Genomic DNA, 60,948 nt, shown 5'->3' with positions numbered 1-60,948 from the left:
GCATTAAGTTCAAAGAGTTTTGGGATAAAATAAGGTTGAGCATTACAAAAATAGTTTGTAAAACATATTACGTTTCATAATGCAAGAGGTTATGGATCAGTGAGGTCCTTCATTTATGTATTCCAAATTTTTAGGCCAAACTCTTTATACTTTTGTGCATTATTCTCTATACTTTTGCGCGTTAATGTATATACTATTCTTTTTACTTTTGCGCAGTATTCTCTATTAATATTATTTTAACACCTCATTATTTTGTAATCTTTTTTTCTATTTTTCTTTATTATTTGAATTCAATGTTTAGCCGATCATTCCCTATTCCGTAAACCCCCATGATACATCAACACACCCTCATATAATTTGCATACCTGATTTTCTTGACACCGATTTACACGTGTTCGAATTAAACATAATCGATTTTCAGTGTCATAAATAATATTTTTAATCTGGCCTACACATCAATCATAAAATAAGAAAGCTAATATCACGAAGTGAGAAAAGTTGTTATTGTTGCTAAAACTCTAATTGTACCACATCAGTGGTTGTTCTGTTGAAAAGGGATGGGACTCCATTTTTTTCCATTTTAGTATTGATCCATTACAATTTGAAAAAACAGTAAATACATTTGAAACTTGCCTCCGCGTGTCATTTGCAGTATGACACGTTTATCGGTTTTAAATAACAAATAAATGCTTATTGAATATATAAAAAAGAAGATGTGGTATGATTGCCAATGAGACAACTATCCACAAAAGACCACAATGGCACAAACATTAACAACTATAGGTCACCGTACGGCCTTCAACAATGAGCAAAGCCCATACCGCATAGTCAGCTATAAAAGGCCCCGACAAGACAATGTAAAACAATTCAAACGAGAAAACTAACGGCCTTATTTATGTAAAAAAAATGAACGAAAAACAAATATGTAACACATAAACAAACGACAACCACTGAAGTTTGTGCTTATTGAAGTTTGTTACTTAGATCGGCTATTTCTTGTGTTTATATACAAGAAGATTTGGTATGATTGCTAATGAGAAATCTCTCCACAAGAGAACAAAATGACACGTAAATTAACATCTATATGTCGCCTTTCGGCAATGATCATAGCTGTCTGTTGTCGAAAGCAATACATTGATTTAATTTAAGTTGATATTAGGTGGTTGTCCCGAAAACAAACACCGCTTCACTCAGTGTCTTACAATCCTTAATCGATAAGAAACATATCAAAATGAAATGTTAAACATACAAATCGGTCTCAGGTTGAAATCTGAGACTACTATAACACGTGTTATAGAAGTCTCAGTTGCAATGTAGGATCATTTCAATCAGTTGCATAATGATTAACATTGGTATAAACTTTATAATAATAATATAAACAATCAATATCACACAATCGCTAGGTAATGCCAACAGTCCTGTATTATACAAATTCCTTTTTCGTGCACATGTCACAAGGGTGTTATAAACATGTATGTATTACTCCTACACTACAGACAACCGTAGACAGAACATCACATAAAAATAACGTGCACAAGATGTGTTAATCGTGGCATTGCGATCATTTCCGTTTATCCTGTATATATACGCCAGACGCGCGTTTCGTCTACAAGAGGGACGAAAGATACCAAAGGGACAGTCAAACTCATAAATCTAAAACAAACTGACAACGCCATGGCTAAAAATGAAAAAGACAAACAGAAAAACAATAGTACACATGACACAACATAGAAAACTAAAGAATAAACAACACGAACCCCACCAAAAACTAGGGGTGATCTCAGGTGCTCCGGAAGGGTAAGCAGATCCTGCTCCACATGCGGCACCCGTCGTGTTGCTTATGTGATTACAAATCCGGTAAATAGTCTAATTCGGTAGGTCAAAAGACGCATCAGTGACGCTCGAATCCCAAAAAGTTAAAAAGGCCAAATAAAGTACGAAGTTGAAGAGCATTGAGAACCAAAATTCCTAAAAGTTTTGCAAAATACAGCTAATCTAATGTGCTTTTATACGACGTGTTCTCCATCCTTACTTGTCTTCTCATAGCCTAATTGTAGGGCCCTTGTCGTTTCGCTGAGAGTGGTACAATCAAAGAAGTGTAGCTTTCTGTTACCTGTGTATCATGTATTGAATCTCTTCGATGCTGTATCTCGGCAGAAAACCCTTAGCTAGTTCTACAGTACAATTACACAACAATAGTTAAAGACGTGTAAAATTACAAAATACACTATGAGAGTATGCACGTTGTTATTGAATTACAATAGGGGTATAGAACAGAGAATAAAACACGGACTTTGGTGCATTGGGTGACTTTGGTCTGAACTAAACTGTAGAAATCGAGAAACATCACGAAGGAAAATATTTAGGTGCATTTAAATTTTATAATCTCTATTTTGATCCTTTCAAAATGCGCCTCAATTAATCGGTTCCATTGTTCTTGGCTAATATACAAAGTTAAACTAGTGGAGATTAACACACAACGATTAAAAGATTACATTTAAGGTTACAAACTTAAAACATTGGTGTTTTAATGAAGTGACGTTCTCCATTTTGACGTACAGAATTTTTAAAATGGAGTTTTATTTATCATAGACGTTATTTACAATACTCGACAAACCTCGAGATTTTTAAGATGATAAGTCGACGTGCATCACCCGGTATCAGCCTAGGAGCCGATAATCATGGACGACTTTTTGAAGTAAGTGATACTGTGAATCCTAATTAACTCAGCTAATAAATATGGCCGTCCTTTTTCTCGTTCACTATCGTTGAATAGCGTTTTTAGTTTTGTAGCAAAATACAAGTAAGCATATACATACATGTTTACAAAAGAAGATATGGTATGAGTCCAAGAGACTACTCTCGATCAAAGTCGCAATTTGTAAAAATTAACCATAATTGATTATAGATCATAACACGGTTTTCAACATGGAGCCTTGGTCCACACCGAAAATGACTAGTGTAAAACCATTTAAAAAGCGAGAAATTAAAACACGAATGAACCACGTCAACAACCGACAACAATCGAGCGTCCGATTCCTGTTTGCACCTATTCTATTCTGAGTCAGGAATCTGATGTTCAGTAGTTGTTGTTTGTTAATGTGGTTCATACGCGTTTCTTGTTTCTCGTTTTTTTTTATATATATATATAGATAACATTGTTGGTTTTCACGTTTATATGGTTTTGCACATGTCATTTTTGGGCCCTTCTTAGTTTGCCTATTCAGTTTGAGCAAAAAAATCCGTGTTGAAGACCGTACTTTGACCTATAATGGTTAACTCTTACAAATTGTGACTTGGATGGAGAGTTGTATCATTAGCACTCATTCCATACCTTCTTATATCTATTGATTAGTATGGCGTTCATTATCACTGAACTAGTATATATTTGTTTAGGGGCCAGCTGAAGGACTCCTCCGGGTGCGGGAATTTCTCGCTACATTGAAGACCTGTTGGTGACCTTCTGCTGGTTTTTTTTATTTGGTCGGGTTGTTGTCTCTTTGACACATTCCCCATTTCCATTCTCAATTTTATTATGAATTTCTTTCAAACTACATAAAAACATTATGTCATAAGATGATTTTTTTTAAGAAATCAGTTCGAGAACGAAACTTAAAGAAAACTAAACCTGGAGTACTGGCTGCACAATACAGACTCAATGTTCCTGCAACAAAAACATCCCAGTCAAGTAAAATACTTCGACCAAAGAAACACGACATGGTTCAGCTCGTCCGAGACGAGGTCGAGGAAAGTAACTTGTTCGATGTACCTAAAAAAGAAGAGAAAGAAGTTAAAGAAATTAGGCTGTGCAATTTAGACGACTCTGATTTTTCAGATGAGGAAGGTGAGTAAAGGATGACCGTTACTGTTGTTTTTGACGTTTTGTCAGATATTCGGAATCCTCTAGTTTTATCCACATAGTGTCAAGAAATACTTTGCCCGCTAACACGTACTTTCTTTTCATTGTTTTATAACATGTAGTTAAAATAGCTATTTTTGAAAATCTTATTAAATCTTTTTGTTTTCAATAGTTTTTGAAAGAAAAAAGATGCCAATGCTAAATGTATGAAAAAATCTAGAGAGAATCATTTCCCTCCCTTTCAATTGATTATATTTTAAAAACTAGGACAATGATCTGATACTTTTTTTAGGCTTTTTTTAGAACCGTTCTATAGTATCAATTCAAGTTATTACACTATTCGTTTATAAAGCTTGTTATTTCCAATCAGTGGCACCATGGGCACGAACATCCTAAATTGGGTTTTAAATATTTCATCTTTCGAGTCAAGAAAGAAAAGGAAAATGTATGACTTTTTCAATGTTTCCCCGAGTCCCTTGGGTCCATACGTCCAATTAAGTTTCAACCTTTTGAGGTTAAAACCGTAAGTTAGCCACTCATCAGTATAAGATAATATTTTTTTTAATTTTGTCTTTTTAAATTTTTTTCTTGAAACTTCATGTTCATAGAAAATTAGTTTTTATAGTAACTTAACCAAGGATTTATATAGAAGTACATGTAAACTTACTTTTACAAAAAAAAAACACACTTGTTTTCATTTTATATTTAGATGAACTTGAGTTATATTTCATGAGTCAACGTCCAAAAGAGAAGATGTCTCAGAAACTTTACAAAGAGGCTTGTAGGACGTTACAGATCACGCCGATGCAGATGTTTTATAAAGCATTGGACACAGATGAAATCAGAGTTATCGGAGTGACGATGAAACCAAAAGATACAAAGGCTTGTGCAATAGCTCTATGTGTAAGTAATACCGACCGTGTGGGTTTGTATGGCCAGTCAAGGTCGTTATAAACTTCCATATATTAATATACATGATATGTGTAACTTTCAGAAAGCAAAACCACTTGGAAATGCATCTCTGGTAACTAGAACACAATCCCTACCAAAACTATTAATAATAATACGATAGATAAAGGAAGATGATGTATGAGTACCATAAGACAACTCTCTATCCAATATATCAAAGTAAAACATTATAGGTCTTGGTACGGTCTTCAACACCCTTGGTTCACACTGAACAGCAAGCTAGAAGTATTAATTTATATATATGCAGTTGAGATAAAATTAACAGTATCAGTTTAACTGTATCACATGCTTATTTTGACAAATAACGTCCCTTAAGTGATGCTCTAGATCCGTATAACAATTATTGTGGTGTATGGTAGTACCAGGGTTTAACTTTAGCGCCACTTTCATATAACATTTATTGTGGTGTATTTAATTAACCATACTGCCAATAAATCGATTAATCAATTAATCATTTCAGCGTGACAGTGAAGTAGAAAAGATGACATTTGACGGGAATGACTTAGGAAGTAGTGGTGCTATGTATATTGCTGATGTCGTGGACAGGAACACATACCTGATAGAATTAGTAAGTGACAAGAACACATACGTGATAGAATTAGTAAGTGACAAGAACACATACCTGATAGAATTAATAAGTGACCAGGAACACATACCTGATAGAATTAGTAAGTGACAAGAACACATACGTGATAGAATTAGTAAGTGACAAGAACACATACCTGATAGAATTAGTTAGTGACAAGAACAAATACTTGATAGAATTAGTAAGTGACCAGGAACACATACCTGATAGAATTAGTAAGTGACAAGAACACATACGTGATAGAATTAGTAAGTGACAAGAACACATACGTGATAGAATTAGTAAGTGACAAGAACACATACCTGATAGCATTAGTAAGTGGCCAGGAACACATACATTGTACCTCATAGCATTCTATCTTTTTTCCAGAGTATTACAGAAAACAATATTGGAAAACAAGGCGCAGAAGCTATATGTGAAGCGTTGAAGAATAATAATTACCTGAGAAAGTTAGATTTGTCAGGTGAGTTGAAAATCAGTACACAGGGAGGGGGTCCGGGGTTGGAACCCCCGGCTTTTTGTCGACCATAGCTTTTGAATGGGGACATATGATTGAAAAATCTCTTTTGAAAATGGCTGGAATTATTACATCTGCAGAGTCACCTATAGTTACCTGATTTTTTTTTTATCAAAACTACTTATAAACAATACTAAACATGAAATATCAGAAGGTTTTTGGGGTAGTTCTAAGTAAAAACAGAAAACACTTTTTGTTTTAGATAGACACAATTTCAAAGCAACACAAATTGTTTAAAGTTTATTGGACTGGCCGCATCATACTAATATGTGTAATACGCTCTCCACTAAATGATCATAAATATTACAGACAACATGGTTAACAAATTCTAACAAAAAAGTAAAGATACACGAAGTAAATGTTTAGTAGATGGAAACCCAACATTACATGTCGATACAGGGTCATGTATATATAGCTACTGAACGCTGAGCGTACTATCTTAGTGATTTGTATAAGTAATATATGAGAGAGTTAAACTGCTTTTCATTATTTTGTACTACTTATTTTAAAATATAACAAATTCATATTCAAATTAAAAATACAGTACTTAAATAAAAAAGGGTATAAATGCATTCCTTCATAAAATAGTATTGTCCTAAAAATACTCAGACATGCAAAAACCGTTCATCTATTCGTGGGAGTGGATTAAACCCCAGTCTATAAATATTGCGAACTCATGTCACGGGCCCACGATGTTGCGAGTGTGTTCTAGTTTAGTATACTTAAAAAATGGAAAGGGACTAAAGGGAGATAGTTGGTAGTCTTTATTTAATTTCTTTCTCCGGAATCACAATTTATAACTTTTGTCTTAAGTCTGAAACGATTTCTAGCATTTTCACAAGACAATGAAACTGGTACAATTATATAATCAATGTATCCAATGATTAACGAGCAATATGAGAAGAAGCCGACACTTTTTTTTGGAAATAATTACAGGCTTGAAATATTAAGTTTTATACATAACAGCAGAACAATTTTCAAATATCTTTTTAAATATCTCGAGAAAAATTGTATTGACCAAATACAATGCTAAACATATAAAAGTAAAATAAAATAATCAATTAAACCTCTTTGTGGATATGCATCTCAACTATAAATTTTCTGTTCATGTTCATTGTAGTAAAAACCTCATTTTTACTTGTTTACAAATATAGTTACATTGCAAACATTTCTAATATTTTGTATGTTTTATATTTTGTTTGTATTATATTGATTAAGATTATAACACGATATTGGCTGATGTACCCCTATTTTTGACACCTTTAACAAATTTTTGTCTGTTTATTTTTGTTCACACATCGTTGTCAATATAATGGAATTTATACAACTGTCATACAAGTGAGAGGTTTAGGTACAACCCGTAAATACTAGTTGCTTACACTAGTTGTCCACACTCTTTTACAGGTAACAACTTGACGGAGGGCGATGCTGTCCATTTCAAAGAAATGTTAGATGTAAGTATGGTTGGTTAAAAATCAAAATTAAATGCACACATAAATTTCAAAAATATTGTGTTTGTGGTGTTTTGGGGTTGGGTTGGGTTTGGAAAGGGGGTGATAGGAGCAGAGGTGCGCTTGTGGTTGAACCGCCCTTTTGACGATCAATGACTTTAAATGGTTCATATCGTTGGAACCTAATGCATGCTTTCAAAAATGGCTGGATCCGCTTTTTTGTTTTTTGTTCACAGTTTTGAACACTGCCTTTCATAGTTAAGTTCTGTTTTTATTTTGAATGAGGATGAATAAGTAATCAAGTTCATATTTTGTTTATTTAATTTTAAGGTGTACGTGAAATACTACACGTAATATAAATTGGATTTTGATTTATTTACATAGAAAAGTGTTGACGCACACGTTTTAAAACAGTTTTCCTTTCTGTAAAGATCTATTTTTTTTAGAAATGCATTTAAAAAATGAACACATTACTGAAAAAGCAATCTTATTAAAACACAAATCAAACATATATCGTAGTAGACAATATCTTATTCAAAACAAATCTCCTACTGGATATTTGTTTAAAGGCCCTGTTTGGTCGTGCTTATTAATTTATCTTATAATTAATGTCTTTTTTATTTATGGTGTGAACGTTCCTGGTGTAAGCAAATCCAAAAAAGAGTTTCGGAAACACCAAATGTATTAACTGTTTTTTTTTCATATGCTCTCATAATATCAAATCGTAGTGTACTGCTTTACCTGAAAAATTTTGTGTTATTTTTTATCATTTCAGGAGAACCATGCCCTGAGAGAACTTCATCTGAAACACAATAAATTTCATGAAAGAGGAGGCGAAATATTTGCAGAAGGATTAGGTAAAATAGCTAACCGCTTTGGTCATTGTTGAAGGCGTAATCCTAATAGTTATAAAGAATTCCTATTTCAGTATCAAATATCATTTGGAAAATATTGTTACGTGATTGTGTATGAGCCGTTTCTTAGTTTTGTGTACGACTAAAATATATATCGCACTTTCGTTTTTCTCCTTTAATACTGTGTCCAATTTACGACGATCGTACCATATCTACATGTAAATGGATGACCATTTTTTCAACATTCGAAGCGAACTCGTTGCTTTCCGAACATTCCCGAAGTTTTACGATTGGCAAATTTACGTACTTCGGTCCTTGCTTGGATTTATTTTTTACTTGCATTTTAGTTATGTTTCATATAATTTAATTTCTAATGTTATCTGTTTTATTTACAGCTGTAAATGACTTCCTTAAAGTTCTTGATTTAAGTTGGAATCACTTACGACTCCGCGGAGCCACAGCTATCGGTAGAGCTTTACAGGTTTGTTAACAAACTAAGATATATAGTCTATTTCATTTTACCTTTCTTCCAAAACTATGCTGTTTAACAGTCGATGAAAAATGCCTCACGGGCCAGTTTATTGTCTCTTTAAGTCATTCCCCGTTTCCATTCTCTATCATATTCTAGTCGAAATACATCAGAAAAAAATCGCAATCTCAATACAGAGGAATATTAAACATCATTCTTCATTTTTGTTTTTTACGCTAAGATCCAAAATGTAAGCAAAAATTTTTACACTTGATTAAATGTTGTGTGGTTATCCGTAATCAGCTTATCGGCAACCCTCGGGTGAATCCGCTAATCTAATGCAGGTGCGGAATCGGCCGAGTTGTGACGAATTCATCATCAACTTAACATGAGATCCTTGATGAAAATGATGAGTTGAGGTTGCTTACACCCACACTATATTGAGTCTAGTTTATAATTGTCTTCTCTCGACAGTAAACTTCGTACTTTCACATCAATTACGAACAATACAAACTGGTTCGATATTATATTTCTAAATTTTTGGCGAAGATTGCACTTTCAATGCTATTTTTAAACATTGTGTAATGCATGTCTGTTAGATTCTTTTATCACATATAGAAAAATCGCCATCTGGAAAAACTTGACATTTCTTGGAACGGCTTCCACCTAACAGGGGCAGCAACTATCAGTTACGCCCTCACAATGAATACAGCACTTATTGAACTGGATATGAGTTGTAACAGACTTACAGACGCATGCGCAAAATGTCTTATAAAAGGAATAGAGAAAAATTCAACTCTGAAAATTTTGAGGGTAAGTTACTTTTTTATCTGCCTTCTTTCTTCTTATTGTTGAAAAAATAAAACTTATAATAGATTAAAAACAATTTTATTTTCTTTCTTGGAACTTGAAACTTTAATTGTCAGATCAAATGAAAAATAATGAAAAAATCTTTTATCAAAGTAGAAATATATATAAAAAAGATTAAAAAATATTTTATTTGTTTGAATATTTTAGCTTGGAAAAAATCAAATGTATCCCATCAGTGCAACGGAATTACTGGAATGTATAGATCAATCTATATCAGGAATACAACTTTTAGATCTTGGGGTGAGTTCAATCGGCAATCATAGGGGGAGTCCGCTACGGAATCGACCGAGTTGTGACGAATGGGCGTAAGTTAGACAACTAGAAAATAACAGGAACTGATTAGAACACTTTCCATTGGACGCTTAGAAATATTGTCGACCATTCATGTTTGTTATTTCTGTTTTTGTATTTTCTATCGTTGTAAACTATGCCGTTAGTTTTTTCTTCTGAATTCTTTGACATTTTAATGTCGAATCATTGTATTGATGACTTTTGCTGTATGGTGACCTATGTTTGGCTTAGATATTGGTTATTTCTACTCTGATGAATAGTTGTTGTATTGGCAATCATACCACATAAGTAACCATATTTTTATGATATTAAGTCCTATGAGTAAGAACAATTTTAAAGTGCTAGTCTACCTAAGAATCAGGCAGTGGTGAAAACATGACAAACAAAAACCCACTCAGGTTGACATTAATTTATGTTCAAAATGTATAATGATGCAAAAATATACCACTCGTTTTCTTGTCCTGTTCTGGTAATTGAAGATAAAATTTGGTTACAATGCACTAGAAATTAACAATTAAGGGAGCTAACTCTGTAATTTGCTATCATTCTAACCAAAGTTTATCTAAAGATTTCTCAAGTTACCAGACACGCAGACACTAAAGACCTACCATTTCTAAATCAGGATGAGTGTTACGTCAAAATAGGATGGCTAGGTAGGTGGGTTTTTTTCAGCCATGTTTTTGATTTTTTTTCAAAATTGCCTGATTCTTACAAAGACTGGCACTTAAATAAGCAATAAAAAAAATGTATTTGTATGCATTGATTGAAATACAAATATCTCATTCTGTGTTAACAGATCATACTTTTTTTATTTTTAAAATCTTCCTCCGTTCTCGGATAGCGACAGTGATTCCAGACATTCAGTCTGAGACTTCGCCAGGGGGTTCTATGTTACACTGTATTGTACAGTGATAGCCAACCTGTACCAAAAAATAGCCGTGTCTACTTAAATCTACATCTTGCACTGTATTTATTTACATACATCTACAATATATCTGGCTTAACATTCCAGTTTATAAAATGAGATACAGTGTTATATCTCAGCTTAGAATACATTTGTCACAATGGGCTATCCATGCGAGTAAAGTCTGACAAAGTGCCGTTGTTTAATTAGTATTCAAGTTAAAATTTGATTCACCATTATTATACAAATATTTTGTTAAAAGCTGATCAGATTGTAATTTCGTTAATCTGACGTTTGACCTTTTTACGATGAACTTCTTAACACCTTCTTGAGACCTTAAGCCGATCAATTGGATTAAGATAATCATAAACAAACTATACATACTGACCTTATATTTGTTGAGATTAAACCGTATATTAAACTTTACTTAAATTCAAAAATTATTGATTGATTGAGATTTGAAATTGAGAATGGAAATAAGGAATGTGTCAAACAGACAACAACCCGATCATAGAGCAGACAACAGCCGAAGGCAACAAATGGGTCTTCAATGCAGCGAGAATCTCCCGCACCTGAATGGGGCTCTTCAGCTGGCCTCTAAACAAATATGTATACTAGCCCAGTGATAATGGACGTCATACTAAACACCGAAGAAACCTAAAATTATAAACCATACAAGAGTAACAAAAGCAAGAGGATCCTGACTTGGGAACAGCACAAAAATGCGGCGGGGTTAAAGTCCATATATATTAATGTATAGGACGAAATTAAGAATTTAAATTTAAGAATGATAAAAAGTCAGTTATCCGGCAATCGGGATGATCTTACGCATCAAGTCAGAATGGGATACATGTAACAATTTTACATCTCACCTATTCTAGATTAGATAAATCAAATTCACGCTTCATAATATACACTTTAGATCGACACACTATCCTATAATATATACTATATACATCGTGTGAGCCCCGGACACAATGTTTTAATATGTCAAAATTAACAGCATGTTTGAAACCAGTCGCCCTGGTGTAGGGGTTTGAATCGTGGGTATATATTCTTCAGGTTTTGAGTTCAAATCTCAGCATAGACATTTGATTTTTTTCTACATAAATTTTGATAGTTACCCTTCCCCGTATAAGTAGTTCATCGTTTTATTGTGGATTAGACATTGTCAAAAAAAAATTACAAAACAAAGGAAAGCATGCTAAACAAAGAGAACTAAAAAAAAGGGATGATGTGGTGCTCATATCACCCCTAGGTAGAACAAAGGAGCTGAGATGTAAACCTATAGATCAGCTTCGGAGCTGACAAGATGTATATTATACTCTTCATAAATTCTCTGTTGAATAACAATAGAATTTATGTTTGTATCTTTTTATTACTTTTTTTCTTTAAATTGCAGGACCAATGTGTTATGGATACATTTGAAAAATTATATAATGATATGAAAAAAAGACGAGATTCGTTTAAAGCCATTTATGGATATGTTTGGGATACGAACCGCGAAGGAATTTCACAAACTGATGTAAACGAAGATGAAAAGGATCTCATTGACGAAGACCCATTACTTGTCTTATTTGAATATGCCAGACTTCAAAACTTTCGTCTGTTAGACATGTTTACTATATTAGACACAGATAAAAGTGGATCTCTCGATAAAAAAGAATTCAAAGATGGATTAGAGGTGAGTATCATACATGATGTAAAAATATACTATTAAAATCTCTTAGACTAAGTATGATTTATTTAAAGAAAGATAAGAGGCGAGTATCTTACAAACTGTATAAATATACCATGCATAGGAAATTTTATCATCAGATTTAATCAAATGTTGGTTAGAGATGAGTATCTTACAAGCTGTATAGATATTCAATTAAAATCTCTTAGTAAGATTTATTCAATGAAGGATAAGAGGCGAGTAACTTACAAGCTGTATAAACATTCCATTGAAAGTTCTCCATCGCCCAGATTTTATGAATAACTTATAAACTGTACCAATATACGATTGAAAGTCTATTGTCAGATTTCAGATTACTATAAATAGTATCAAAATGTTAGATTTCAACTATTTTCCGCAACGAGATTCCATTATTCCCTTGGCTATGAGATTGACAAAGAAAGGAGGTTAAAATAAGGGCAATACACAATCAGACAATACCATGAAACATGAACGAAAAGGCGATTGAACATACAAACAAAATAAGTTACACACTAGGAAAGATAAAAAAAATAAATGAAATAGACTCAGATTTCTCTGAATGGGTCAGCAGTTCTGTATAACTAAATTAATTATTATTTCCTCTACTAAAGTGTTAATGTCCCTTTGTATCTGTCGCCTTTTTTGTTTAAAAATCCAATGATGACGTCACGGTCAAATAACAAAATTATGTATATGAGGTGGTAGACAAAAGACTTTCAGCCAATCATATCACGTGTTACAATGATTACTGCTGTATCCCTAATATTGACATTTTTACCAGTTATGTCTGTTTGTTTTACTTACAGATTGATATCGATATAATGGAATTTTATGTGATTGTCATACAAGTGTGAAGTTTAACTAGTTATAAAATCAGGTTTAATTCACAATTTTTACATAAGGAAATGCATGTTCAAGATCAGATATATGAAAGTTGTTTTTTACTCGTTTGATGTGTTTGAAATTTTAGATTTTTTCGGTAAACTGTCGTAAAATTATAAATTCCGTTGATAACATTTGGTACGATGATTTTTTTTGTTTCTTATTTAAAAATAACATAGATGTTAACTAGAAAGCACCAATAAAATAGTTTAAAATCTGAAAACGAACGATTTGTTTTTACTTTTATGATTTTCTGTATGTCCATGGATGTATACTACGTCAACTGAGGTCAACTGAGGTCAACTGAGGTCTATATTGTAACTTCCATTTATGACTGAAATTTATATAATCTTTTTTTTTTTATAATTATTTTAAATAGCAAGTGAAAATACCAATGTCAGAACCATCTCTGAACCTTTTGATAAAGAAGATGGACAAAGACGGAGACGGCGAAATAGATTTTGGGTTTGTATAAAATAAGGAAAAACAACAACAACAAAAATGCGTACGAAAAAAAATCTGAACTTACCTTTATCAGGAACGCTCAAGGCCAAATATTTAAAAGTCAAGGATATATCTATAACAGAAACAATTTGAAAGTGTATGATAAAAAGGACATGAAACTAATGGCCGAATCCATCTATGACAAACTTTGACTGAGTGAGTTAAATTCTTAAAATTCCTAATATTTTCTATACTAAAAATTTCCAAAGTGATTAAGATTATAACACAATGTTGACTGTTGTACCCAAATTTTTTTTTGACCTATTATGTCTGTTTGTATTGTCACACATCGTCAATATAATGGAATATAATGCGGCTGTCATACAAGAGGTTTAGCTAGCTATAAAATCAAGTTAAATCAACCATTTTTTTTTTCATAAGAAAATGTCTGTACCAAGTCAGGAATAGGACAGTTGTTATCAGTTCGTTATGTTTGAGCTTTTGGTTTTGCCATTTACAAAGGAACTTTCTGTTTAGCATTTTCCTCGAATTTCGGTATTTGTGATATTTTACTTTTTAGAAAGGTTTGCTATAAATCTTGTCAGTACTGACGTATTCAGAAAATTCAAAATTTACGTAATCGATTAAAACCATACCATAGAAATCTATGTACACATCTTCAATGTTTGCATAGTTGTACAACGGATAAAACACATACATCATTCACAAATGCAATCTCTTAAGGTACAGTACACATTCGTATTACATAATTGACGTCCGGTCTGGTTTTTTTTAGTTAGATGGTTTCTTCAACTAATTCTTACAGTTTATTCTTATATAGTGCTGTAACACGACAGTTCCAGGTTAAGGGAGGGTTGAGCGCTCACGAACATATTTAACGCAGCCACATTCAGTATGTAATCCAGTAGTTGTTATTGGTTCATGTCTGTCATATTTGAGTTTCGTTTATTGTTTTCCTACAAATTTGGCCGTTAATTTTCTTTATTAAATTGTTCCGTATATTTAATGTTTTAGCCTTATATAACCGGCTATACGGTATGTGTTATTCTCATCGTTGAATGTCGTACAGTTGCTTGTAATTGCTTACATCTAATTTATTTGAACTAGTTTTATGTTGTATTGAGGTCTAAGGGTTTGTTTACATCCATATAATGTATGGATTTTGTTATCAAAAGTTCGTTCTTACACCATTCGTGTAAATGTTCTTTAAACATATTTTACACATGACAAACAAGTCAACAAATCGATTATAAAAATATGTTATATACATTTCTGAATGTATTTTTTTAGGGAACTAATTTCAGCTCAAAAGTTGCACAAGGAAAAATTACGTGAATTTATGAGAGCTGAAGTTGATTTGGAGAACACCGAAATAGGACGAATAGACCGGAAGATAAGAATGGTCATGAGCAGACGACATTTAATGAAAAAGAAGAAAACAGAAATGAAAGATCTTCTCAAAGTTTTAACAAAAGCAGCTAGACCCGTAGAAGAAGACATACCCGTCGAAGAAAAAGTTGCTAAGGATCTTAAATCTACTTTACAAAAAGGCTTTCCTAAAATGGCAAATCTTATGAATTTTCTTCCAGATATAAAGCAAAGATTGTCACTAGTCGCTCAAACAGATGCAGAAGGAAACAACAGTCAATCAGTAGACACACCAGAAGAAACCAACCAATCAGTAGACACACCAGAAGAAACCAAGCAATTAGTAGACACATAAAAACAACAAACATTCAAAAAATTTAAAAGTTATAAATTAAACCTTTCTGTCGTAAAAACGACAAATGAAAATATATACGTTTTAAATAATTAACGATACAGCGTTCAGGAATGATCATAAACAGGGTTAAGGTTTGCAAAACCCCTCAACATATGACATAGGCTTCTACACGTTTCTGCATTTTGAGTTGATTAAGCGAAATTAGACTTCTACATGAAAATATCTCAACAAAAATTCCGTTTCAGCTGTTCTTGATTTATATTTGTTTTATGATGGTTTACTGAAAGTGAGATACAGAGCAAGCCTGAACATGGATATTAAATACTTAATTCGAAAACAGGATTATCATTGACAATTAACAAAACATGTAAAATTAAATAAATTGCGGGTTCAATTATGTATGTTTGTTCTTTTTCCTGATTGCTGTCAACAGATAATATAAATCTCAGTATGATGTAAGGATATGCTTACCCTCCCGGAGCACATCTGCTCATTCTCGTTTTATGTTGGGGTTCGTGTTGCTCAGGTTCGAGATACAGATTTCTATAGTGTGTTTTATTTGTTTTATGTGGTTTTTTCTTGTTAGAGACATCTGTTTTCGAGTTGTTTAAGTAGTCAAACTACTAGCTAGCTGTTTCACTTGACTGTTAAAACTCCTAATGTGAGTTCAATTCCTGCACGTAGCAGGTGCACTTGACTCTAATCTTTATTGACTAAGATTACTCCGATATCCTAAGAAAGGCTTCTTAAACCAAAAAAAACTCACTACCAAGAAAATACATTGCGCCATAGATGGTGAGTTGTCTCCGTAGCACTCATATCAATTAATCCATTCTCATTTGGTTGTTTTTTGACATGTTTACCTATTGTGTCTGTTTGGTTTGTTCACATATCGTTGTCATTAAAATGCAATTTGATGTGACTGTCATACAAGTGAGATGTTAAGCTAGCTTTAAAACCAGGTTTTGTCAACTATTTTCTACATAAGAATGTCGTATGGTGACTTATAGTTGTTGTCTGTTCTAAATCAGGAATATGACAGTTGTTATCAATTCGTTTGATGTGTTTGGTTTTTGATTTTACCATTTGATTCGGATGTTTTTGAATATTCCTCGAAATTGGGTATTTTTGGTATTTTACTTTTTGCTTTTTCGGCAATATCGTTGGTAGTTTGTTTTTGACTAACATTTGGTTTCTGGTGAAATTTGTTTCATTAGCAATCATACCACATCTTCTAATTTGAAGATAACTATTAAGATCGACATGAAGCAGGACAAACACAGGCCAGACGTTGTAAGGAATATATACATCCCTCTCAACAAAAAAAACCTTAAAAGTCTGATCTGAGAGTACATGTATATGAAAGATTTAGAATGATATGTGTGATTATCGACTCCTATTATGGCTACAGAATAAAATAATAACGAGACGAGTCTGAAAAAAGTTCAACTTTTATTTTTTGTAAAGCAATAACCAAAAGCCAAAATATTGATTAAATACCAAAACATATACAAACAAATAAAAGATAAAAAATAAAAAATCAGTGCTTCAACTGATTCTTAAAAAAAGCACATATGTAAAAACATCAGAGTGATATCTATAACAAAAGGAACTAACAAAATGGCTTCAGGCGACATGCAAATTTAAATAGTCGCGATGGTTAGCTAATATAAACTCCAGACATGTTCTACCTTCTGCCAAAGACGCTAACATCATGAACATAGTAATTATAATATCGATATTGCTCCGTTTGGGATTCACGTTTGGGAACATGGTGAAGTGTGAGCCGAATTTATGTGTATTCAATCTTGATTTTTAAAATAGAGCACAGTCATTTGAAAGCAAATGCTAGGTTAATTTCCTGCCTTTTATCAAACTGTTTAAGAACTACTGTAATTCTACGTTATAATGAAATTATTTTGAAAAGGAAAATATCGGGGGATGTTTGTTTTCGATAGTTAGAATCTTTCACTTTATTTAAGCCTTTAAGGACGATCAGGGTTTGGTACAAGAGAAACACCAAAGATAACCTCGCGAACAAATTTGGCATTTCATGTCCCTTAATTTTAGCTCGACGATCTGAAACCATTTTTGTGCTTATCATATCTCTTTTTCGTTTTGTTATTTCTATTATAGTATGTACAACTTTTAAATCATGGAGTTGATTTTCTTGTTTGAATTCATTTTACATTTTGTCATGACGGGACCTCTTAAAGATTACTATTTGGTACGAGTTTTGCCATACAGTGACCTATGGTTGCCTACAAGTTGGTCTTTGATCTATAGGTGGGAGGGACAGTCATACAATATCACATTTCCTTAGATATATACTGAGTTTTACCGCCGGGACACATTTAAAATCTAATTGACCATTTACAATTAAGAAACAGTTCAATGTATAATAGAAACCATGTGAGGCAAGGTCAGGTATTTAACAGGTCCACTGTAAGGCAAGGTCAGGTAATTAACAGGTCAATGTGTAAGGCAAGGTCGAGTATTAACAGGCCAATGTGTAAGGCAATATCAGGTTATTAACAGGTCAGTGTAAGACAAGGTCATGTTATTAACAGGGCTGTGTTCAATATCGTAGCAGCTACGTAGTGCTACGTAGATTTTGACTATTGAACGTGAAGCTATAGACTAGTTGTTTCATAAGTATTGATAGCAGCTACGTAGCTGATACGATATTGAACTCAACCCTGGTCAGTGTAATACAAGGTCAGGTTATTAACAGGTCCAGTGTAAGGCAAGGTCAGGTAATTACATGTAACAGGTCAATGTGTAAGGCAAGTCGGGTTATTAACAGGTCAATGTGTAAGGCAAGATCAGGTTATTAACAGGTCAGTGTAAAACAGGGTCATGTTGTTAACAGGTCAGTGTAAGACAAGGTCAGGTTTTTAACAGGTCAGTGTAAAACAGGGTCATGTTGTTAACAGGTCAGTGTAAGACAAGGTCAGGTTTTTAACAGGTCGGGTTATTAACAGGTGAGGTAATTAAAATGTCAGGTTATGAACAGGTCAGGTAATTAACAGGTCAGGTAATTAACAGGTCAGGTTATTAACAGGACAGGTGATTAACATGTCCGCGGGTTTAATGATTTTTATGTCAAAGGAATATTTTAGATTTGAACAGAATATTAATTGCCAAAGGATCGACATGTTTTCAGTCGATGAGTTTAATGATATATCATGAGAGCGATATATGTATGTCTGGGGACTGAAATATCGACAAAAAGTAAATAAAACTTTATTTTGAGGAAATGAGAAAATATTTCATGGGATTTTTTTATGCATTCAAAGCAATGTAAAGCAATATATACATATAAAATAAGAGTAATGAAGCGAGTCTTATCAGAATTATCATACTTCATTGATATCCATTATGTTTGTTGTAATTCGATTTTAAAATCTCACTCCTCTCAATGCACTCATTTTCCCAATTCTGTGCAGAGCTTTAATTAACAAAAGCAATGTTGGTTTTGGTTGCTGCTTCTTACTCCAGATCTGCAGAATCTCCTTAGTCTGTTCCAGTAGTTTGTTTTTATGTTTATACTGTATTTGTTGAAAAGTAGATGAATCTAGATCAAGCTCGATGGCAAGTTGCATAGTACTATTTCCAATATGGTTTGACAAATCCAAAAGTACGTTGTTTGATGGAGGTTTGTTCAAAGTAACTTCTGGTATACCTAAACAATGAATAAAATAAGTGCTAGTACTTTTGATATTTTTGAAGCAGACCAAAATTAATAATAAAAGCATAGTTTGGTCAACTGAAAAACTTATGTACATGCTAATCTTTGTAATCTATGTTAAAGAAACATTTCTTATGCTAAAACCTGCAAGAAAGTAGTAACAATCGTTGTTATACCTCGTCTGCTGTGGCTAAATTTCTGTTGTTTTATCAAAGTGAAACATGACAGATGTTAGGCATAATACTTTGTAATTGTAATCATCTCGTTCTTCATTATTGGCTTCAATACGGAACTCTTTGTAAATCAATTGGGACGATCGTTATTGGATATTCGGAAGGGGAAAGGACATGATGATTTTTTTTCTTGATTTGATTGAAAGGTATCAACAAGTGATATAGTTAGTTTAGTATTATGATTATGCTCAGGGCTAAGGTTAGGCTGCATGTATTGGTTATGGTTATGAAAAATGTTACCTAAATGTCTGGGTTATGCTCGCATTGAGACAAGGAAAATAGTTCGTAGCGACGCGATCCCTTGAATTTAGATTTGAGTTTTCAGGTATTCTATGTCAACTAGACACTATGTTTAATATCCCGGAGATATGAGACTTGTACAGAAAGTTCGTATGCTGCTTTATAATATATTTACTGAAACAAGTGACAAACCCCAATGAGGTGGTAGGTATTTATTTCTGCTTTACAATCATGGACGACAAATAAAATCACCATAGATACATGTACGAGTATTAACATTTGAAAGGAAGACGCGTATTTCGTCTACATAAGGCTCGTCACTGACGCTCTGTAAAAAAAAACTTTAAAAGGCCGAACAATGTACCAAATGAAAGTGCATTGAGTACCTATAATTTTGAAAGGTTTTATCAATTACTGATAGGAGACGTGAATGTATCAATTGTCTATTAGATTTGTCTTGGGATTGCACGTAAATGTTTGAATACAGATTCGTTATTTGGATGGAGAGTTGTCTCATTGGCACTCATACCACATCTTCCTATATCTAATTAGCAATAAAGACCATATTTATGTATAAGAAGTATAGATTAAAATAGATAACATGTAATACCTGACACAACTGGATTCACATCTCTAAAAACCTAAAATGGAAAGACATCATTAAAACAAATCATCAAAGATGCACGACGTGAGATTGTTTACGCAAGACATGAGTTGTCGTGAATAGACGAATTGCCAGTGACAAATTAATAGAATCCACACATAAGATTTTTTTTTAAGAATTAAGTAAATAAAGGCAACATTAGTATACTTCTGTTCGCAATTCATAATTCAATTAAGAAAACCTAATCCGGGTTACGGCTCGTGTATGTAACAATGTGTTAGAAATTTTACGAGAGAAATTTATGTATTACTAAAAAAATATTACACCAGGGTTTTCGATATCACAAACTAGTCAAAACATTTACTAAATTTTATCATCGGTACAAGGACGTCATTCATAACTATAGCTCAAAATGCAGACTTCTTATACGTTTAGGTATTTCACATCCAATTTTTTTTATATAAATATTCTTTCTAAAGCACAAAAATGTCTGTATTCACCACAGAAACTACTAAAACTCTTAAATAGACTTATTAAGAAGGGATATAGCTACGATACTGTTGTCAGGTCATCAAAGATTGCATATTTTGGCATTAATATTGATTCACTTATAGGGTCTTTGCATTTGAACTAAACACATTTATTAAAAAATCAGTTGTTGGCATGACACGGGTTAGGTTCTTCTCATATATTTTATGATGGTATGATACTTAACCCCTAACGGGAAGGATTGTGCCTGATATTCATATGATGAAATCATAATATTTCAATCAGTTTAATTGAAGTCGGGAGCTGGCATGTCAATTAACTGCTAGTAGTCTGTTGTTATTTATGTAAAATTGTCATCTGGTTTATTTTCTTTGGTTACATCTTCTGACATCAGACTCGGACTTCTCTTGAATTGAATTTTAGATGTGCGTATTGTTTTGCCTTTACTTTTCTACATTGGCTAGAGGTAGAGGGGGAGGGTTGAGATCTCATAAACATGTTTAACCCCGCCACATTTTTGCGCCTGTCCCAAGTCAGGAGCCTCTGTTAGTCTTGTATTATTTTAATTTTAGTTTCTTGTGTACAATTTGGAAATTAGTATGGCGTTCATTATCACTGAACTAGTATATATTTGTTGAGGGGCCAGCAAAAGGACGCCTCCGGGTGCGGGAATTTCTCGTTACATTGAAGACCTGTTGGTAACCTTCTTCTGTTGTTTTTTTCAATGGTCGGGTTGTTTTCTCTTTGATACATTCCCCATTTCCATTCTAAATTTTATTTTATACCAACTAAAACTGAAACACATCAAATATAAGAGAACAACGAAAAAACAGAAACATAATATTAAAATGTAACAGACACAGAAAACACTTGTGACAAAATACGCTAGGAAAATCAAATTAAGAATGGAAATGGGGAATGTGTCATAGAGACATGCACCCGACCAGATATCAGATAATAGCCCATCGCCATCAACGGGTCGTCAACACAGGGAGAAACTCCCTAACTCGGAGACGGACTTTAGCTAGGCCATAAGCACAAATGTGTACTTTTTTGTGACAATTGACGTCACTCTAAACTCTGAAATATATAAATGAACTAAAATTAAAAAAAAAGAAAAAAAAAAGGCTAGAGGTTTGTGTCTAAGGACAGGCACAAAAATGCGGCAATTATAACTTGCAAACATTCAAGGTGTTTTAATGAATGATTTACCATTTTAATGTGTACTTTAATGAAAGAACGATGATCTGTACATGGCAAGCTGAAGTTAATTTACACGTCTTCTTTCTGTTATAGTCTGATTGGGGTATACCTAACATACCTGGTAATTCTTTATTGTATTTTGGTATTGTTCAAATAAGGTGTAAGGTTTTCAAATTAATCTGTTAAATTTTACCAAACGACTGAAATGAAAGAAATTAAATAAGTGCTGTTGATTTCCACATATTTTCAATAGTTCAATAAAATTAAAAAACAGTCTTACCTTACAAAGAAGATGATGACTAAGCTTTAGTTTTTCCAAGACACTAACAAGCATATGAAATGTAAAGTTCTCATTTTTTTCCGCGCAAGACTGCACTGCTACGAATTTAAAATCATCTGAAATTTGATGCTGAAATTGGGTTTCAAAATTTTCCCATTCATGAACTTCTAGTCCGAGTTCGATTGCCAGTTCTCGACACTTCCCCGGAGATAGCTCTTTAACCAGTCTTCTCAGGTGTTTGTCCGATGGACACTGTTCTTGTGTCATTGTCCCAAGTCCTAAATATAAATTGTAATACTTGTAAGTACGTTCAAACATTTCAAAACACATACATAAGCACACACAATATATATAACTGTCATCGCTTAATAAATAGCGAACATTTGTAAGCTGAATTTGAGAAATTAGATAATTCGTGTGTTTGATAATACCCTTGTTTGTGCTGTGAAGAATATGGTTTCGATGATATATCTGTAATAGACTGTGTTCCATATTATTTAGATTGTGAATATTCGATTCAAAGCACTTACTTGTTTGTTTACTTCTTAATACCCAATGTATAAAAAAAAAAATCCCTAATCAAATGGCAAAATTAATAGATATATGTAAACACCATAAGATCGAACAAATGGATTGTTTCTGCTGATGAATTGGAAACAAATTTATTTATAACAGAAGGACAAAAGATACCGGGTGACATTAAATAGATTGTGAATATTCGATTCAAAGCACTACTTACTGTTTGTTTACTTCTTAATACCCAATGTATAAAAAATAAAAATCCCTAATCAAATGGCAAAATTAATAGATATATGTAAACACCATAAGATCGAACAAATCGATTGTTTCTGCTGATGAATTGGAAACAAAATTATTTATAACAGAAGGACAAAAGATACCGGGTGACATTAAAATCAATATATTTAAAACAAAACAACGTCATCGCTAAAAGAGAAAAAAGATAAACAGACAAATGCAAATAAAAGTACACAAGACAAAACACAGAAAACTAAAAACTAAGCAAACAAATCCCACACATATGTTTGGGTGATCTTAGTTGCTCCGGAAGGGTGAATTAATCACAACAATTGCTGCTCAATAGGAAGCAAATAAAACAAGTGTTCCAAGTTGTGAAGTTAAAATCATCCCTTCGTAAGTTTTACGGACGTCATCGCCAGTTTTATTTGGTGACCGTTATTGAACATAATGTTTCAAAGATAGTAGCGGATATGTTCTTATATTGTAACTTATTGCGTCCCTTTTTCTCTTAAAGGACCTTCTGACTTAGTTTTACTACCGAGTTTGTAATAGCACGAGTTACATGGCCAGTGTCACATGTGGAGAACGATCTTTTTACCCTTCCGGAGCACTTGAAATCAAGCCTTTTTGTTTCCGGTTGGTTTCGTGTTCCTCTTTTTGTAGTTTTCTATGTTGTGGTTTGTGTACTTTAGTTTGTCTTTTGGTCTTTTTTTTCTAGCCCTATATAGCGTTTTCCATTTATTTTTTGATATATTAGTTTGTATATCCAACTGGTATATTTTGCCTCGTTTTTGTCATGTTTGTCATAGATTCTACTTTGAAGTTACGTACCTTTGTCAATATCGATACAAATATGTGTAAATTCTGTGTTCAAAATAGGACCTAAGTAAGTAAATTACTCATAATTATAAAATTGAAATGAGTTCGACATTAGTCCCCTTTTTTAGCTAAATCATATATTAAGGGTACGTGTGAAATACTGTCATGTTGATACACTTACCTTTGCAATTGTTGTGGCAGTGATCTGAAGGTTCCTGGAATAGAGAGATATAAACTCTTGATAAAGAATGTTTTCGTTCAAAATTACAACGAAGTTAGTTTTGTAAAATCCACCGTAAGAAGGTGTCATATAATGTTGTTTAATAGCTAGTTTTATTCCCTCATTACTGTTTGGTATTTTTTTTACTCAACCATTATGTACTTTGTATTTCGTTTGTGGTTTTTAGATTACCCCCTTATCTTCCTTACTATTTTTTTGTTCACTTCATATTTCAAAAATTCCAAGCCTTATTGAAGTACAGTGTGATTATACATTTGTTTGTAATTGTTTGTAATTATTTCTATCACATAATAGACTACATAATAAGAAGGATAATATGACTTATATTCTGATCATATATTTAATCTTTTCCAGTTTAGATGTTTATCTACCTTTTCAGAAAACCAAGCTTGAAGGAATCCAACTTCGTTATTCTTGCTGTGCTGACTACAAAACCACGGCGAGTTTAGACGTATTTCATTGTGATGAAAAAAACATATATCTGACTTGCAAAATACACCAAATTCGATTTTGAATGGCATTGGCTGATGTTCTGAACTAGTTTGAGAATCAGATAAAGTTGAGTAAAATTCGCAAACTCCATGCATTGAAGTGGTAAGACATTCTTGAATAGAAGAAGCTAGAGTTGGGATAATATTCTCCTTGTTCACTGTATGTACAAGTGAAACCACGACTCTGTTTCCTTTCACCTGGACAGCAATTTCGTGACTGTTGCCAGTTTCAACTACATAAAGATCACGGAAAAGCATTGGTTTTTCGCTATTACTCTCTGTACATGCATATTTCTTTACGTGCCACATAGTAACAATGGAGCCAAGGAATCGGTATAACAATGCCGGCGGTATGATTTCTTCTATAAATTTATAGGCCATGACAATTGAATTATTATAATTCCGAAACTTTTCCAAATACTTTGTGTCGTTTGTTTTGGTTATCATACATGGCACAAGAAAACGCGAAACATCTCTTAATGGGCTACTGGAAAGTTCAAAGCTAGTTCTCGGAGCGATGATTACATCTAAATGTACTAACAGATCGATCATGTATTCCTTGTATTTCAGAATATGAATGAACTCCTCTTGTGTCCACAAGTAATATATATCCTTCTTATCAATGTATCCAGTTGTTTGCAGGTTCTTCAAGATTCTAGGAAAATCCTCTCTTTTCGGCCAAAACTGTTTTGCTGTCACTAATGACGTCAAAACTTCCACTAAGTACACTGGTGATATAATGATATGGTCACGGAGATTTTCTACATTGAAATACAGAAGCTTTCCAATTGAATGTTGAACTTCCAGAAATGTTTCAATTTGCTTTTCAGATAACTCCATTGACTCATTTTTAGAATTTAAAGACATTAGTTGCTTCCGTGTTATGACATTAATACCTTCTTCAGCTTTCCTTGTCAACTGCAGATCTAGTGGAATCCATTTGGTTGGCATTTCGTCCCCCCATAGTGGATGCTGAGTCGCTTTTTCTAAAATACGGTGTTGTAGTTCGATTATTTCTGGGTCTTCAGGATTTAAGGAATTTATGAACAGTAGCGGCTTAAATTCTAAATGCATCCAGCCGGCATGCGATTTAAATAGCGTTTGTATTTCGTCTTCAATCTTGTGTCTGTATGATTCGAATCTCCACTGCAACAAAAGAAGAAGAATACATGTGTGGGGGTACAGTATAAACTGGAATGAGCAGTACTGACATTCTATCCTTTTTGAAACAAAAACGATTTCAAAATGTATTTATCTATGTCTCCGTCCTGAGCGTTCTTGCATTCATTTCAACTGTATTCTTAGCATGGGATGTTGTCATTTTAGTGGTTTATTTAACATTGCCGTGAAGCGCAGGGTTTGGATAGCAACTATACCAGGTTCAACCAACCATTTTTGTCTTAAATTGTCATGTACCATGTCAGTATTTATGACAGTTGTCATCCAATAGTTCGTTTCTATGTAAGTTGCAATTTCGTTTGTTTAGTGCACTTCAATATTTCTGTTGTTTCGTGGTTTTCCTTTTATAGCTAATGTGTTTTATCTGTTGTATTACCAACAGCGGTATACTGTTGTTGCCTTTAATTATATTTTAACCAGGAATTGGTTTTTTTCTCAATCGATTTGTGACTTTTGAAAAGCTGAGAGACAGATAAATGTTACCGGGAAATTTGACAAATCTTTCTACACACTGTTATACTGTGACTTAACTCACAGTATCAGTGATGTTCAAAGCAGGGTACATATTCAAATCGTATAAACATGTTCCTGTTCTGAATATGTATTGTATAAGCTACTAGACGTTAAATAATCACCCATCCATTCGTCTATAAAGATGAAAATTTCAATTTTAATTAAACTCATCAACAGTGCCATGTGAAAAAACGAAAAAAAAGATTAAAAGGCAACCCACAGTTAACAGAGTAAAACATGGAAATCTGTAGACGGTGCTACAAGAATCCATTCAAAAGTCCGATGATCCCAGGTGCTCTGAAAGGATAATAAATTTGTCTTTAGTTAAACAGATATTCCATAGCTGTCATCCAACTCATGAATGCGCCCTTAATGACTCCAACTTCACCACTTTGAACTAGTGTTTTTACAGCGTCTTTGTAAGCAGAAAGGAAATAATGATAGTCAATGCATGATCTTGAGTTTCGTATTAGCTAGTAGATTTATACTCTAAATGCAGGCTCTGTTGGAATGTGGCTACGTAGGAATGAAGAATTTATATTTTCTATATGTTATCGAAAACACATATTGAAATGCTGAAATGAAATCGAAACTGTTACAATTAGGAAACTGCAATTGTCTTTTATTTTAAATTAGTTTTTTTGTCCTAGATGTAAGCCTAGAATGAGACAGATATAACTGTATCTGTTGTATACTGTGATTTAATTTGATGGGATAGCTCCGTTCAACAGAGTCTTCAAACTATAAAAAGACATTATCGTTATGTATTGCAGAACTTGTAGTAAGAGGATAACCTAGCGTCTTTGCAATCGTCTTGATATTCTTTTGTGTAAAGTATGTTTCATATGAATAAAACATAAAAGTTAAGGTCGGCTAGTATAGTCACATAGTTTGTTCCCATATTTGAATATACATGGTATTGACCATTCTTTTTTTTAAAACAAAACAGAACCAATTCTCTTTTTGGTTGTCTTTAATTTCGAAACACTGAATATGTAAAGAGTATAAGTCAAAAACTATAATTATTTGTATAAAGAAACTTTACTAAAAGCAAAGACAACTCTCCATCAAAACATTTATATGGCCAAAGTACGGTGTATTACACGGACCCTTGGCTCACACCGAACAACAAGCTATACAGGACAGGGCCCATAAATGACTTCTGTTAAGCCATTCAAACGGGATAACCAACGGTCCAATCTATATAAAACGAAAAATTATAAACATTTATAAACCACCTCAACAAACGGCAACTACTGAACATCAGATTTCTGACTTCCGACAGGTTCAAACAACTGCAGGGTGTGGAATGGTTTAATGGAACGAAAACCTCCACTCTTATCTGACTCAATAGTGTAACATTACAACATGTACATACGCACTATAAAGTATGGATTGAAATCTCATTCGAAAGACTTTGTATATTTATTTTGATTTAAATATATATATGCACCATCGATATTGATGAATTTTTGTCCAACAGCAAGAACTAACTGTTTACAAAACTTAGGTTTTTGACATACCATAGACTACCCTAAGTATATGTGGCTAAACATTTCGGAATTTGTGTCCTGAATGTTCTTTCATATCGTTATTTGTTTTGTCTTTTATTAGTCTATTGTTGACGAAACGTGCGTTGGTCGTCTATTAATAGGGTTGTTATCGCAAGAGCATAATTGCAGCTGCCACATGTATAGCATGATCTGCATATCTTTCCGGACGTCCATTAACTTGGTGGTCAGTTTTCCATGTTGTGTTTTTATACCTTTTTTTCGTCAATTTGTTTTTTTGTATAATGCCATACACTGTAGCTTTGTCAGTTTATTTTCGACTTGAGTTTAAACATGTTGAATGTACCATTGGTATCTTTCTGTTTTCTGCAATAAGAGACTGAGTTTCATTTACCTTCCATACCCATGATACCATGTCCCTATGAGTAGCAACAAATATGATTTTAGGAAAACCTTCTTTTGATCGTTTACAGAACGTCAAGATCGAATTCACCCAATGTAAAAGGTAAACTGAAACAAAAACACAAAAAATGTAAGGTTATCACTAGTTTGAACCATTTTTTTTCTTAATTCTTATGTTCTCGGTTTAACTATTTAAATCAAATCGAAAAGTCCTTTATCAAATTTCAAAATCAAAAGCTCAAACACACCAAACAAATGTAAAAAAAAAATCATATTTCTGACTTGGTACAGGCAAATCTTTATGTAGAAAACGGTGGGTTTATTAGTTGTTATAGCTAGATAGAAATCTTTTGTTCTATTGAAAAAACTACATATGTTAAGCTTTAACTATTTCCTCACTATTACCTGCCACTGTTGGTTTCCCAAAGTGTCCCGGTAGAGACCCAAGGTCGGGTTGGGGTTTGTGTATTCCAATACTTCCATTGAACATCAGGATAAAGATACCTCTGCTAGTAATGAACAATTGGTGAGTCATATGATAATCTTTCTGTCCCCCAAAGTCCCAAATATCTATTGGTACTATCTTCTGTTTGTATTTCCCTTCTTTCACTGCTTTGATCATTAACTCATGTATTTTGTCTTTGGACATGTCGCTAGAAATATCCTTCATCCATTCGCTTTCAAAGTTTCCTGACTTTACCTTAATTGTTTCTGTGGAGCTTCGATTTCTCTCTTTAATTATAGGCAATTCTTGGATAAGTCTTTTCATACTCGAATCGACTCTAAATGCAGTTTTTTTCTCATCATTGGAAGAAATTTTAGTGCAAAAAACTTCCGATTTATTATCGGTATCATATTTGTCTTGACTGACATTTAATGAGAAAGCGGAATTTATATTCTTTTCAGATTGCTGAGCATCCATGCATTTGCGTCTGAATAAAACAAGGTCTTCAGGTTTATCTGTAATTCCTCTCTCTGATAGCTTATGAGATAATGCATTGGACATGTCAGCCTCGGCACTCACTAATGAACATTTGGAAGGTTCTTCATATACATTTATTCCTTGATGTTTGCATTTTTGTTTTGGTTCAAGAGTCCTATGTTTTGTTTCGACATTTGTACTGTCAACACGGGTTTGGGCTGATACCTCAGCACTTGAAAGTGACATCAACATAGTCGTCAGTATCTCAGTGGCAGCGTGACCTTTTAAATAATACATTAATAAGTTAGATAAAAGTAGCAGTAATACACCGGTGTACAAATATCATTAATCAAATGAGAGAAAACAGATCCGGTTACAAACATAAACCGAGGAAAACACATCAACTATAAGAGGACAATAGGCGAACAACTAAAACACTGAAGTGCAACAAAAACAAACAGCAACACATATATAAACAAACTATTTGATAACAACCGCCATATTCTGGACTTCGTACAGGATAATTTAGGTCATTGATGAGTCTAATACCAGCGTCAAACATCAGCGTTTAACACTGACGTACACTGGGCGTGTTAAAAACCCATGTACGTTGCCAATACGTTAGTATTTTTGGATGCATCCAACTTGTCAATCATATCTGTATCGTGTACACAACGAGCTTTAAGCGTGTTTTGGGCGTACGAGAAGCGTGCATTTGCGTTTATCGGGCGTTCAAGTAACGTATGTTGGTGTATGTCTGGAGTTTGACTAACGTAGTTAAAATGCACGTTAAGAAGGAAAACGTCCTTTAAACGTATTTAAGACGCGTCTCAGTCGTATCTGAGACGGTTATTTGTGCTCTCGGCGTATCTGGGACGTGTAATTATTGAGTGTTTGTTACAAGCACGTTCTGCATACGTCAAAGTAAACGTACAACGATCTTGAGGCATATACAACGTGTTCTAAACGTGTCTCAAACTTTTTTTGTAGCGTTTTCAACGCGCTTGTAGCGTAAATGAATACGTGTGTGTAGCCAACATGCATACTCTTGACAAACGCTAGTGCTAGATTAAAATTTGTATGCTTATGAAAAATTTGCTAGAGTTATAACGTTCACCAAACGTTTACCTTTGCATTTCGACGTACTTCAAACTTATACAACGTGCGTGCACCTAACGTATGCGGAATTTTCTCTGTACGTCTGGTGCACGTTGGTCTATACGCCAATGTGTGAAGCCGACATTATGTAGACAAAACGCACGTCTGCCGATGGTATCGCCAGCCAAGTAGTCAGGACTTCGGTGTTGACATGAATATCAATTATATGGTCATATTTATAAATTTCCTGTTTACAAAAGTATAATTTTTTCGAAATATTACGGATGTCTTATAGCAGGCATAGATTACCTTAGCCTTGATAGGCACAATGTTTTGGAATTTTGGGTCCTCAATTCTCTTCAACTTTGTATTTGTTTGGCTTTATAACTATTTTGATAAAAGGGTCACTGATGAGTTTTATGTAGACGAAACGCGTTTTAAATTATAATTCTGGTACATTTGTACCTTTGATTACTATTAGCAGAAAATTTTGAGACTGGTTCTATGGCTAGCCAAGCATCCCGCAATGTTAAAAATTATCACTAAATATGACATCACTAGGGGAGGGAAAGCACACACACACACACACGCAAGATCACTTATTTAAATGTTTGAAATTAATAAACAATAATATATACTACTACGGATATTGATCATTTATAAAAAAAAAAGATCAACAAAAATACAAAAACTGAGGGTAATTTCTAAAACGTGAAGACTATAAAAACTAACAAAATAAAATGGTTAACGAAATAAATAAGAAGTTAAAAACTGGAAAATCCTTGACATAGTACAGGACTTTTTGTGAAAAATTAAAGATTTACCTTGCTACATGAAGCTTTTATCTGCAGCGAACCTTCGGATTACTAATCATAAAAGTGTAGATATTTACATCATTGAGAAAGAATTTAAAAATGTCACGATGATGACATTATGTATAAACGTGTAAACATACCCTTCTCAAAATTTATCCATTTCATTTCATCCACATCCATACCAGCTTTTCCCATGCAGATCCATATGCCATCGGTGGACTCTCTTGATTCTGGAACTGGTTCACCAACGAGAATTTTTGCTAAACAACTTTTTCCAACAGAATATGGACCCACCAAATATACCCTATTCCAGTAACTCTTAAATGAGCTAACAAGTAGTAGATCTTGTAAATCAGAAGCTGTTTGAAACCCTAACCCTCTCAACTTTTGCAGAAGTTCACCTGGAAAGGCATAACTATGATGTGTGAATATAGGAATCTGATGTTCAGTAGTTGCCTTTTTTTATGTGGTTCATAAGGGTTTCTCGTTTCCCGTATTTATATACATAAATATAAGACCGGTGTTTTTTTCTCTCGTTTGAATGGCTTTACAGAAGTAATTTTTGGGTCCTTTATAGCTTGCTGTTCGGTGTGAGCCAAGGCTCCATGCTGAAGACCGTACTTTTGCCTATAATGGCTTAGTTTTACAAAAGGTTTTGATGGAGAGTTGTCTCATTAGCACTCATATCTAATCTTATTATACATGTTATATCTATCCTATATTGCTTTTGATTACACAGCTTTTTTTAGCGTTGCTACATATAAACCCGCTTCATGCGCATCTGTAACCAATTTGTTTGATAATATTAAAAATAGTAACGGCGTTAAAAGGGCACTGGCTACGAGAGAAATATAAAAAAAAAATCAAAAGATCATTTTTTTTTTCAATTATTAATGAAAGTGAAATAGTGAAATAATAATTCGATTTTAGCTGCCAAAATGGTTCAATTTTTCCAAAACAAGCTAATGCACGTTGATAATTATTTATTCGCTTGCAAGTCAATAATCCGACCTCATTGGATACGTATTCATGTGGCCTTTAAATAAACCCATAGCTAGAGATGGAGTATTCATGAATTATGCGTTCTCGGTTATTATTAGGAAAGATATGTCAACATTGAAAGTGAAACAAAGGCAAATCTTTTGATTCTCTTATTCGATCCACAATTACTCATTCTTATTTGAAAGTTGAAATCTTCCCTTCCTATATTTTACGGACACCATCACGAGTTGGTTGACTGTTATGGGATAACTGTTTCACATATAATATCGGATATGTTCCTTATGTCGTAACCATAATTCACTTCCATTTTCACAACGATTGTGACCTACCGAATTAGACTACCGGGTTTGTAATAACATGAGTAACATGACGAGTGAAGGATCTACTTACCCTTCCAGAGTACCTGAAATCACCCCCAGTTTATGGTGGGCTTCGTGTTGATTAGTCTTTAGTTTCTATGTTGTGTCTTTTGACCTATCATTTGTCTGTTTTTTTTATAAATTTTTATCCATGGCGTTGTCAATTTATTTTGGATTTATGAGTTCGACTCTAATATCTTCAGCCCCTCTTTAATAATGGCCGAAACGATGATTAAAATAAATTTTCAACCTAAATATGAAAATAAGTAGACATAGAGAATTCAATTGCACGAAGTCGTTATCTATCTATATTATATTTATGTTAATATCGTGTATATGTCATGTTGTGTTGTCGTTTTAATGATATATTTAACATTGCCATAAAAGCGGGAGGTTTGGCATGCCACAAAACCAGGTTCAACCTACCATTTTTTTCTATTTTTGTTGTACCAAGTCAGGAAAATGACCTTTGTTATATTGTAGTTCGTTTCCGTGTATGATACATTTTAATGTTGTGTTTCTGTTGAGTCGTTTGTATTTTTGGGACATTGGAATTCGTGGTTCCCGGTACAATTAAATCCACAAAAATTGGTATCCAATAAGTATTTATGAATTCACAGGTACTGTACCAAATACAATTGTTATCTGAATGTAACGAAGTAATTGAGATATGTAAAAAAACATATCTTACCTTTCTGTATTTCCTCCTGAAAAAAAACTGACTGTGTATTGTGAAAGTTTTGATCGATAAAAGTCAGACTTCCGGTGATGATATGCGATAATCAAGTGTTCGTTTTATATCATCATAAATTCTCATACGAAGATATAAATTATTTCAAAAGAATTGATTCTAAAACGTACATTTGTAGATTGTTTATGTACCGGTAACCTTTTCCTAAAGCGATATGTGTATGGCCCAATCAACCCATTTAATCTGTTAATCAAACAATCTAGGGTTAATCAGTGTCGTCACCTCTAATTGAACGTGTGCAACAATGAAAATGTAAGTTTTGCAATTTCATTTAAATGGGAAATTTTCAATAAAAAAGGAGTTGACATATATTTTGATTCACATACAAAACTTTATTGATCTGTGATGTGTCCACTAGGAAGTCAATAACAAAATTATGTGTGAAATGTATGAAGCAGAAACATAAGTTGCAATAAGAGGGGTTCAGGTAAAACACATGAGTTTTATGTATAACTTGATTCAATCCACTTTTTTTTATTTAATACAAATAGTGTATCAATTGTAAAAGGAAAAGCCAAAAGTAGCTAACATGTGCAAACAGTGAATTCGAACTAAATTAATATTACAGCTAAAACTAGTTACTACGTTAACACTTTAGGATAAACTTTTGGATAAAATTTATCAAAAAGAATTTGAGATATAAAACAAAAAGAGATACACTATTTTAAAAAGCTTTCATTTCCAATCCATGCACATACGAAAATGAATATTAAAACCTGTCGGAAAGTATCTAAATCCGTGTAAACGATCAAAGGGTGCAAATTATTTTTGCGGAAAGTGTGAAAATAATCGACACAAAATGTTTTAAGTGCTTGATGAATTTTCAAATTGTTTAAAAATATTCAAAATGCTAATCAAGTTATGTTTATGTTGTAACTATTGGGTTGAAATATCGTTTTCTTAATTTTTCGTAAAAAAAGTGTATTTTTTAATATTCAAAAAAATGCAAAACACATAAAAATTGTTTTCGACGCAAATCAACGCTTTAGATATGAAAACAACACACTGTAAATTTGTAACCTTTCGGATTCGTGTTAAGATTGTTACTGGTTTTTTTTTAATTTCACTTCACACATACTGTTTATGGAGAATCTATTGATAATGTATACATTTTAACTAATTCTTGTAGGGCAGAACTTTGCTTTACAAGTAAACGAAGAAACTGTGATTTAAAAAAAGATTTGATTGCAAGCATTGTCTTTACGTTTAAATGAGAGGTTGGTATCATTATTTGGAATTTCTGTTTTTAAAATTGTCGTTTAATGTAAATTTTGTCAAAAAATTCAAATCTTTCAAATGACGTCTTGGAAGCAAAAAAAATATTTTTAAACGGATTTATATTTCCATGGTCATTAAAAATTACTACCTTCAATGTTGGTCCTAAAAACGGAAAACTTCATCTTTAATTTGAAAAAAAGTCGTGTTTCGTTTCTCTTGTTAACTAGTATATATTCACGTGATATAAAAACTGATTTTCCCAAAAAGCTGTCAATTTCTTTCTGCTTTTTAGAAAAATGTATGGAGCACAGTAGTACCTTTCTCGTATTTCAGCAAAATACTAAAACTGAAATCATGCACTATATTCGCATTCATGACCGAGTTAGAATAATGTCTTATCACTAGCCTCGTTGTCATTTAAACTTTGTTTATAAACTATGGTTTTGTAGACTATAACACTACATTGCACACCTTTTTTTCTGGCGAAAATGCAGTACCAAGACAAGGATGCATAACGTTGTCATCATACTGTGTCTTTTAAAAGAGTAACAGAAAGTATTTATATAGATGTAAAAAAAAAGTACATCCACGAACAAGCTCAAGTAATTGAGCATGTTGAGACAGGCAAATGAAAAAGAATCAAACAAATACTGAACTGCGAGGAAAATCTAAAACGGAAAGTCCCTGATCAAATGGCAAAATCAAATGATGAAACACATCAAATGAATGGACAACAAATGAACTTTGTATATGTTGGACTTTCACGCCTTTAAGAGTTGATGTTGCTCGTTTGTGTTTTATCAAACGCAGCATTTTCTTTAGCTCACAATAATATTTTATAACAATATATTTTGCAAGTTCTTACCTTAAGAAAGCTTTTCATTTCCCTTCGTCGGTTGGTCTTAGGAAGACAACGATAGGATACCAAATCTAATGCAGTTTCTCCCTTCGAAAATAGGAATAAGTGAGATAATTTCGTAAAACAGATGGAAAATTGTGAAATTGATTCGTGTACACACCGTATTAGACTCTTTATTGTTCGACATTTGTTTTTGAAGTTTATGATTTTTATTCAATTTCAATTCATTTAATTTATTGTAATACTATCAGTCACATTATAGATTCTTACATTTATACTATTGTCATGATTGTATTATGTATATGATTTATCCAATCGACATAGTACATTTATAAATTTTAAAGGCAGAGCCTTGGATAAATATAGGATAAATCCGATAATCTACGTGTAAATTTGAAAGAATCTGTTTCTCTAATGATTAAACAACATATTTTTTTATTTTTTTGTTTATCGAAAATCCCCTTCAAGTGACTATCACATTCAAAGAAGTTGTCAATTTCATTCACACCTTTTAGCATATTTTGATACATCCATTGAGCTGATAAAGGTTCTAACCTATAAAATCCCCCAATCATCTTCTGAAATCACTTGCAACCAAATGGTGATTAAATTGTTTTATACAATTAATGAAGTAGGAAATAAATAACTGTGGGGTTCAGTATGAATATTACCCTTTTATTCCCAAATATTCAAGAACAGGTTTGACAGAGAATTGTGACAACTGACTTCGGACGCAAAGTTTTATGCGAAACAAAAGTTTATAACTATTCAAAAACGTTTTATTGAACTTTGTAAATTTTACACATTTGTTGGAGCTATACTCTTCTAGTTAACAATTGCTAGTATTTGAATATAAGACGTTTGAATGCAGCTAAAAAGAAACGAGAATAAATTAAATTCGCAAGCAATAGTTCATTGATGGTTTGACGTCAATGTTTGTCATTTGTATAACTGTGATAGAAGTCTTGATCATTGACGACATTTTTTTTAGCTAGCTTTCAGTGGCTGCACATACTCTTGACTTGGTTTTTGTGTGATCTTTTGTCTTCTTGTGGGTGGTTTTTGTTCTTGGGTCGTTGTGATGAGTCAAGACTCTTAAAATAAATTTTCATTTTTTTTCTTCTCATTTTGTGATTGAGCAGAAATAAACAAGTTCAAACTAGTCATAGTCAGTAGAAGTCTGTAGTTAAGATATTGTTTTTTTTTTTTTTTTTATCTCCTCCCTATTTTTTTAATCGAATACGCTTACAACTGATGGATTTGGTTTCCTATTATGAAATGTCCAATCTTTTGTTATTTTAAAAAAAAAATCTATATGGCATTCAATTGTTCATTACTGAAGGCAGAACGTACGGTGAAATATATTTGTCAATTGTATAGAATTTCTCTTTTCATATTTTTGTATTCTTAAATAATATAGTATATAATATTAAATGATGAAAGGGATTAAATTGAATAAAATGTATAAATCATAACTTTCATAAGATACTTACATCGGTTGTGGATGAATTTAATTTAGCTCCTCTCACAACAAGTATTGACACTATATCCCTTTTAAGATGAGTAGCTGCATAATGGAGTGCTGTGTATCCCTATAGAATATCAATAAAGTTAACAGGTGTATATCGCTGTTCGAAACTCATAAATTGATTTAGAAAAAAAATCCGGGTTACAAACTAAAACGGAGGGAAACGCATCAAATATAAGAGGAGAACAATGACACAACAGAAACACAACAGAAACACAACATTAAAATGTAACAAATACAGAAACGAACTATTATTTAACAATGACTATTTTCTTGACTTGGTACTGGACATTTTAAGAACAAAATAGTGGATTGAACCTCGTTTTGTGGCATGCCAAACCTCCCGCTTTTATGGCAATGTTGAATATAACATTAAAATAACAACATTTCATGACAGGACTACAATACAAATAAATGGGATAACATATGGGACAGAGAAACACCCGAATAATAGCTAACAAAAGATACCAGGTTTAAAATTTAATACGCCAGACGTACGTTTCGTCAACACAAGACTAACCAGTGACGCGCAGATGAAAAAAGTTCGAAAGCCAAAACAAGTTGAAGAGCACTGAGGACTAAATGTTCCAAAACATCATGTGCAATACGGCTAGGGTTTTCTGCCTTGGATAAGAACATCCTTATTATTAAGAATAATATATACTTTTGCAGACAGTCAATTTTATAAAATGACTATATAATAGAAATACATGATAAAACCTAAGTGGTGACTCACTACAGAAAAAAAAACCGACATAATCCAGCACATAAAAATACACAGCAGAGTTAGCCAAAGCCTCAACGCACAAAGTGACGTCACATTTGAAATTCTAAAAAACACCCAAAGTGACGTCACATTTGAATTTCTAAAAATATTTCCCAAAAATAAGATAGAATAAGAATTGATTCAAGATTAGATTTGTAATACTGATATTACATTTATTAATAACAAGGGAAATTGCAATACTTATTAATATCGAAGTGTGGTTACCGTAGTAACTAGATAATTAATTGTATTATCTAGCTATGTCGGTGTTTCTTCTGAATCAAACTGTAAACCAAATATATCGTATAAATTTCGTTGAACCAAACTAAAATCTAATAAATAAACGGGCGATTAATCATATTTACCATAACACGCGAATATAACAAAAAAGACGTTAAGACAATTAACAAAATCCGATGAGAATAACAAATATAACATTAAAACTAAATACATGAATTTGGGATAGAAAAGTACCGTGACACGTCTTATAGCAATGCGAATTCACACTCAGCAAAACAGTCACAATCGGGAATAATTAACGTTCGGTAATTAAAACATTAGACGACGTAATGACAAACCACAATATTACACAATCATATACCTACAATCATATACCTCCGTTTACACATAGCATTTGTAGTACAAAGTATATTGTCCGTTTAAAGATAAGTATAAAATTTATGTAGAATACTCCAAGGGACTAATTTGTTCGGAACTATTAAAAGCGTTTTATATCGTTACTATGGTGGTAGAATGAGTTATCTCTTGTGAGTATAAAATATAATTCTGGCAGAGCGATATCTGTTGGAAAATCACAATTAATTGTCAGATAATAAATAGACAACTATAAGACATATATATTGCATTGCTCTCTGTTTATATACATAGTTTTCTTAAGGAAAAGATATTAGAACAACGTCACAAACACATATACATGTACGTATAACTCACGTCTACATTTTTTGCGTTTGGATCTGCATCTTTGTCAAGTAGAATAGAAACGATTTCCTTGTGTCCTATACCAGCTGATAAAATTAGTGGTGTATTGCCCTATGCAGTAACGTTCAAATATCTGTTATTTTATTCATCTAATATTTTACACATATATTTTTATTGCATAATCGTGTTACTATATTTTACTTACCGCATTGGTAGACAATGTATTTCAAGTGTCAGATTTAGCCTGCTATAGAACCAAGTTTAATATACTTTTTTATACATATAAAAAACGCCTGTACCAAGTCAGGAATATGACAGTTGTTGTCTACTCGTTAGGCATGTTTGAGCTTTTGATTTTGTCATTTGATTTTGAATTTTCCTCCGAGTTCTGTACTTATGTGATTTTACTTTTTAAAGGGACAATTCGCGATTTTTCACTTTTCATCTTATTATGTTCATAATACCATAAAAACATATTCACCAAGTTTTATTTTGATATGAAAAGTAATAAAGAATGATATTGGGAATTATTAATTTTATTTCTTCAAACTTCCTGACTTATGTGACGTAGTTTAAGTCTTTTTGCATGCCGGGAGAGAAATTAATCTCATGTAAGTCTTGTTCGTTAACCATCTAATAACGCTATTTAAAGCGCATCGACGACTTTTGGTGTAGCTAGAATCATACTCAAAACAGTGTGGTCCTGGCCATTGATTGACGACCTAAATTATCCCATTGACTGGGACAGATTAGGTGAACGTTTGTCTGTAACGACCATTGCTCACTTCTTACTTATTATAGAATTTAAACTGTGTGCTCACCAAAGGTTCTTAACGCCTTTAATAATAAAATAATTCGAAAAATTATTCAGGAATAACCTTTATGTTTTGATTTATATTATTGATATAAATCAACACATCGTATTATTCCGGATTCGTTTTTCGAATTGCTTTATTTAGGTGTTGAGAACCTTTGGTGACCCCACAGATTAAGTGTCTTTAACAAGTACATAGTGAGCAGTGATTGTTACCGACAAACGTTCACCTAATCTGTCTCAGTCAATGGGATAATTTAGGTCGTCAATCAATGACCAGGACCACACTGTTTTGCATATGATTCTATTAACCAACGAAAAGTAAGTGATAGCCATGCAACTTTTAAAATTAGATTGTAGGATTTATGTGTGGATTTTTTTATACGAATTTTAGGAATTAAAGTAAATAATACAATAGAACATTTTTATGATTTTTTTCGAAAAAATACTTCAAACAAACATATGAAACTGACATGATCGATAGTGAATTAAAAAAACATGTTTGTATTCTGAACTTTTTGCTTCATTCCAGCAAACATTTTCACTTGCTTGTACTGTGGACGTTGAATGCGTAGTTAAACTCAAGGGAATTAAAAGATTAGCATTATGTTATTCTATCTTTTGATCTTCATTCAGTGACATCTAGGCGTCACGGTTCACCATTTCAGGTGTAAACATTTCGTATGAAAGATATACGGGAGTCAGTTATAGTTTTAGACACAAAAATATAAGAAAAAGAATTAAAATTATTTTACGGGAGTAATAAGGTCGCACAATAACTGGATAGCTGTTGCATATTTTTATATATTTTACATAAGCTCACTTTTAAATAAAGTATGACTTCTGATTACTTTTGTAACGATAAAATACTGAATTATTTTAATTGAATAAATTTATAAATAAAAAATAGCCTTCTAAACACGAGTGTATGAACTAAAAATTGTACTTTTTTTAAATTAGAATCGGCAACCTTTAATATTTCAAACAGATCATTAACAATTGCAATTATATAATTTAGTCCATCCAAAGCGATCTTTATTTTCCTATTTAGGAATAAATGATCTCATCAAAATATTTTAAATCTCACAACGCATGAATACTTCACTTATTTGAAAAAAAAGATGTTTTGAAAAATTGACAGGAACTTTAAGGATCTTCATGGAATGGAATCGAAAAATTACGAATTGATAAAACGTCAACCAAATTTATTCATAATCGGGAACGTCCTTATTAAAATAGTCTTCGTCTCACAACGTATAATACTTAAGCTATTTGACCAACGATGTTTAAAAACAAAAGACAACGAATTTAAAGTAATCTTACCCAATTTTTGAATGTAATTATAAGTCTGTTTAACTGGCAAGAATACCCCTAAAGCCATTTGAAAGCGGACAAGCAGTTTATTCTTTAAATTGCTGTCATTGAATATCAAGAAAGAAAAAAATCCCGAAATTGATTTGAAACTTTAATACTCAATAGTTTTCCTAGAAAATATTCACATCCCTTGGGGATTATTAGTGTACGTCCAGTTGCATATATATTACATGAATGTCGGAACAATTGTGATGATGACGAATTTCTTCCTTTATTCGAGAACAATCTAATTGATATATAAATCTGTCATTTTACTATGTTCATAACTTCGATGAACCAAAGCAAGTTATATACCGACCTGTATTTAAATCAAATTGGTTTATCTTCTTCTTCTTCTTCTTCTTCTTTTGGTATACAATAGTCTATCGAATTCGTTGATAACATACTGTTTGCATACGTGGACTAGTCTATTTACAAAACTTTTACCCCAATTTACACAAAATGTATGTTTCTCTCTTATGTTCAATGTATACATGTATATATTTTGAATTGCGCTATAGTTCCATAACTTTCTATCCAGGTGTATAAACGAATCGTCGACAAGTGCGTACATTTTTTTAAATCAATATTTCTGGTATGTTCCAATCTGAACTTTACTATTGACAACGAGTATAGATTACATTTTCCCAAATTAACCCTTGGAAAAAATATGTAACTAGATTTTTATTTCTTCAAATCTTTTTTTTTTGTGTACATGTATCATTTATATTTTTATAAATAATATTCTTTACACCAGAAATGTTATTTATAAACAAGCGTATGAGTTAAGTAATGACTAGTATATTATATCACTTTCGGACACGCAAGACAGAGATGTATATTATACACCTGATAGTTCAAAATGGAAAGTTATAAGTTATCGGCCGTGTACACTGATCAATACCTACAGAAGTGAAACGATGCATGAACTTGCAAGCCTGACAGAAAATCGCTTGAATACCTGGACGTGTCACATCACACCCCTCACAATACCTTTGGGAGTAATACCTGTAGCCATGCTGGTGATCAGATGAGGGAAGATCCGAATTTATTTGAAAAGAGTTTATTACTTTAAAGAATTATGAACGAATTAGATTTTCGAAAACAATTTTCACGGAACACTTATTTATGATTTGAACTTTGACTTTTTTACTTATTCCAATATTAACAGTTTTAAAATAACAGACTATGGTTATTTAAAAAAAAAATAAGAACATTTTCCGTATCAAGTTAGTTAGTTAGATAAAAAAAAACGTACGATTGACAAGATATCGACACGCAATTACGACTACATCGGTTACTGTAGTTTTGGTCCTTTGTGGTTTATAGACATATCGTGATTTTTAATCGGAGAAGATGACAAAATGTCGAAACGCAGAGAATTGATACTCAAATTTTATAATCGATGGTGATCTCTTATCTAGCGGAATAAAACTTAATATACAGAATGGACATATTATCAAATTTTGATTTTTTTGCGAAGTTTCCCTTTAACAATTTACTTTTTTAATCTGCACGGAAATATACTCATTATAGATACAAGTATAGCATTTGGTATTTACGCCAGACGCGCGTTTCGTCTACAAAAGACTAATCAGTATTGCCCAATACAGCTAAGATAATCTATTCCTGAGGTAGAAGAACCTTAGTATTTCAAAAATTCAAAGTTTTAAATGTTTGGAAACAGTTAATTTATAAATACATGTGTGACCATGTCAATTATAATTCATGTCAGCAAAGAAGTGACGAAGTTTGAATTTTTACTTCTGATTTTCAGGAGTTTGAAATTCGAGGTAATGTTAATGGAATACTAGTACGCAACACGGTTTCTAAAATAGATCCCAATAAAAGTGAATTTGTCGTGTTAAGGGGATACGATACAATTTTATTTCCGTATTGAAATTTTGATGAACATTTCCAAATAGGCTATCTTTTACCTGATTAAATCAAATATGCAATCAAAAATATACCTTCAGGTAATACTTTTCCAGTAAAATGAGTTCAAAATTTCAGATATTTACTCAAAATTAGGATTTGTGGACGTATTTATTCTTTCGACAGAAATAACTTTTTTTTGTTTTAATAGATAAAAACACAGAAGAGGGACGAAAGTTACCAGAGGGAGAGTCAAACTCATAGATAGAAAACAAACTGACAGGCCATGGCTAAAAATAAAAAGACAAACAGACAAATAATAGTACAGAAGACACAACATAGAATACTAAATACTAAGCAACACGAACCCGACCAAAAACTTGAAGTTTCAAAGAATTTTTAGTTTGAATCAGAGTGATTCTTTACAAAGTAGGATTTATCCCTACCACAAGCTGTTTTTTGTTAAATTATTTGTAATTCCTGTTACATATAAATGGCCTATAAATTCATGCATTTTATTTTTTACCAATAAATCATCTTTATCAAATGTACATGAATGTAAAAAAAAACGTCTTTTTTGCTGTATATGTATCAAATTTTAAAAAATTGTACTATTGATGTTTTGATAAAAATTGGTAAAATAATCTTCATACGTAATCAAACTTAATGTCATTTTTAAAAATATAGGGGTCCATGAACTCGTTTTCAAGTCAAATACGTTTGACTGATAAAAATCAGTCGAAAAATGCATTTTTTTGCTGATTTGTCAGCGTTTGACGTCGCAAAAATAATATTTTACGTTAGCAACGGTTTTACCTCCCCTATAACTGTATCGTACGCCGTTATAGAAATGATTTTATTAAGGAACCTATATTTAGTGTCGTGACATAACCTCCTTAACTTATTACTCACATCTGCATCCACTGCGTTTGGATCTGCAGCATGGTCAAGGAGAACTAAAACTACTTCCTTGTGTCTATTCCTTGCAGATAAATGTAATGCTGTATTGCCCTATACAGTGATGATACAATTTAATATTCACATTTATTTAATGCAGTCGTTTAATATGTATTTTTATTGCAATGCATTATCAAGCAAATGTGTTTTTACCCGATACTTTAATAATGCATTATATATAAAAGTGCCTATTGTAATCAAACAAATTAATCAGATTACAAGTTAAAATACGGCTAAATACAAACGAATGGAGATTATAAGCAACAATTGAATAATAATAGTGCAAATCATGAAGCTCGTCTGATGGATGACGCCATACAAATATGAGTTTTATTTGCGCCCCATGGTGACTGCTTTGCTTTTTTTTTTGTTTAAAGGTTGCTACAGTATTTAACCGTGCACAGTTTACAACCAGTTAAAAGCCTGATATTCGCTACTTATTCTGTGAGTTGTAAATTACAAGAACTACATACATGTCGGGGCCTTTTAAAGCTGACTATGTGGTATTGGCTTTGCGCATTGTTGAAGGTCGTACGGTGACCTATATTTGTAAATTAATGTGTCATTTCGTTTCTTTTGGAGAGTTTTCTCATTGGCAATCATACCACATCTTCTTTTGGATACATGTAGTTCTGTATAGTAAATGTTTAATTGGTCAATAATGCTAAGAATATGATTTAATTCAGGTGTTTCATTCTCATGTGAAATTGATTGCATACCATTCTATCAGTTATGTCAAAACTACGATGTATTGAACGTTTATCAATAATATACATGATTTAGAAAATTATTTTATTTTGTTTGAGTTTTATTGTTTTGCACCTGTCTCGTTTACGTTTTGCCTCATTTCCTTTTATTCAGAAGTGCAAGGTGTTAAGCTCCAATGTATAAACCGCATTCAAAATAAGATCACACATCGATATCACCAAATTATCTAAGATTTAAAAAGAATCATCAATTTTGATTGCTATCACATATCACAGTGATTATGAAAATAGACAGCATTTAACTTTTCGTTTATATAAATTTGCCTTTTCGTGTATCGAAAGTAAACTTCGATGATAACACATTGTTGACTTCTGTACCCCTATTTTTGACATTTTGACCTATTGCGTCTGTTTGTTTTGTTCATGCATCGATGACAATATAATGGAATTTGATGCGACTGTCATACAAGTGAGAGGTTTAGCTAGCTACACAACCAGGTTCAATCCACCATTTTCTACATAAGAAAATGCTTGTACCAAGTCAGGAATATGACAGTTGTTATCCATTCGTTTGATGTGTTTTACGACAAAAGAGATGATTTCAGCTTCCTAATTGGTGAATTTTCATTTTTAAACCAAATGGTGAAGTTGAAATCATCACTTTGTAAATTTTACGGACGCCATCACCAGTTGATTGACCGTTATGGAATATCCGTTTCACAGATGATATCGAATATGTTCCTTATGTCGTAACTACAATCTCGTTCCCTTTTCACGAATGTGACATACCGAATTAGACTATTTACCCCTATTTGTGACATGTTTACCTATTGTTTTTGTTTGTTTTGTTCACACATCGTTGTCAATATAATGGAATTTGATGCGACTGTCATACAAGTGAGAGGTTTAGCTAGCTTTAAAATCAGGTTCAATCCATCATTTTCTACATAAGAAAATGCCTGTACCAAGTCAGGAATATGACAGTTGTTATCCATTCGTTTGATGTGTTTGAACTTTTGATTTTGCCATTTTGTGAACTTTCCTTTTTGAATTTTCCTTGGAGTTCAGTATTTTGTGATTTTACTTTTTTCGTTAGATAAAGATATAACATTACACGACTAAACCTCACTTCTTCGTTTTTTGCATTTGGATCTGCAGCATGGTCAAGGAGGACAGTTACCACTTCCTTGTGTCCAGTGCTTGATGACAAATGTAATGCTGTATTGCCCTATATTGTCGTAATAAAATTTGATATTATCAGATTATTACTAAGCATTTCTCATATTGCATGTATTATCAGCCCTTGGTGCAATATCAACCCGAGAGCCGCATGGCTCCAGGGCTGATAATACATGCGATATGAAAAATTATCATCATATTCTTCAACAAAGGAGAAAAATAACAAGATTGATATATTGATCTTTTTACGTGGTTCTCAAATATAAGTTCTAAGAGTGAAAATTCACGGACGTCGGACCCCAAATGTAAATCATTCGATATGAAATATTTCTATCATATGCCTCAACAGTGAGGAAAAACAGCAGTATGACATTTTGATATGGACGATAAAAAAATAATTCAATAATATACATAAAAACACTGTCTGGAAAAGTCAACATTTTTAAAGTAACTTACTAAATTATGTTGGAAACTTTTAAAATGCATCTTTTTTTAATTTTTTTAATTTTTGGTTTTTTTCATTTAACACAATATATCTTCTTGTATCCAAATAATTGTGTTGTACCCTACTTTGTAATATTTCCCCCTGAAAACGTACCATTGGGGAGTATTTTCCGAAATTTCCCGAATATCACCGGAATGCCATGATAAAAAGTTACGGAAAGGCATGTGATAAAAGTTAAAGCATGTGAGAAACTTTTCATATCAGCCCGCTAAGCATCAATTCAAAAAATATTTTCATAAATTTAATGGTTTTATCCTACGGTAAAATTTATGTGTTATTTAGTCTAGATAAATGATAACTAAACATATTTCATTTCATATATAATATTAAATTCAGGATAGTCAACTTTTATCTAAACAGACATGATTTATATACAAGAAATAGTGTAAAAACGTTGTGAAAATATCTGAAAATTTCATGATGCTTTTCCCAATTAACTTTTTACACGAACTTCTATGTACATGCTTTGAGTCATTCTTTCCATGCTTTAAAAGTGCTTTTTGTATGCAGAAGTTGATAGCAAACCAATAAAACCATTGCTTAAATGGTAGGCTTCTTTTAAAAATGAATATGATCCTGAAACCTTTGCTCGCAAGCTATTAAATTATACCTACATCTGAAGTAGCTGCATTCGACTCTGATCCTCTGCGTAGTAACTCACAAACAATGTCCATAATTCCATTTTGTGATGCTAAATGGAGTGCTAAGCACCCCTGTATAATTATAAAATGATATAATAATTGGATTCTTTATCAAACACTGATTGTGATGTATTTGTCTTGTGTCAGTGGACGGTATCAAAGTACGCACCTTGTATATGTATTACATTAGGTGTTAACGATATACCAATTATAGAACAAACTACAACACCACAAATCGTTCATAAACAATGAGGAATGTCATCAGTATTCTGCTGTCAAAAGCCAATCATTCAGTGGTTGTCGTTTGTTGTTATCTGTCATATGTGTTCTTTGGTAATTGTTTTATCATATCATACCATTTTTTCGTTTAACTTTTTTAGCATTGTATCATGTTGGTGTCTTATATGACTAGTTATATGGTATGGGTTTAGCTCATTGTACGATTACCTTTAGTGACTTGCATCCGCATCATGTTGGATCGATAGTTATCTCATTGGCAATTATACCAAATCTCTAAATTTATAAAGACTATAAAACTGTGTCATACATATTTTGATATGAGCGTCACTGGTGAGTCTAACGTACACTAAACGCGCGTCTGGCATACTAAATTATAATCCTGGTACCTTTGATAACAATTTACACCACTGGTTCGATGCCACTGCTGGTGGCCTTTTCGTCCCCGAGGGTATCACCAGCCCAGTAGTCAACACTTCGGTGTTGACATGAATATCAATAATGTGGTCATTTTTATTAATTTCCTGTTTAAAAAACTAAGGATTTTCTTATCCTAGGCATAGATTACCTTAGCCGTATTCGGCACAACTATTTGGAATTTTTAATACTCCATGCTCTTCAACTTTGTACTTGTTTGGCTTTATAAATATTTTGATATTAGCTTCACTGATGACTCTTATGTAGACGAAACGGGCGTCTGGCGTACTAAATTATAATCCTGGTACCTTTGATAACTATCAGCAACGCAAAAATCATTGAAGGACAAAAGTTACAAAATATATTTAAACAAAATCGTTACGAGTCTTAGAGAAGGAAAATGAGGAAAAAATTACCATGGAACCATTACAAGCCAAAAGTCGCACAAAAACGGGCGATATAAGCAGCAAAAGAAAAAAAAATATTAGCATAATTCCAGATTTTTTTTTTGTGTTTCAATCAGAGATTTCCCACATTTACAATATTACACAATAGTAAAAGAAATTTCAAAAATGCCGCATTTACCTTCATACTGAATGAATATGTACCTTTCTGAAATCCAATTTGTCTTAAAAAAAATATGAATATACCCTTATGCATATACTAACATCTTTGTCTACTTGATTCAACAAGTCTAAATCTTTGTCAAGCAGTACATGAACTATTTCTATATGTCCATTGTCAGCTGCCCAATGAAGGACTGTTCTACCCTACAAAAGAAATACATAAAATATATAATTAGAAAATTATATCTGGCGTCTGTAGAAATGTCAAAATGATGTATACCACAGAATAGATAATACAAAATCGAAAGAAATAAAGAAAACAAAGAAATCTGAAATGTTTAGAAAGTAAAATAACAAAAAGATCAATCGAATGGATAAAAAATGTCATAAACCTAAATAGATACAGGCATTTTCTTATGTAGAAAATGGAGGATTAAACCTGGTTTTATAGTTAGCAACCTCCCACTTGTATGACAGTCGCATTATATTTTTCGGATCAGTAACCTCTCTTCAAATCAATCAGAATAATCTGCCAAAGTACTGGTCTGTACTCCTGGGTATTTGTCATAATATGTTATAGGCGAGTACTGCCCAAAACTGTTCTAAGATTTATCATCAGTTCTTGGATGAAAGCTGCTATGGATTAACGTTTGAAATTTAATTTTAATGATGTTTGTTCTAATTTCTTTATGATAATGCGTATGTAGTTTAAAATGTACATTGTGACTTGGATGGAGAGTTGTCTCATGGGCATTCATACCTAACCATCTTATCAATATGTACTATTTCAGTTATTATTTACAAAAATAGTACATGTTCTTTGGAAACACAAATATATACAGAACTCTTTGGAGATTTTTATTAGAGGTAAGTATTTTATTACACGGTGATTGTATCAATTATAAATAAATATTATCACATTTTAAAATCTTTACGTATAGATTTGTATTACAAAAGTGGTTTAACAAGATTCATTCAAAGTTTGCTATTAGCAAACTACAATAGTTTATAAGATCATACGGTCAATTTAGCAAAGAAAGGCAATTGTAGCATACCGCTGTTAAATAAATCGATTTTTCTAAAACAAATTTTCTGTGTCATTCTTCTCTCTTGTAGAGAGTTGTCTCATTGGCAATCATACCACATCTCGTTTTTTATACAATAATTAGAACTTTTAAAAGAAGAAACAAAGATATTCTACAATATTTTAGATAACAACAAATGAATACAATATAAACAAATATAGTAATTTTTAGTTCTGTTAACTTTTTCTGACCTATTTTAGGAAAGTTAAAACGGAGTGTTTAATAAAAGACAATATCCCCATTTGGAAAGACAGTTGTAATTTACACTGTAAAAAATATCATTCAATAATATGAGCTTTCTTTTGTTTTGATCGATATACCAATTTTGCCTTATTCGTTGTAACCTCAATGGCGAAAGAGTCTAAACATTCTAAAATTTAATATGAGATTTATAAATTTTATCAAAGATTTATCATTAAAAAATGAATCATTTATGTATTCAGCTTATCTTATATCCATTCTATCAAGTACAATTTATTTCTGAAAGATATCAAATGATACTTACATAGTCTGTCACTCTGTGAAGATCACAATCGTTGTCAAGTAGTTCAGACACAATCTCCGCTTGTCCATTTTCAACTGCACAGTGGAGTACAGACACGCCCTGTCAATAATCAGTATAATTGTAATTATATGAACAAACACATATAACATCTATGAATAAATGCCAGACAGCAGTGATGGCCATGAACATAAAAAATAACTAAAGACAAAAAGGATGTTAAAAAATAAAATCACAGTGTGAGAACCCGCTAAAAATATTGTAAGCACGTCTTTTTTTGCTTGGTTAGCAGTTTTCTGCTCCGAAAGTTAAATTGAAATCAGTTATAAAGAGAGGCGTCTTTCATTTAAAAATACCCTTTACAATCTTGAAAAGGGGTTTATGGAGCCTCCTGACTTCTAAATGAGTTTGTTTTTGTATATTGTTATTCTACAATACCACACGAAACCACGGTCACGTCCATAGTGTGATGTTTATCCACAAATTAGAGCATAACATTTATAGAACTTTAAAAAAAAAGTTAACAAATCCATCAGGATTAAAATTTTGTGTTTCTAATACTTACATGTGTGCGTGTGACTTTGTTTGGGTCAAGTCCTCTACCAAGAAGATCAGAAACAATTTCTTTATGTCCATATAAGGCAGCAATATGAAGGATTGTCCAGCCCTGTGTTGACGATAATACGATATATGAAACTGTTAACATACTAGTGATAACTTTGAATATTTACTAGACTAATAACTCATGCATCTATTGGACTGTTTGTCTAAAGATAAATGTGTCTGATGCAGGCGCTCGAGGAGACTCATATCCTGAAGATCCATGAAACTGCATAATGTATATAACAATAGTGTGATGTTTATTTTTCTCAATTTTTTATTTTCTCTTGTTTGCGGTCTTCTTCGTCTTTTTTCCTAATTTTTTGTTTTTTGCCATGGTATTGTACTTTTTTTCAGTTTTGAAAGACACTCTGATATTTTACGCTTTTTACATAGACACAGTACTTACATCTGGTGTTAATGCATTTAAGTTAAAGCCATTGTCAAGTAAAATTGAAACGATGTCCCTGTGTCCATAAGCAGATGCATAATGAAGTGCAGTCAAGTTCTGCAAAAAAGATCATTCACATAAACACCTTAAAGTTTATCAATATGTTATAAAAAGGCTAAAACATGACTTTTATTACATGCGGTGTAGAAAATAAGTATGTTTTGTAGAATACTGTCTGTAAGAAAAATGAAGCAGAAATTTGCCATTCCTATTATGTAGGTTTTATTGTGGTGGTATTTTTTTGTTACCGAAACCAAGCAGTGAAGTTAAAAGAAACTAACTTAATTATGACTTCTTCTTCATTTTTCACCATTTCTTCAAGCTATTTCCTCCTTTCACGTCTTGTGCGCTTAACAAAGAGCTTGGAATATATATGATTTTATTTTGTTATCATTAGGTGTCAGACAACCAATTACTCCGTCTACTTTAGAACGTATGTACTCTGACACAAAATGTTGCATTTGATGTCAGTGTTTACTTAAACTAACCAACAAATTTGCAAAAATGAAACTTTTGGTGAAAGAGAAAATTAAGACCATTTTGGTTCAAAATTCACTTGTCTATGAGTCTGCATTAAAAATTCAGCGCTCCATAGTATACTAATTAAACATTTTCAGCAAAATAGGGGTTATTTTTGGAGTAGCTCTTTTCGAATGTAAGTTTTTCTTATAAGATTTTAAAGGTATATTGAAAATTGGTATGCAGAAAGCTGATATATGTATAATTAAGGATAAACCTATGAATTTAAACTTAGGGTAAAATATTTAGTAAGCTGTGAAAAATGCAAAATTAGGCTGAACAGACAGAGATTTTTAATTGGTGATCTGACACCTCATTAGATTAATGCGTCCGTTGTTCAATAGTCAGTACGCGAAAAGTGACTAGAATTAGCCGTATTTGGCACAACTTTTTGGAATTTTGGATCCTCAATGCTCTTCAACTTTGTACTTGTTTGGTTTTATAAATATTTTGATATGAGCGTCACGGATGAGTCTTATGTAGACGAGGCGCGTGTATGGCGTACTAAATTATAGTCCTGTTGCCTTTGATGGATATTTACACCTCTGGGTCGATGCCGCTTCTGGTGGCCGTTTCGTTTCCGATGGTATTACCAGCCCAGTAGTCAACACTTAAGCGTTTAGGTGTTGACATGAATGTCAATAATGTGGTCATTTCTATAGATTTCCTGTTTACAAAATTTTGACTTTTTCGAAAAACTAAGGATTTTCTTCTCCCAGGCATAGATTACCTTAGCCGTATTTGGCACAACATTTTGGAATTTTGGATCCTCAATGCTCTTCAACATTGTACTTGTTTGGCTTTATAATATTTTGATATGAGCGTCACTGATGAGTCTTATGTAGACGAGGCGCGCGTCTGGCGTACTAAATTATAGTCCTGGTGCCTTTGATGGCTACTGGTACAGGAAAGTCTTGGGTTGTATTTGTATGTCTGTGATATATATTTACACAGTTGTAGTTTATCCCAATTATTGTACATTTTACCAATCAATTCTTTTTATGTTGGTTCCCCAATGATGTCAATTGGGAGGTTTAGCTAGCTACCAAACCAGGTTTAACTCGATCACTATTTTCTTATTGGTGCTTGTATCATTCAAGTCAGATATATGATTGTTGTTTTCTATTCGTTTCGTTAGCTGATATGGCTCAAGTTTTCTTGAAAACGTTAATCAAATGCATTGTGTGATTTTTTTTGGATAGTGCAATGTGAGTTTTATATCAAATTCAACTTACTTTGTTTATTCAATGGATGAAAATTAAACTTACATCGGATTGGTCAACATAATTTAGCAGTGCTCCTTCCTGGAGGCATATTTTCACTGCGTCTAGGTTACCACTCTTCGCAGCCTCAATCAGCTCCTTTGTTTATAAAAAGAAAAGTAATTGACAAAACTTCTTCGTTTGAATTTGTGATTGCTTGTATGAAATTGCATGCTGATGAAACTTGTCGCTATATTTAAAAAAAAGATTGACATCTTCATCATCTGATTACATAACTTTTGCAATAATATGAGCAACACGTCGTTTGCCAAATGTGGGGCAGAATCTGCCTACCATGTCTGAGCACATGAGCTCACCCCAGTTTTTGGTGGGGTTCGTGTTGCTTTGTCTCAAGTTTTCTATGTTATGTCTTGTGTACTATTTTTTGTCTGTTTGTCTTTATATAATTTAGCTTAGTTTGTTTTCGATCTATGAGTTTGAAAGTTCCTCTGGTATCTTTGATCCCTTTTTTGTTAAAATATATACTTTGCTAATATGGATACACAGGTACACCATGCAAGTTTTGCCAAACAACGTATTAGTTTGTTCTGTCTTCCCAAATGTTTTTAACATAAATAAAATTTAGAACATCTGATAACTTTTGAATCATATTTATTCGTTGGATTCCAGTTTTCGCGGGTTTCGTTGGTACGTAAACCACGAATTAAAATAATAAACGACACACATTTGTATCAGGTTGTATGCAGACTATTTAGCAAAGCAACAAAATCAGGTATCTACGAAAAGGTAACTTTTCCGCAATCCACTAAAATTTGTACCTACGAAAATAAATGAATCCACAGTATAATCTTTTTGAACAGTCGTCAGTTTCTTACAAAATAACAAAGACAACATCAATAACAATTAAACGATAATATTTTAAAGTCGATGACTGAAATAATAGTGCTATATATAAGGCTTGAAAAAATGTTTTGAAACTTGTCTGTAATCGAAGACTGTGTTTTAACCCTACATGTTTGAATTAAATTAGGTATCGGAATAGAACCCCTTTTTAGCTCACTTGGCCCGAAATTTTGTGGCGTCCGTCGTCGTCGTCATCGTCCGGCGTCGTCTATTAACTTTTACAAAAATCTTCTGTAAAACTGCTGGCCCAAATTTAACTAAACGTGTTTTTACTTTTTATTTTACAAATGAATCAACATGACCAAAAAGGTCAGTTGACCCTTTAAGAGTTATTGCCCTTTATAGTCAATTTTACCAGATTTTCTTAAATTTTTGTAATCTTTTACAAAAATCTTCTCCTCTGAAACTACTTGGCCAAAATTATCCAAACATGGCCACAATTATTATTGGGATATCTAAAAAAAAATGTGTCCGATAACCTGGCCAGCTAACCAAGATGGCTGCCATGACTAAAAATAGAACATAGGGGTAAAATGTAGATTTTGTCTTATAACTCTGAAAACAAAGCATTTAGAGTAAATCTGACATGGGGTAATATTTTGTTTATCAAGTCAAGATCTATCTGCCCTAAAATTTTCAGATGAATCGGACAACCGGTTAATGGGTTGCTGTCAGTGAATTTGTAATTTCAAGGAAATTTAGTCGTTTTTGGTTATCATCTTGAATATTATTATAGATAGAGATAAACTGTGAGCAGCAATAATGTACAGCAAAGTAATATCTACAAATAAGTCAACATGACCAAAAAGGTCAGTTGACCCTTTAAGGAGTTATTGCCCTTTATAGTCAATTTTACCAGTTTTTCTTAATTTTTTGTAATCATTTACAAAAATCTTCCCCACTGAAACTACTTGGCCAAAATTTAACCAAACTTGGCCACAATCATTATTGGGATATTTAAATAAGAAAAATGTGTCCGATGACCCGGCCAGCTAACCAAGATGGCTGCCATGGCTAAAAATAGAACATAGGGGTAAAATGTAGATTTTGGCTTATAACTCTGAAACCAAAGTCATTAGAGCAAATCTGATATGGGTAAAATTGTTTATCAAGTCAAAATATATCTGCCCTGAAATTTCAAGATGAATAGGACAACCGGTTGTTGAGTTGCCTCCCCTGAATTGGTAATTTTAAGGAAATTTAGCCGTTTTTGGTTATTATCTTGAATATTATTATAGATAGAGATAAACTGTGAGCAGCAATAATGTACAGCAAAATAATTAGGGACAGCACCAGGACTATAATTTAGTACGCCAGACGCGCGCCTCGTCTACATAAGACTCATCAGTGACGCTCATATCAAAATATTTATAAAGCCAAACAAGTACAAAGTTGAAGAGCATTGAGGATCCAAAATTCCAAAATGTTGTGCCAAATACGGCTAACTGTAGTCTATATAAATATATAATTATTATGGCAATACAGCAATACTCACGTAATATCATAGTATTTCATTTTACTATTTCCAATATATTATATTCTAGACATGAGACAATATTTTTTAATTATCATTCCAATTAAAGCTTACCATAATCTGTTCTTAAGCATCAGCATTTTTTCTTAACACTCCTTTGATTTGAATGTTGTTTTTTTACAAAAATGGCAACCGCAGTTTAAAAGGTTATTTTTCCCTTGAACAACAAACGACAATGTCACCAAGCATATCCTTCCTTATTTATTAGAACTCAAATATGTTCCGTATCAACTTTAAACATTAAGTGTGTGACATAAAAAAAATAAGATAATCAATATAACTAAAATTCACATATAAATTATACTCTATATACACAGTTATTCAATCACAGCAAATAGTCCAGTGTCCCCTGTCCTCATTTCTAACGACTTTTTGATTTGGGACCCCAATTTATTTATTTGTGATGATGTTGGTGGATTGAGTATGAAAGTCAACTTTTCTTCATCAGATAAATTTTGAACGGAAAAGTTTAGCTCCAAATTGTATAAACAGTTGCTCACATTTCTGTGAATTACGTAATAATATCTTAACGAACACTATGAAGTGTAATATGCGAGGAATACATATTACTTTAATACTTAAAAACTGGTCATCTTGAACTGCCTACGGGACAGTAGTATTGACTAAGATAGCGATAAGGACTGAGTCGTAGGCGAGGGCATTATCGCTGTCGCACTCCATCCAACTGTCCTGCAGGATGTCTTTGAATCACGATAATGACCAGTTCTTCAATTACTATTATGTTTAATTCATTGAGGAACCATGTTTTTTTAATATTCACATACATAGTTTCAAAATGTTCAAAGCAAACTCGAGTTATTTATATAGGAAAGAGTGAAGACCAGTCATAGTGATAACTTTAATTTAAGTGCAATTTTTCAGTATATGAATACAAAATAAAGTTTCTATAATTCATAATTCCCGAGAAAATATGGTAAAGAATTCAACGACTTCAATATAAAATTGAAAACAGAATAAATTTTAATCAAAGGGACATCTCTCAGACAGAGAAACCACGCCTCACCGGTCATTAACATTGAAACATCTGTTACCGACCAGTTTTATGGTTTGTTGTGTTCTGTTAAAGATCGATGGAAATTATTACTGAAGAATAAAGAACATCGTGTGGCCTCTTGTTATCCAATAAGAGAAGCTAATTCTAAACCGATATTAAATAAATATTTAAATTACATTAGATATAAAATAAGTCAACTATATACTAGATTTCAAGAAGAAAAAAGCAAATATAAGCCACCTTAAAACCCTCATTCATTACAAAAACTTATACCGTACAGTTAGCAATAAACGGTTCTGCATGAACAATTAAAAAAAACACAATTCAAACGAGAACACTTACCATGATATGCTTACGGCAGAATGTATACAATATAATTTACGAAATATTACCAATGTTATTTAAACTGATCGGGCGGAGCTCACGTTTTAATTTGCATAAGGACAGTCTATTTGAAGATGTGTGTGACAAGGATGATTACCGTTATAATCATTAGTGATTTCTAATCACCTATCAGTGTTATCAAAGTAATTTACAAATGAATAACTGGACATTTCATTAATGAGTTTATCCTAAAACACCTATTCATAGATGGACTGGTTTGTTATGAGCGAACTGGTGAAACTCCGCCCAGTCAAGTGAAATAAATTGAGTAATACAATCATGACAGACATAAATCAATGACAACCACTTATCAAGTACATTCTCCTAGCCACCGGGGGTGGGTATGTGGGTGGTCTCAACATGGGTTTATGGGTACAGATGTGCAGCTGGGATTTCAACCCCCCCCTTTCATATATTGTAGTGTTGTGAAATCCTGACCCATAAACATATTTCAAGGAAAAATCATAACCCATTCATATATTCCTCAGTTATCACATATTTATTTTTTTTAAATCCTGACTTGATTTTAAACGATAAAACAACATTTATTCAAAAATCTAATCAAAAGATAAAAATTATTGACCCATTGACATATTACTTTGGTGAAATCCCAACCCATTGATGCATTTGATGTGTCAAAAAAAGGACCCATTCCAGCGACACATCTGTATATACCTTTATATAGGATAAGACCCCCACCCCGTGCTTCTGACTTAGGACAGACCGAAAATGTGGTAGGTTTAAAAATGTTTATGAGTGGTCAACCCTCTTCCTAACCTAGAACAGAAATGCTACAGCACAAAATACGAACACGTTGTAAAAAACCGGTTTAAGAATGGATTAACTCACAAAATCGATACGATGCACACACACAAATAACCCAACTAACACAAAAGTAATAGTCACAACACATCGGTATAACAGTACTCGCTGTTACTGGTAGCTAATATAAAACGATTACAACAAATAGTTAAACCATATTTTCCAAGACTATGGTACTGTACTATCTATAAAAACATATAAAACGAATTTAGAGTAAGAAAGTCTTTTTAAATCATTTAAGAAACGCAATGTAAAAATATAAGTATACAACGGTATCACTTGGATGTAAGATTATGCATATTCATAACTTGGCATGCATACGGTACGTGTTTTTCTGTTTTGTATCAGTCTGAGGTGTTGATCCCCCTTTCAGCTGATATTTATAGTTGTACTGTTATACCACTATCCGTAGTAAGTGGGGGGAATGGCACTAACCCGCCACATTCTTAATGCGCCTTTCCCAACTCAATTCAGTGATTGTCGTTTGTTGCTGTGTGTCATATTTTTTTTCTGTCATTGTTTTGTATCATGATAAGGCTGTTAGTTTTCTCGTATGAATTGCTTCACATTTGTCTTTCGAATACTTTTATACATGTTGTCTAAGCGGTATGAGTTAACATCTTTGTTGAAGGCCATACATAACCTATAGATGTTAACTAATGTCATGTCATTTTGGTCTTTTCGTACAGTATTGTCTCGTTGGCAATCATACCACACCTTCTTATTTTAATTTAGCAACATATATTTAGGCGTACATTTATTTGTTAAAACCAGGGCAATGAGTTTACATGGATCGTAAATAAATCTATTTGCTTTATAAAAAAAAATATCATACTAAAATTATGTGTGTGTATTGGCTCGTTTTTGGTAATAATTATACAGGTTTAGCCAGACTTCCCTTCGACTGATATCTGCTCTTTGGTCTGGTTGTTGTCTCTTTGACACTGATTCCAATTTCCATTTTCAATTTTAATAACAAGAAAAGTGAAGAAAAATTAGGAAATAAACCATTTTTAAAAATAATGTACTACAATTCAATCTATCAATAGTCTTGTTAAACATGTCACGTGATCATTTAGCGCAATCACACAGTCCAGATAAACAACCTCCAAAGAAAATGTTCACATAACACGTCCGTTGTCTTTTCGGTCCTATTGGACGTTCATCGTAGGGAACTAATAACATGTCGGCTGATTTACATTGTTCGCAGTAAGAAATCAATTCATTTATCGCTATTGACATTTTTGTTCGTTCTAGCTGCTGGTATGTCCGTAATGTGTTAAGTTCATCACATAAAATCTTTTTCTTTTTTTCATCGTCCATTTCTCTATGATTAGAGATTTACAGTGGAATTAAGTTAGCACCTGAAATATATGAGTTCAAACAAGTTCAAACAAGTTTTTATCGATTTCAACATCATTTGATATTTATGCAAATACACCAAAACACGCAAGTTAAAAAAGGTATTCCTAACAAGATTGCTACTGTCATGATACTTAATGGAAGAAAGATACATACAACCTAATAATAAACATTAAACTTCTATCATACTTTAGTTTATTGTTAAAATCAAGTCTGTGTCAAGCGATTGTAATAGGAAATACATGTATGTGAACATTTTGTTATGGTTTGAACATGAGATACACGGTTAACAGGACAGTGAAGTTCATCCACATAGTTAGAGGGAAATTGGTATCTTTTAAATCATAATTAGAGGGAAATTGGTATCTTTTAAATAGTCAAAACATTTGTTTAAGGTGGTATGGGAGTCTAAAATAAAAATGATAGAATTTGTTCATACTTTGCAAAAACGTAGTATCTACTGATATATGTTGAAAAATATAATAAAAAAGATAGGTCACCGCGCATTTTTTTCGAGCTACAGGATGTGACAAAATGACAAATTTTGTATGGATTATACAGGAAAAAACACCATTTTGTGATTAGAAACTAAACAAAATGATAGAATTGTTAAATAATAAATGAATAGATAGCTTCCAGACAATGCTTTGAGAATATCAAAAAAAAAGATACAAATGTAGGGTCACCGTACGTTTTTTCCGGCTAAATTACAAAATAGATAAATTCCATGTAGAATCCTTCAGAAAATGCACTGTTTTCGAGTTACCTCCCCTTAAAATGACAATTTAAAAGAAAAATAAAAACAACAAACAATAATCAACATTTGCAAAAATATTAATATTTATAAGTTATATTCTTATAAATTGTTTTTTTTAAATGAAAATTCACATTAAATATCTGCATTCCTGCATCAAATTTTGCTATTTTGATAGAAAATATGGACCTTCGGTTCTCTGTTTTTTACAATCCAAGATGGAGGAAGACACCCATACCACCTTAAAAGTAACAGATTTAAACAAATCTTGTTGGTTTTTTGTTTGTTGTTTGGGGGGGGGGGGGGGGGGGTTGAGGGGGTTGAGGTTAAGTTTAATTATAAGCTTGAAAATTATCAATTTGTTTGACACTAAAAGTATTATATTGAAACACCAACAATTCTGCTTACAATAAAATGATTTTTTGTATCTTAATTTATTCATGTTGAATTCCAATAAAGCTTACTGTTATGTCTCTGATCATTAGCTATGAATAAAAACTAGTTCACTGTTGATAATGAGTCAGAAATCCAACAAATAAAATAATCAAAAGAAATTGTCTTTGGCTTCGATCATCAAAATTTGTCGTAAAAATGCTATCTTTGTCTCAAAAGCGTATCATCTACGAAATTTGGTTATAATTAATAATAAAGATGTGCTTGCCATGCAACGAGACAACTATTCACAATAGTACAAATATAGTAGTTGTAAGCAACAATGATAAAAATACATGACATTTATTTTTACTTTTCACATCATAGTTTCAACAAGTTATTAAGAACTAAAAAAAAGAGATGATAAGAAACGCTTTGATGTGACATCTTCCTATCAACACAAACGATCATACAGTAGCTGTCGTTTGTTTATGTATAATTTATACGTGTTTCTCGTTTCTCGTTATTATATAGATTAGACCGTTGGTTTCTTATATGAATGGTTTTACACTAGTAATTTTGGGTCCCTTTATAGCTTGTTTTTCGGTGTAAGTCAAGGCTCCGTGTTGAATCCATACATTGACAAATAATGGTTTACTTTTATAAATTGTTATTTGGATAGAGAGTTGTCTCATTGGCAATCATACCACATTTTCTTTTTTATATGATAGTTGTTAGATTCTGTGTCATTTGGTCTCTTGTGGATAGTTGTCTCCTTGTCAATCATACCACATCTTCTTTTATATGTAATAGTTGTTAGTTTCTATGTCATTTGGTCTCTTGTGGATAGTTGTCTCCTTGTCAATCATACCACATCTTCTTTTTTATCTAATACATTTTGTTTACAAATATGTAAGAAAAGTTATTATTTCGTGTAAACATTAACTTTGATTAAAAAAAGCGTATATCAACTTTGAATGAATAGGTTTGCTAGATATGGTAAATTTAATCATTAGATAATGTAAACTTACTTGGCCATGTTGAATGAACTTCATATATTTAGACTGAGTCACGACATAAGTATAATATAAATTTATACATATGCGTATACTGAGTAACAAAAATAACGCGCCACATCTTCGCATACTACATCAAGGTTTGAGAGTCGTATAGAGTAAGGGAACTTTTGAGAAAGCGTTTGAGTGTCTGTGCAATTTTCATATCTACTTTTGTCTTTTACTCTTTCTTCTCCATTTTTTTTCATCAAAGTGTTCTTAAAAATTGAAAACTGTTAAGGCATTTACTCACAGTTTATTTTTAAAATCCTTTAATTTAAGTCTTTTCGCGTTTTTTCTAAATAGAATTGACATAGCTGACTATAAATATATGTTCCGGACCATATGAGTATTTGGACCATACGCGTATGGTCATGACCATATGGGTATATACTCATATGGTCCGACCATACGCGTATGGTCGGACCGTACGCGTATGGTCGGGGTAATTAACAGGTACATTTATGCTTACCTCTTTATATAACCCGACTAGTTGTCACGTCATTAAACAGACACTACCAACGGTCATTTTGTCATAAAAAATTAGTAATAACAAGATAACAAAATACAATAAGCAGTTTCACACAGTAAATTTCTTCACTAGTAAAACTATATTAACCACATTTTTTTTCATTACCGATATGTTATTACGAGTGAATGCATGG

At 32.5% G+C, this 60,948-nt stretch overlaps 3 protein-coding genes and 1 long non-coding RNA gene across 4 annotated transcripts; 1 reads left to right on the top strand and 3 right to left on the bottom strand.

Moving 5' to 3' along the window:
• Window positions 1-2,484: 2,484 nt before the first annotated feature.
• LOC134696184 (leucine-rich repeat-containing protein 74A-like) lies at window positions 2,485-15,921 on the top strand. The gene is made up of 13 exons (XM_063557841.1): window positions 2,485-2,698; window positions 3,592-3,844; window positions 4,569-4,762; window positions 5,289-5,396; window positions 5,784-5,877; window positions 7,336-7,385; window positions 8,158-8,239; window positions 8,632-8,717; window positions 9,324-9,518; window positions 9,723-9,815; window positions 12,173-12,454; window positions 13,731-13,816; window positions 15,107-15,921. The coding sequence occupies exons 1-13, from the start codon at window positions 2,633-2,635 to the stop codon at window positions 15,537-15,539; spliced, it is 2,022 nt and encodes a 673-aa protein (XP_063413911.1). The 5' UTR covers window positions 2,485-2,632; the 3' UTR covers window positions 15,540-15,921.
• A 1,580-nt stretch (window positions 15,922-17,501) lies between these two features.
• On the bottom strand, window positions 17,502-46,548 carry LOC134696182 (uncharacterized). Its single transcript, XM_063557840.1, has 15 exons — window positions 46,456-46,548; window positions 45,287-45,385; window positions 43,406-43,504; window positions 38,464-38,562; window positions 36,712-36,810; window positions 35,225-35,305; window positions 33,082-33,097; window positions 31,170-31,430; window positions 28,600-29,397; window positions 28,187-28,302; window positions 24,470-25,735; window positions 24,039-24,072; window positions 22,280-22,557; window positions 20,314-20,344; window positions 17,502-19,224 (listed from the first exon to the last, which is right to left on the bottom strand). The coding sequence occupies exons 1-15, from the start codon at window positions 46,513-46,515 to the stop codon at window positions 18,941-18,943; spliced, it is 3,621 nt and encodes a 1,206-aa protein (XP_063413910.1). The 5' UTR covers window positions 46,516-46,548; the 3' UTR covers window positions 17,502-18,940.
• A 1,126-nt stretch (window positions 46,549-47,674) lies between these two features.
• Window positions 47,675-54,687, bottom strand: LOC134696181 (26S proteasome non-ATPase regulatory subunit 10-like). The gene is made up of 6 exons (XM_063557839.1): window positions 54,574-54,687; window positions 52,128-52,220; window positions 50,299-50,397; window positions 49,855-49,956; window positions 49,293-49,391; window positions 47,675-47,906 (listed from the first exon to the last, which is right to left on the bottom strand). The coding sequence occupies exons 1-6, from the start codon at window positions 54,574-54,576 to the stop codon at window positions 47,766-47,768; spliced, it is 537 nt and encodes a 178-aa protein (XP_063413909.1). The 5' UTR covers window positions 54,577-54,687; the 3' UTR covers window positions 47,675-47,765.
• A 3,007-nt stretch (window positions 54,688-57,694) lies between these two features.
• On the bottom strand, window positions 57,695-60,368 carry LOC134696453 (uncharacterized). Its single transcript, XR_010102949.1, has 2 exons — window positions 60,260-60,368; window positions 57,695-58,104 (listed from the first exon to the last, which is right to left on the bottom strand). It is a non-coding gene; the product is annotated as an uncharacterized LOC134696453 (long non-coding RNA).
• Between the last annotated feature and the right edge of the window lie 580 nt (window positions 60,369-60,948).

The sequence above is a fragment of the Mytilus trossulus genome, chromosome 14, assembly GCF_036588685.1.
Source record: "Mytilus trossulus isolate FHL-02 chromosome 14, PNRI_Mtr1.1.1.hap1, whole genome shotgun sequence".
Lineage (NCBI taxonomy): Eukaryota > Metazoa > Mollusca > Bivalvia > Mytilida > Mytilidae > Mytilus > Mytilus trossulus.
The sequence above is the reverse complement of the archived record's forward strand: the minus strand, read 5'-3'. Positions and strand labels throughout refer to the sequence as shown.

Bases quoted from the DNA above. Each gene is read 5' to 3' on its own strand.
- LOC134696184 (XM_063557841.1), top strand. From the start codon at position 2,633: ATGATAAGTCGACGTGCATCACCCGGTATCAGCCTAGGAGCCGATAAT. The intron at 5,878-7,335 runs GTGAGTTGAAAA...ACTCTTTTACAG, and splicing joins GAGAAAGTTAGATTTGTCAG to GTAACAACTTGACGGAGGGC. The intron at 13,817-15,106 runs GTTTGTATAAAA...GTATTTTTTTAG, and splicing joins GACGGCGAAATAGATTTTGG to GGAACTAATTTCAGCTCAAA.
- LOC134696181 (XM_063557839.1), bottom strand. The intron at 50,398-52,127 runs GTAAGTTTAATT...TCTTTTTTGCAG, and splicing joins ATTATGTTGACCAATCCGAT to AACTTGACTGCACTTCATTA. The intron at 49,392-49,854 runs GTAAGTATTAGA...GATTATTGACAG, and splicing joins ACAAAGTCACACGCACACAT to GGCGTGTCTGTACTCCACTG.
- LOC134696182 (XM_063557840.1), bottom strand. From the start codon at position 46,515: ATGGACATTGTTTGTGAGTTACTACGCAGAGGATCAGAGTCGAATGCA. The intron at 45,386-46,455 runs GTAGGTATAATT...ACGACAATATAG, and splicing joins CGAATGCAGCTACTTCAGAT to GGCAATACAGCATTACATTT. The intron at 28,303-28,599 runs GTAATAGTGAGG...TTTTTGTTTCAG, and splicing joins TGGGAAACCAACAGTGGCAG to TTTACCTTTTACATTGGGTG.